Below are 72,089 nucleotides of genomic sequence, written 5' to 3'. Positions count from 1 at the left end.
GCCAGCTGTTGCTGTTCTTCAGTAATCATAAAAACACTATCATGTGTGCACATTTCCATGCACTGCCTCATTTTCTGTTCCCATAGCCCTGTGGGTAGGTAATACTATTATTACAACGGTCACGTGATGAAATAGAGGCTCCAGAGGATGAATTGCATGCTTGAGATTGTCCAGCTAATATTGGATCTATGTTGTTTCTTTCAACAAAGGTGGCAAGTAGACTTCAATGCCTGATAAATTGATAGTCATTGCTTAGAAAGCAGGCTGAGTTGAGAAGAAGTTTGAGATTGCATCTGGATTTAGAGGGAAAGTAGGCTTCAGTTAATGTGTAAGGTAAACATATTTTATCATCCAAATGGGAACACATTTCAGAGGGATAGGGACTGTATTCATAATTATGCTTGAACAACTACAAACTGTGACTATCCTGGGTGAACCAAGATTTGTGGTCACCTAATTAAGTAATTATGTATGATCTGTGTATTGGTGTGAGGTAGTGGGTTGAGGTTGCTAATCTGTCAGCTCTGATTTATCTCTGATTTCTGTGAGGACTTTACATTCCTACTCCCAAAGGACCAGCTCAGCTTTTCATGTCTTGTAAAAACTTGAGAGGGGAAGTTATAGATCAGAGGTCATCTGATCTATAAATAGATCTATAATATGACCACAATGCAGACCACAATGTGCCATGCCATTTGTGCCCCCAAGCCCCCAACCCCCTTATCTCCTGGGAGGAGATAAATAATAATAATAAATACAAGGAAAGGAAATAGTCACAAATTGAACATCTCTCTCTCTCTCCCTCTCCCTCTCCCTCTCTCTCTCTTACTGTGGTTTCAGTATTACAATCATCCTTACCCATCTCCTATCTTGAACATAGCCACAGAATCTCTTAAAACCCACTCTGTGCTTATTTGTCAAATATTCCTTTACTTCTGCATTTCACTGCCAAATGTTCACCACCTTTTGTTCTATTTCAATAGCCTCCTTACTTACCTCTCTGCTCTCATTCTTGACCCTCCACTTCATTTTTCCCTCTGCCAAAAGACTGTGATTTCTAAAAATTCAAATCTAACTATACCACTTCTTAAAAATCTTCCTACAAAATTTCACATTAAGTGCTTAAATAAAGTTTGAGAAATTAATAAATGCACAAAAAGATGAGTGAATGACACCAGGCCCTATTACAACTCTTATAAAGTGAACGTGTGCTCCCCAAATTCATATTTTGAAGCCCTACCCCCATTTTGAAGATACCAGAGGGTGGAGCCTTTGGGAGGTAATTAACATTAGATGAGATCAAGAGGCTTGCACCCTAATGATGGGACTAGTGCCTCTCAAAGAGGAGACTTCACAAAACCTGTTGTAACTCTCTTCACCCCGCCCTCCCACACACACAGAGGAAAGGCCATGTGAAGGCACAGTGAGAAGGTCACCTATAGCCAACAAGAGATGCCTCACCAGGAACTGACCATACCAGCCTTTGATTTTGGACTTCCAGCCTTCAGAACTGAAAAATAAATTTTTGTTGTTTAAGATACCTTGCCTCTGATATTTTGTTATGGAAGCTCTAGCAAACTAAGACAGCATCTAAAACAATTAACCTCACATTTACAGCCTTCTACAATCATTTTCCATTACTTGTCTGTACAAACTATACTGTGACATTTCCAGATTATTCTCTGTTTTCTGATTACATACATGGCACTTATTTTCATGCCTCTGTATCTTTGTATGTACTGTTCTACTGCCTCTCTTCTGTCAATTTCTTTAACACCTGGTTAATGCTTACTTAACCCATAAAGCCCTAACTTCTATCAAACCTTACCCATCCCCCTTCCCCATGCAGAACAAATTTTTCCATTCATTTTGTAGCATGATCTCATGTACTATATGCATACTGGCTTACAGCCTTATCCCTCCCACAGGATGTGAGCTCAAAGGGTATGAGTCGTATAGTATTCATGTGTAACAGGATGGCTGGCATACCAAGTGCTTTAATAATGTTTGAGAAATAATAAATGCACAAAAGGGTGGATGAATGAATGATACCAGGACCTTGGACAGAGCTTCTCTACTATAATGTTCAGGGAACTGCATTCTTGGCTCACAGACATTTCTCTCACTGAAAGGACCAGGGAGGAGGAAGACAGTGGAATTAAACATGGAAATTGAATAAAGGTACAGCTTTGCCTGCTGTTCTCTAGGAACCCACTTTAAGTAGAGGCCAGAGGGCAACAATGGGGAGCAGTAGCACTTTGGGATGAAGGGGTGCTCCATTGCATGGGCCACCTAAGTAGCTGGGTTGAGAAGTACAAAGTGGAGAAACAGTGAGTGGAGAATAAGCTGGGAAAGAAAGCTTCTCTCTTTACCTCCACTTACTCTGTTTCCTACCCTAAGCTTTCTCTTCCACCCCAAACCTATGAGTGACCTTCTTTGACTGCTCCTTAGCAACATTCATCTCATCCCTTCCCTTCTTCCATGACCTTGGTCTTGCCCTCTGGACATCCTCCAGCAGCTTATTCTTTTTGATCTTCTTCCTCAACCTCCTTCTTGGGAATGTCATGCTTAGTAATCTTCCCTCATCCCCCACTAACAGTTCCCCAACAGCAGTGAACAGATGAGTAGGGTGCAGGGAGGGTGATAGTGGTGGTGGTGGGGGCAGGGAAGAATGATGCCTGGGCCTGAACCTGAAATAGGGAATTCAATGGACATCAGCTCCCATGGGCTGCCCCAGCCTCACTCTGGAACCTTACCTGATTCTCAGGCCATTGCTTTGTAGGGGGTCTTGGCTACACCTTTCCTGTGGCCTCATCATAGGCCCCTTGTTGCACAACAGTTTATTCACATTTCTTTGCCCCAGAACATTTAGCAGCCCAATTAGAGCCTTGCAGATAGTTTCTTGAGTCTAAGCAACCCTTCTTCCAACCTTTCACCTGACAATTTTTCTTTCCTATCCTTGTAGGAAGATGTTTGACAAGCTCTCTTCCATTTCATCTTCAAGCAAGCTGACATGCTCAGAAAATCTGCTGCTGTCTTCAAAATAAAAGCAGGTTAATGAAGGCACATTTTGTTCAGCTTGCTTTTAAAAAGGAAAACAAAAGGGAGAGGATGAGTAACCTAGCTTGTGGTTCCCAATTGTTTCTTTCCCAAAAAGTATTTGGCGTAAAACAGCCTAATTGAATACTTCCCAATCTGGCACTGAAGAATCAAGCAGGGCTGTCCCTAGCCCAAAACCCAATTCCCACTCTCCTGCAAGATATAGCTCTATGCCACTTCATTATGGAAGGCTTCACTCTTCTTTAGACTAGTTTAGGTGATTATAGTAGACTCTGCTGTGCAGTCCAAAACCTTTGAGAGGGCTTGCTCTGCTAGCTGCTGGAAGGATTGTCTGCAGACAGCCCTCACCTGTTAACCCTCCTTAGCAATTACCCACAATGAAGAGAGTCATTTTGTCCAAAGTCATGCCCCTTTCCTGGGACATGCCAATGATTGGCCCATGCAAAGATGTCAAGTCCTGGGCCCTTCATTCCAGCTTAGCACAACTTTGAGATGCCATTTTAGCTTCAGTTTCTTGTGCTGCTGGCTGCAGCCTTTAATAAGACTGCATTTCAGCCCAGGTCCTCCCTCTTCCTTGTCTTACTGCCCTCCCTTTCCTATAGATGTTGATCCTGAGTACTCCCTGATAAACTTCCTGCATGTTTGTCTCTACCTCATGGTCTGATTGCTGGGCAACTCAGCCTGTAACAGTGAACCACCTCTGTGTCCCTGTAGTATCCTTTCTGGCCATAACATTATTGGTGTGCAGTAATGTGTTGCCCAAAGGAGAAGCATAATGCAATGAAGCCATTTGTGTTTTTTTCACCTAGGAGAGATATGTTGATTTAATTATTTACAGACTTCTCATGCCCTATTAAATGTTACAAACATTACCTACCTACCTATAATCTCGCTATCAACCATGTTTATATCTTCTTTCCTTTCTCTCTGTCTCTCTCTGTCTCTGTCTCTCTGTCTCTCTCTTTCTTTCTTTGCTGTTGGCACCCTACCCAGGTCCCCTTTACTGGCTGGTGCACCATCTCCCACCTGTTGTAACTATTGCTCATAACTATTAAAACTGCACTGTAGTCTGGAGAATTTTCCTTTGTCCACACAGGAGCTGCTTCATTCTGGAGGCTGTACACCCACCTCCTGCTCCCCAGTGGCTGACCTTAGCCAATGACTGACTGGCATGGGGGTAAAAGAGCAGCCCTCTTGCCTCAAGGTAGGACAAACCCTGTAGTTAAATTTGTATTCTCCCTTTAGAAGAAACTGAAGCTAGTTTTGAGCCAAGGGTACATTCCTGCTTAGATTTTTCTCCTCACCCTATTTTGCTTCCCTCAATCCCCCTCTCCTGAATATATTTTTCCAATAAATTCATAACTTGAATGAAAGTCCTCCTCTTAGGCTTTGCTTTTTGGAGAGCTTAACCTAAGGCATTTGTTATAAAGAGTTGTCCTAAAAATGCAGGTAAACAAAAAACAAAGGCAAGCAATAAGTAGGGATTCTAGAATCAGATGGCAATTAAGACCTCATTGCTGGTGATAGGTGGAGTATTGATAGTCTCTGGCAAGCTGTGGCAGAGGGATGGCTAAGATCTTTACTTAGGTGAACTGGAAAGGGGATGTGAATTTGTGAGCTGTATTGGCCTCCTCAGGCTGCCTTAAAAAATTCCCCAGATTGGGTGGCTTAAACCTCAGAAATTTATTTTCTCACAGTTCTGCACGCTGAAAGTCCAAGATCAAAGTTACCACAGATTTGATTTCTCTTGGGGCTATTTTTTTGTTTGCAGGTAGCTACCTTTCTGCTGTGTCTGCACATCACCTTTTCTCTGTGCATGTGCATCCTTAGTCTCTCTCTCTCTTCTCATAAGGATATAAATTATATTGAATTAGGGCCCCACCCTAATGACTTCATTTAGTCTGAAATACTTCTTTCAAGGCTCTGTCTCCAAATACAGTCATGTTTGGGTTAGGTCTTTAACATATGAGTTCTGGGGAGGCACAGATCAAATAACAATACAAGGTACAGAGCAATAACAACCATAAAAACTGTGGAATTAGGTTGTTTTTGCTAAGTAGCATTGATTTGTTAAAGAGAGAAAATTACAGGCTCAATTTTATTAACACTTTAAAACAAAATCAGCATTTGAAGAGACCTTCTATTTCTACAGCCAGCAGCAGACAGAGCTAAAAATCTAAGCACAGGACTTTATTGTAGAAATGACAAAACTTCAAAGTAGACTGAATTCTCAGAGTAGGTGGATCACCTATGCTGAAAGCAGGATCCTGATACTTGAATATCAGAATAGATGTACTTGAAAATTGATTCCCCAGAATTCCCTGTCCATTGAGCATGCACAAATGGACTACCACCTTGTTAAAAGACAGAGGATTGCACTTGAAGATGATGAAAAGACCTCAAATGAAGGCCTTAAAGACAATGCTTGCCCTTCTCAGATCTGCCCCTACCTCCCTTTCTGGCCAATCAAAATCACAGATTGAAGTCAAATCTCAGCACTACCAGACTGGGAAAGGGCTGGGCCTGCTAAAGGATCAGATGATTATATCCAGAGCTACAGGACTTGGCTATAACACAGTGATAGGATCCAGGAGTGGATCCAGAAGGGCCTGGAAGGGCCAGAATGCAAAGCTGGTTGGGGACGGTTTTCCAATACAGAGCACTTTCCCATGACACTGGATATAATGCACTGACAAAGACCCTGTGTTTTAGTTCTAACGCACTGCTGAGATGGTTCGTGGGAGCATGGCTAAAGCAATGGCTCACGTGAGACAAAAGAGTTGCCAGAATTTCCATGGTGACCTGGGTAGAAAGAGATCAAAGGCTCAGAGAAGTAGACATACTAGAGTGGGTCTGTTGTATTATCTCGACAGTTCACCAAGTAACCATGCTCCTCAGTGGGGCCTGAATGACACTCTGGTTACTATGGTGGTGAGGGACACTGACATCACCAGGGGTCCAGGTGTAGGAATGATGGAGATCCTCTATCAGAACTCAGCTCCTTGTTGGAAATGGGGATTCCCAGAGCAGCAGAGGCCAGGTGATGGCATCTAATTATCAGAGGCAAGATGAGTGTAATTACCATAGTGGTGAATAGGTTGGAATGGCAGTCAGGAGAGCTTGGACTGCAGAGATTTCCAGAAATTGTTCAAAGATCATGATGTTCTTAGAGGCAACAAGAGAAAGTCATGATCCTTTGATTAGTTTCTAAAACTGAGCCAGTTCTGATACCCCGAATGCATTCACTAAAGGATAGGCCAAATTCTCAGGAAGATGGTCTTTGCAACACTGTGATAAGTTTATATAGTAGTATACTGTATAAACCATTACTGTATACAGTAATGGTTCCTCCACTTCTTCCCCCAAAGGACCTATTGTTATTTACTTACATAACCAGTTTCTGGAAAAAAGGAAAACACAGAGCCTTGAGGGGTCTATTGGAGACAAGGTTTGAGTTGACACTGATAGCTGGGAACACAGATCATAATTATAATACCCCTATTAGGTTAGAGGGGGCCAAATGACAAGTCGAGTTCTATTCCAAGAGTATCTCAAAATATCCACCCGATAATAATTTCTCTGGTTGCTAAAGTATAACTAGAATTCACATAGTTTGCAGAAGATATAACCTTTAGTTGGTTCTTGGACATGTAAAGCAAAGACTACTGAGTAGGAAAGCCAGTAGAACTCTCTAAGAGTTCCTCACTTCACCAGGATAGTAAATCAAAAACAATGGCACATTCCAGGAAGGATGACAAAGATTAGCTCACTCTAACTGAATTAAAGAACACAGAGGTGGTGGTTCCTTTTCATAGCCCCATGTAATTTACTAATGTGGCTCCTGAAAAATTCAGGTGGATCGTGGCAGATAACAGTGGACTACTGCAAGTTTGACCAAGTAGTACTCCCAATTGCAGCTACTATATCAGTCATCCTATGTTTACTAGAGTGGATTAACATGGCCTTGGTGAACGGTACACAGTTATTGATCTGGGAAGTGCATTTTTTTCATACCCATAAGCCAGAAGTATCAAAAGCAATTAGCATTCATATGGAACAGGCAACAGGATATATTCATCATATTGTGTCAGGGAGAATGTAGATTCTGTTCATAATACAGTTCAAAGTATCTGACACCATCTGAACATTCTATAAAATATCAGAATGGCCCACTATACTTCTGCCATCATATTACCTTGACCCAGTGAGAATAACTTTCAAATACTCTGGGTGCCCTGGAAAGATTTGTGTTTTATAGAGGGTTGATGATAAAGCCTAGAGACAGGATTCTGCCACATCACTGAAGTTTTAGGGGGACTAATGGCCAATGGAGAGTCTCTCCTCAGGACGAGTTATTGCTATCACCCAGCAGGTTTCTTTGTATTTTAGAGGCAGCATACTTCACACTTGTGAGTTCTTCAGGTGACATTTATCAGGTGACATTGGAATGCCCCTAGGTTGAACAGACCCATTTATCAGGTGACATTGGAATGCCCCTAGGTTGGACAGAATAAGCTAAGTCAACCCACCAGGCAAGTCACTTAGCCAAAAGAAGTGCTAGTTAAATGTAAGAATCTAGAAGGTGTGGTGAAGGCAGAAGATAAAGAGTAGCAGCCATGGCCTTAGAAATAAGTAGCAAGGCTGTGGATCATTCTATTAACCATCCTTTGGTATGTTTCTCAGGAAATTGTGACCTATCAGATTCCTGGAGATTTTGTGTCTGGCTGGAGTAAACTAATGGGAAGAGTGGATCAGAGCTGTGCAGAGGTAGACTGCAGTAGATACTGTTGGAGCCCAACCCAGATACCCTTTACCTATTGTAAGCATTGGCCACCTGACCTGAAGATGACTACCCCCATCCCTGGGAGCTGGTGTCAGTCAATGAATGACAGGAGAACAAAGGTCCTCAGCTGGTGCTAACACTGTGATGCATAGTGCTCTAGATTAGAGCTCCCCCATGGGATCATCTGAATCTACTTCCCTTCTGAGATGGGAATCTACTTCCCATCTACATTTTCACTTAGCTCCCTTACCTCTCCTGCCCTTCCCACTTGCTTCACACCTAAGGGTGGTTTCAACCGAATTAAGTCACTGGAGCAAGAATCCTTACTCAGGAAGTGCTTCTAGGGCACTCAACCTAAGATAAATATACATTATTTGTGTGTGTACTTATTGTTTCTTTTTTTAACCCTCACCAGAGTATATATTTATTGATTTTAGAGAGAGAAGATGAGACAGAGAGAGAAAGAACGAGAGAGAGAACGATGTGAGATAGAACGATGTGAGATAGAAACTGATTGGTTTCCTCCCATGCAATCCCCGACCTGGGACTGAATCTGAAACCTAGGTGTGTGCCCTAAGTGGAGACTGAACCTGCAACCTTTTAGTGCATGGCATAATGCTCCAACCAACTGAGACACCCAGAAAGGGCTGTACTTATTTTAACACAATACTTCTTTTTCCAAAGTTGCCATACAGTGTATACCCCACAAAACCAGCTATCATATTTGGGTTCCCTGAATCATGTTCATTAACTACAGGGTCCACATATATCTAAGTCCAATTTACCATGTGATTTCTCCCATCTAAGTTAAATAATTCCCATCTACATGTTTTGAGCGAGTGAGAATTTCCCACTAGGAAAATTTTACTATTTCAAAGTGAGTTAGTGAGTGGAATCGCATCACATAATTAAAATTTAACTTTATGAATTCCATTATAGAAAGAGAAGGAGGGAAGAAAGGATGAAAGGGGAGGGAGAGAGAGGGATCAATGAGAGAGAGGGAGAGAGAAAGAGAGAGAGAGATTGTCCCTTCTTTCATAGCTTTAATTCAAAGAGAAATAAGAAGAAATTCATTTTTGTCTTTTGAACAGCCGAGAGCCCATGTTTTGGAGATTTTTAAGGAGAGTTTTGAAAATGCCTATTTTTACTTTGCATGCTTGATTTTAAAAAGACTCTCCTGTGATAAAGTATTGAGTTATTTTATTATTTACATTCTTCATTTCAGAGTAGGCTTCCCCACTTTGGTCTGAATTAGTGAAGTCTGACTAAATGTGGGCAACAAATGAATTGCAAATTATATGTAAATGTGCATAAATTAGCACCAGTTATTAGAATAATTTGCATCAGGTCTATAATTAGGCAGCAACCTAAGAGAGAAGGGCAGTGGGCAAAGGATGAGGGAAGCTGGGAAAAGCAGCGCAGGAGTCCTGGGGTCCCCACCTCTATGTTAATGAGGCTCCTGTTTCCTTTCCCCAGGCCCCTTGGCATGTGACCTTTGGGATCTAAAATTCACACCCCAGCTTTTTCTGATTCTTGCTAAGATTCCTTGCTGGTACTGCTCAGGGAACTCTACTCTTCCTGCTTGATGTAGCAGAGTAGGAGGCCATGGGATCTGGAGTGTGGAAACCTCAGATCTAATGCTTTCAGGGTGACTTTAGTCAAATTTCACTCTGATCCTCAATTTTCCTCATCTAGAAAATGGGATTTGCAACAAGAGCTTGCTTCCACACTATCTCCCAGTATTATGTGGCTCAGATGAGATTATGTATTAAACTATATAGCTCTCTATATGCATTTGGTATTATTATGATAGCTGAGTTCATTATCAAGCAGGTCAGAGGTTCAGGGTAGAACTGGGTTTGTATGGCTTTGCAACCCCTCTTTAATGCTGTCTCCCAAGCCCAAGCAGGAAGCAAGTGTGAAGAACAGTTTCTTCCCAAGTCATCCACTCCCCTGGTACAACTTGGCCTCCTGCCTCATGTGGGTACAGGTGTCTGGAAGCCAGGGATTGTGTCTCTCTATACCTAATGCATCCTGTCTTCAAGACACTTTCTGGTGGGTCACCCCAGGTAAGTTCCCTGTCTTTTGGGCTTCTCTGTGAGCTTATCAAGGGAGGGTATTTCCATTTCCCCTTAGCCTGGAGCAACAAGGGGAATGACAAAATCTCCCATCCCCTTGTCTATAGCTACCCTTGGATAACTCATCCTTGGGCAAATGAGGGTAGTCACAGGGGCACGGGGAATTAGAAATGAGTGTCCGATGAAATAAATGACTACCTCCTAGCCTTTAAAATTAATCATATTAATTTCTTTTTAGCATATTTGCCATCTTTATTTGCCAGGAAAACCCACGTCCATGTTCTCAAGCCAAACTAGGGGATAATCAGTGCCTGGAGGGAAAGCACTAAGGTGTATGAGTCATGCCTGTGCATACCTGTCATAGAAAGATCACAGGGTTTGGGTTTAGAATCATTTCCAGGTCCTTCTCTGTGATCTTGTAAACCCTGTGAGCCTCCTTGTGTCCTTCACAGAGTAACTGTGAGGATGAAATGAGATTTTATATATAAAAGGACTTTGCCCTTAATTTATTATGATTAAGAATCCTCAGCACAGACCAGCCAGATCTTCTGTTTCTGCCTGCCTCTTCATTCCCCAACACACACACAGTGCTCTGGTCATGGAGAACTGCTGGTCATGCCAACTAGCTCTACTTACACTGCTGTTTCTTCCTGGAACAGGTTTTTCTGCTCCATTTGCTTAGCCAACATCTACTGATTAATTTATCCATGCAATAGACGGATATTATTGAGCATCTACTGTGTCTCAATCATTGATAGGCACTGGGGACACAATGGTGAACTAAACAAAGATATTTCCTTTCCTCATGGAGCTTGCATTTTCTCAACAATTTAACAGCTTAAATATAACAGCCTTCCTTGACATATCCATCTTCCTTTTTACCTGGCCTGTGTCTCAAATTCTTCCATCATAATGTCTTCAGCATTGCAGTAACTTACATGCTCTGCCCTGCTTCTCTCTTCCTCCTCTCCCTCTCTGCCTATCTTTCTCTCCGTTCTTGTCTTTTTCCCTCTCCCTCCCTCCTACTGGCAGCCATCTTCTCTATCCATCCTTGAAATTTATGAGGCCAAACTTGAAGTGAGAAGGTGGATATTTTCCAACAGATAAAAAAGCCCTTCTTTTCTGAGAAGATAATTAATTTGTGTCACTTGATGGTTGTGAAATATAACTGAGGCCAAAGGCTTGAGAAGGCCCTAAGAAGGAATTAGACATGTAGTCACACCAGGAGGAATGTATCGCTCATTCTGTTTCCCTATCCAAGGAGAGTAAGTTTAACAAGCCCTACCTTGAGCTTCTCAGCCCACTAAGAGGCCCAGACCAGGCACACAGTACCTACTTGCCACACAGTGAGCTGAGAGCTAGCTTTCTGGCATCAGTGACAGAATTGTCAAAGGGTGGGTGGAGAATATGTTGGAAGTCTTGGATTGAAGGTTTGTCACTTCACTAGTTGAATTATTCAGACTTATTCCTTAATCCCTCACAGCTTCTGATTTCTTGAAGCTCATGGATCCCATGATTTTCTCCTCCCTGGGCTGCAGAGAGGCTCTGGAAGTGCAACAGTCTGGCACATGGTGGAAGGTAAAGCACTGAGTGTTGATGATGCTCACCTTGTTTCTCAACTTTGGGTAGACTGAAAAGCTGTGCACTAAGAGAGAATGCTCCCCAATGCTGCTGGCATTGCTCTTGGCTACAAGAACCATATTTTGGGCATGTGGTGATTCCAAGTGAGATCCTGAGCACAGAAATGACTCAGCATTCCTGAGATTGAGGCTGCATCTGGCACTAACCAACTGAGGTCCTGGCAACTACTGTTCCCCTTCTTTTACTTTATTTTTATATTTTTTATTATTTTTATTTTTAATTTTTGTTGTTCAAGTACACTTGTCTCCATTTGCCACCCGCTACTCCAGCCATGTCTACCTCCCACCCTTGATTCTACCACCCTTTGGTTTTGCCTATGTATTCTTTATACGTGTTCATGACAACCCTTCCCCACTCCCCCCCAGTTATCCTCTCCCACTTCCCCTCTGGTTACTGTCAGTTTGTTCTTAATTTCAATGTCTCTGGTTATATTTTGCTTGCTTGTTTGTTTTGTTAATTAGGTTCCACTTATAGGTGAGATCATATGGTATTTGTCCCTCACTGCCTGGCTTATTTCACTTAGCATAATGTTCTTCAGTTCCATCCATGTTGTCGCAAAGAGTAGGAGCTCCTTCTTTCTTTCTGCTGTGTAGTATTCCATTGTGTAAATGTACCATAGTTTTTGCATCCATTCATGTACTGATGGGCACTTAGGTTGCTTCCAGCACTTGGCTATTGTAAATTGTGCTACTATGAACATTGGAGTACATAGGTTTTGGATTGGTGTTTCAGGGTTCTTAGGATATAATCCTAACAGTGGAATCTCCAGGTCAAAAGGCAGACCCATTTTTAGATTTCTGAGAAATTCCATAGTGTTTTCCATAGTGGTGGTACCAGTTGGCAACCCCACCAACAGTGTAGTAGGGTTCCCTTTTCTTCACCTCCTCTCCAACAGTTGCTTTGTTTATGATGGCCACTCTGACCAGTGTGAAGTGGTATCTCATTGTGGTTTTAATTTGCATCTCTCTGATAGCTAGTGATATTGAGCATCTTTTCATGTGTCTCTGGATCCTTTGTATGTGTTCCTTGGAGAAGTGTCTGTTCAAGTACTTTGCCCACTTTTTAATTGGGTTGCTTGTCTTCTTAGAGTGGAGTCGTGTAAGTTTTTTGTATATTTTGGAGATTAAACCCTTGTCTGAGGTATCTTTGGCAAATATGTTTTCCCATACAGTTGGTTCTTTTTTTATTTTAATACTCTTTTCTTTAGCTATGCAGAAGCTTTTTATTTTGATGAGATCCCATTTGTTTATTCTTTCCTTTATGTATGTTGGTCTAAGGTACATATCAGTAAAAATGTTGCTGCATGAAATATCTGAGATTTTCCTGCCTGTGTTCTCCTCTAGAACTTTAATGGTGTCACTGTTTATATTTAAGTCTTTTATCAAACTTGAATTTATTTTGGTGTATGGTGTAAGCTGGTGCTCGAGTTTCTTTCTTTCTTTCTTTTTTTTTTGCATGTAGCTGTCCAGTTCTCCCAATACCATTTGTTGAAGAGGCTATTTTCACTTCATTTTATGTTGCTGCTCCTTTGTGAAATATTAATTGGCCATAGAAGCTTGGGTTTATTTTTGGGCTCTCTGTTCTGTTCCATTGGTCTGTGTGCCTGTTTTTATGACAGTACCAGGCTGTTTTGATTACAGTGGCCTTGTAATACAGTTTGGTATCAAGCATTGTATCCCTCCTACTTTGCTCTTCTTTCTCAACATTGCAGCTGCTATTTGGGGTCGTGTATGGTTCCATATAAATTTTTGAAGTGTTTATTCTATGTCTGTGAAATATGCCATTGGTACTTTAATAGGCATTGCATTGAATCTGTAAATTGCTTTGGGTAGTGTGGGCATTTTGATGATGTTAATTCTTCCAATCCATGAACACGGTATATGTTTCCATTTGTTTGTGTCTTCCTTGATTTCTTTTCTCAGTGTTGTGTAGTTTTCTTCATATAGATCTTTTACCTCTTTGGTTAGGTTTATTCCTAGGTATTTTATTTTTGTTTTTGCTATATTGAATGGGAATTTTTTTTTTGATTTATGCTTCTGCTGTTTCATCGTTGGTGTGCAAAAATGCCTTTGAATTCTGGATATTAACTTTGTATACCGCTGTTCTGCCAAATTCATTTATTCGGTTGAGCAGTTTTTTAGCCAAATTGATAGGATTTTTCATGTACAGTATCATGTCATCTGCAAACAATGGCAGCTTTGTTTCCTTCTTTCAAATTTGGATGCCTTTTATTTCATTTTCTTGTCTGATGGCTGTGGCTAAGAATTCCAATACTATATTGAATAGAAGTGGTGAAAGTAGACATCCTTGTCTTTCTCCTGATCTTAGTAGGAAACCTTTTAGTTTCTGCCCATTGAATGTGATGTTGGCTGTAGGTCTCTCATATATGGCCTTTATTATGTTGAGGGATGCTCCCTCTATTCCCACTTTGCTGAGTGTTATCATAAATGGGCATTGTACCTTATCAAATGCTTCTTCCACATCTATTGCCATGGTCATGTCATTTTTGTCTTTTGTTTCATTTATGTGATGTATGACATTTATTGATTTTTGAATATTGAACCATCCTTGCATCCCTGGGATGAATCCCACTTGGTCATGGTGTATAATCTCTTCAAAGTATTGTTGGGTTCAGTTTGTCAATATTTTTTTGAGTTTTTTAGCATCTATGTTCATCAGAGGTATTGGCCTGAAGTTTTCTTTCTTTGTTGTGTCTTTATCTGGTATTGGAATTAGGATAATGCTGGCTTCATAAAAGGGGTTTGGGTGTTTTTTATCTTGGATTTTTTAGAATAATCTGTGAAGATTAGGGGTTAGCTCTTCCTTAAATGCTTAGTAGAGTTCTTCTGTGAAACCATCTGGTCTAGGGATTTTGTGTGTCAGGAGTTTTCTGATTACTGCTACAATATCATCTGCTCTCATTGGTCTGTTCAGGCTTTCTGCTTCTTTTTCATTGAATTTTGGAAGATTATATTTTTCTAGAAATTTGTACATTTCACCTGGGTTTTCAAATTTCGTGGCATACAGTCCTTCATAGTAGTTTCTACAATTCTTTGCATTTCTGTAATGTCATTTGCAATTTCTCCTCTTTCACTTCTGATTGTGTTTACTTGGTTCCTCTCTCTTTTTTTCTTGATGAGCCTGCTTAAAAGCTTTTTGATTTTGTTTATCTTCTCAAGGAGCCAGCTCCTGAATTGACTGATTCTTAGAATTGTACTTTTAGCCTCTATATCATTTAATTCTGCTCTGATCTTGGTTATTTCCTTCCTTCTACTTGCTAGGGGCTGTGTTTGTTGTTGTCCCTCAAGTTCTTGTAGGAGTAGGGTTAGGTTGTTTGTTTGAAATGCTTCTTTTTCCTTTCAATACGTAGACCTCTGTTGCTATGAACGTCCCTCTCAGGACTGCCTTCTCTATGTCCCATAAGTGTTGGATTCTTGTGAGTTCATTTTCATTTGTTTCCAGAAACTTTTTGATTTCATCCTTAATTTCATTCTTGACCCATTCATTGTTTACTAGCATGGTATTCACTGTCCGTGAGTTTGGGTGTTTTGGTTTTTTTCCCTTAGGGTTGGTTTCTAGTTTCAGTCCCTTGTGGTCTGAGAAAATGCTTGGTATGATTTCAATTTTCTTGAATTTGTTGAGGCTTGTTTTGTGTCCTATCATGTGGTCTTTCTTTGAAAATATTCCATGTGCATTTGAAAAGAATGTGTATTTAGCTTTTATGGGATGGGGGGCTCTCTATGTATCAATTAGGTCCATTTCATCTAGGGTGTCGTTGAGTGCTGCAATATCTTTGTTTTGAAGATCTGTCCATATTTGACAGTGGGGTGTTAAAATCTCCTACTATAATTGTGTTGCTGTCAATATCTTTCTTGAAGTCCTCTAAGATTTTCTTAATATATTTGGGTGCTCCTATGTTGGGTGCATACATATTTATGATACTTATGTCTTCTTGGTGGATTCTTCCCTTGAGTATTATGAAGTGACCTTCTGGGTCTCTCTTTATGGCCCTTATTTTCAGGTCTATTTTGTTGGATATGAGTATTGCTACCCCAGCTTTTTTTTCCCCCTGTCCATTTGTTTCCAGCCCTTCACTTTCAGTCTGTGATGGTCTTTTGTCCTGAGGTGGGTCTCTGGTAGGCAGCATATGTGTGGGTCATGCTTTCTTATCCATTCAGCTATTCTATGTCTTTTGATTGGAATATTTAATCCATTTACGTTTAAGGTTATTATTGAAAGGTACTTATTCATTGGCATTTTTGTACCTGTGTTCCTCTCTGTCTCTCTCTTTTCCTTCCTTTCCTTAAAGCAGCCCTTTTAGTAATTCTTGTAGAGCCGGTTTTGTGGAGGTGTATTCTTTTAGACTTCTTTTGTCTTGGAAGCTCTTTATTTGGCCCTCTATCTTAATTGAGAGTCTTGCTGGATAAAGTAGCCTTGGTTGTAGGCCTCCAGTTCTCAATATTTGGAATATTTCTTCCCAGTCCCTTCTTGCTTGGAGTATTTCCATGGAGAAGTCAGCAGCTTACCTTATTGGGGCTTCCTTGTGCATTACTTCCTGTTTCTCCCTTGCTGCCTTTAAGATTCTCTCTTTGTCTTGGAATTTTGCCATTTTAATTATGATGTGTCTTGAAAGGGGCCTCTTTGGGTTCCTGTTGTTTGGGACTCTCTGTGATTCCTGGATTTGTATGACTTTTTCTCTCATCTAATTAGGGAAGTTTTCCATCATTACTTTTTCAAACAAGTTTTCTATTCCTTGGTCTTCTTCTTGTCCTTCTGGTATCCCTATTATTCGGATATTGTTATGTTTCATATTGTCTTGCATTTCTCTTAATCCCTTTTTGCTTTTTCTGAGCCTCCTTTCTTTTTCTTGCTGTTTCTGGGTGTTTTTTTCTACTTTGTTCTCTAGGTCACTGATCTGATCTTCTGCTTCATTTATTCTGCTTTTGATTCCTCTTACTGTGTTCTTCAGTTCAGATATTGTGTTTTTTATTTCCTCTTGGCCCTTGTAGATAATTTCTATTTTCTTTTTCACGTGGACATAATCCGCAGTGAGTTTAATCTCATTTCCCTGTAGTTTATGGTAATTTGCTGTGAGCTCATTGAGCTTCCTGATAATCATTACTTTGAACTCAATATCTGATAGCTGACTTGCCTCTATTTCATCTAGCATTATTCCTCTGGCTTCCTTCTTTCCCTTCATTTGGGGACTGTTTCTTTGTCTTCCCATTTTTTTATGAGATTCTTCTTGTTAGCCTCAGCTTCTTAAGTTGATATGTTCTGGCTCCCTGGGTTTATGATGTGAACTTCTGTGGTAGAATACCTGTGAGATTCAGTGGTGCAGTCTCCTTCAGGTATCCTGGTGTTTTAAGCTTCTACCTGTTTTTTTTTTTTATCAGTTGAAGGGGTAAGGCAAAATGGTTTAAGGCAGCAAGAGAGTATTCAATTATATTTGCAGTAGCAGCTGGTAGAGAAGAGATAGGAGATCCTTTGGCTATGTATAGTGTTAACCATGATATTGCCCCCAACTAGCCATTTTTAGAAAGAATGGAAAGAAGATAGGACTCTTGTTGGGAAGGGAAGGATTGTGAGTGGATTTAGAAAGCAGTGAGGTTGTGGGAGGTCAGATTCCGAGGCAAGGTGAGAGTAAAGACTAGTAAATAGGTATAGTGCGTGAGAGAATAGAGTTAACCACTACAATAATAGATTTCAGGAAACCGTGAAGTCATTTAAGGTTTAGGAGGGGTTTTGTGCAGTATTTACAATTGTGTGGAATAGCTATTATTTGCAGTAATATTAGAACAACAATTATGACAGAATCTATGAGATCTAGATAACAAGAATAGGGAGTATAGACCCTTGAGTAGTGTGCTAATGGGACACAAGTGAAGTGAAGTACAGTAAATTATCAATATACTATGAATGAGATAAATGGGGAAACCTGTCAAATGATAGAATATCACTAGCTAAGCAAAGGAGACCATACATAAAGGAGAGGAATACAAAAATAGTATTAAAATAAAAGATGTAACAATAATGAAAAATAGTATTACAAATATGCAATAACTTGCAGGTTCTCTGTAATAGCAAAGTGAAATTTGTCTTTGTCTCAGCTGTTGGGATGCCTCTTATTTGGGTTCAACTCTGGTCTTTTCACAGTTCCAATTTTTTGTCTCTTGTGGGTATTTAAAAAGAAAAAAAGAAAAAGAAAAGAAAGTAGAAGAAGGAAGAAAGAAGATATAAAATTGCAAAGAAAGGAAGAATAAAACTAGAAAGAAGGAAAGAGAAGCAAAAGGAATTGAGAGATATAAAAATAATAAGACTTAAATAATAAAAAATTACTTTAAGAAAAACAAACAAACAAACAAACCTGTGGCTAGTTTCAAACTGGCCTAACCGATTTTTTTGGTCTTGCTGGCTACAGCAGGCTGAAGGGTGATTGGTATTGCTTTTCTCCCTTCCTGTTCAGCACTCAGTCATCCTTCCTCTTTGAGTGTACCTTCCCCATGGCTAGCTGGGCAGTCTCCCCAGGTCCTTGGGTCTGGGATCTGGGAGTGCGGGTTTCCAGGTGTGAGTTCCGAGTCTTCCACAAAGCACACTCTCCTAGGGTTGTGGCCCTGGCTGGGGGACAGGCAGCCTCTGGCCTCTCAGGTTTGGGTGCACACTCTTCCCAGAGCTATGTGTGGGTGCTCACAGCCCCTGTGTGTTTGCCACTTAGTCCTTATTTCCCTCTCTGCAACTTGAAGTAACCAGGTCTCTCCTGGTGCTGCTCAAACCTTGTTTGGCTGGGGGAGGAGCTGCTGACCCAGCTCTCTCCTGAGATCCCTGTGGCAGCCTCCCTTGTCCCCACAGTGATCCCCGGGCCCTTATTGTCTTGAAGCACTCTCCTTACCATCTGTTTTTTAATGTCTGCTACAATTTTTGATCTCCTATTTTCATATATGCTGTAGTGCTGTTTGGCTCTTTGCTCTGTTCCTCCATAGATCGGCTAGGTTTTTCTCCCATGTGTAGAGGGAAGTGGAATCTGCTCCCTCCTACCACACCGCCATTTTCCTTCCCCCAACTCTCAATTTCTTAACCTGCAAAATGAGCATGGAAGTTGGAGCAGGTAATTGTATTAGGTCATGAATGTTCAAAATGTATTCCTCAGCACATTAGTGAAGATTCTCCAGAAAGAAGAGTTCCAGAAGAAAAAAATCTAAAAAAGTTTGAGAAATTCCATCTCATATATAAAAATGAACAGAGTACAGATTAGCATAATGCATCTGTTAGAGGATCTGTAACAGGGAGAACTGTCTTTGTTTACCTGGTGTGGTCCAAAATTTGTACAAGCTTCATTAATGCCTTATGGATATTGATGCTCTCAAGAGAATGCTTTTGGGATCATGTGACAAAGCAGTCTTCACTGTCAATCATTTTGTGTTCTTTCTGTCAAATACTTTATGTCTCTATGATACTCAGACAGCAATTCCACACAGATGGGGAATCCAACCTCAGACCAAGGATCAGCCAGTAGTCAACACTGTGATGATTTAAAATGTGCCGTTTAGCTGGTCTGCCATCTCCTTCTTCCTGATTATTCTTTTTATGGTTAGGTGACAGTCAGCCAGCTTTCTCTGAGCAGGAACACCCAACAAAAGGAGGGGTGGGTGGTGGGGAATCCAGCAGACAGGGAGCCCCAAGTGGGTAATTGGGAGTGAGCTGCAGGTGCTGGCATGTTGTGCATGTTGCAAACTAGCCCCTTGAGGCACAATGTGAGCCAAGTCTCAACTGGTAGCAGGTGCGATAAGCCCCTACCTGTAGAATACCAGCAAAGAGAGCAAAGCTGTGCAACACTATTTAGCATTTCCATGAAAGTGCACTGAGTATTTCAACTGTGCCAGGCACTGCAGTGACTGCTGGAGACAGAGATGTCTCAGACCTGATCCCTGACACTGAGGTGCTCTTAAACTGGGAGACACAGGGGACAAGAAACAGTATATAAACAGGTAACAATACCTATTCTCCTGTATTGGTGGGCAGTATCACTTGGGAAGCTAGTTAGAAATTCAGATGCCTGGCTTCCACCTCAAATCCAAAAATTCTTTGCTGAGCAAAGCCCAGTCATCTGAATACTATGATAGGTGACTCCATTGGGCAAATTATAGAATTGCTTGAATAGGGGTAATGGGAAAGGCATGCACTTCAAAGTCAGAATGTTGGTTGGGTGACCCTGGACAAGGTCCTCCACCTCTCCAAGCCTTAACTTCTTTTTTAAAACAAGCTTTCTTGAGGTATAATCAACAAATAAAATTGTAAGATATTTAAAGTGTACACCATGATGATTTGATCTATATACATCATGAAAAGATTCTCCTATCTAGTTAATTAACACATCCATCACCTCACATATTTCTCTCTTTTTTCTTTTTGGTGAGAACACTTAAGTTCTGCTCTCCTGGCAAATTTCAATTATACAACACAGTATTATCAACTACAGTCATTATTATTTATGTTAAATCCTCAGACCTTATCATCTTATAACTGAAAGTTTTTACCCTCTCACCAACTTCTACCTATTCCCCAACCCCTCCTCAGTCCTTGTCAATCACATTTCTACTCTTTGTTTCTGTGAGTTTGACTTTTTTTCTCATTTAGATTCCACAGATAAGTGAGGCCATGCAGGTTTGTCTTTCTCTGTCTGGCTTACCTCATTTAGCTTCTTTCTTGAGCATGCTAATCTGTTTGTGAGAAGAGTAACATCAGATCATCATGTGTAAGCACCTGGCATGGAGTCTACCATGCCAAGGAGCTCAGAGAGTGGTGGCCATCCTCAGTGTATTTGTTGAAGCACAGTAGAAACATAAAAGACAGAAAAGTTACCCATCAAGCCACTCCCAGAGAGCAGAAGGGGCCAGGGTGGGTTCTGGATGTGTCTGGAAGCTGCTGGGCAGGGAGTACCACATATTGGTATAAAGAGCTTTCATTGAACTGCAAAGGTTTTTACTGGGCCAGACACTTGAGTGCTTTTACAAGGGAGGATTTGAGGGCTTGTGTGTTTCTGCAGAGTTGCATGGCTCTTTTCAGCCAAGACCCAAATTCTAGTTACAGCAGCTCCTTCAGTCTGGGTCACACATTTAGTACCAAAGCATTCCTTTTCCTATACCACTTACTAATTTCCTGTGAGCATGTCATATTGTCTTTGCTAGCTCTGGAAGGCCAGGAAGTGGACATTTGACACCTCTCCTTCCCTAACCTAGTGCTGTGCAAACAATAAATACTAAATAAAAAACCTGTGGCTAATTGATAATTGATCTGTTGCAGCAGGGAGGGCAGATTCCAGCTGTTTTGTCCTCAATTTGAATTCACTTCCACCTTTAAAGAGCTTGTGCATTATTATCATATTATCCTAACCAAATATCCTAAAAAGAGATAGTTAACAAACGGACTAGTAGATTAGGGATTGTCTGTGGGATTCATCCTAATCAACCAGCTTACTTATTTGCCTGTGATCAGGGCCCCAGATCTTTATCATTCAGCTGAGAGAAGCAACATACCAGGTTCCCAGAGGAGTAAAACAGGATTTCAATTACATATCCATTTTTTAAAATCATTTTACTAAAGTAACCTGGGCTTCCTGACTCTAAATTGCTAAAAACCAGTTTAAGTTAAGGAGACAAATAGATACTAATTACAGAGCAAAGTGGAATCCAAACATCAAGGCACTTGGCTGAGAAATGCCTCCCGTCACTCCAATGCAAAGCTGGAAGAATTAGAAGTTTCCTCTCCTCCTACCGAACTCTAAATTCCTCCTCTCAGGAGGGTAGGAGTATAGGTGGAGGCATGGGGAGGGGGTGGAAAAGAGCCATCTGGGAAGAGAAGTTTGGATGTTCCTCTTTTAGTCCTGGCAAACTATTAACTTGAAGACCATGGCATCTGTTTCTTTTGCATAATATTCTGTACTGTTGTCTACATTCTTATCTATTTAGAGGCACACTCTAAATCCTAATCAGTACTGCAGCTTCCCAGTGAAACGATTAGTAATAATACATAGGCATCAGGTGACCCAGTTAGTGCCAGCTTCATGACCAATTTGTTGTGTGACCTTGGACAACTTACCTCATCTCTCTGCTTCAGTTTCTTCTGTTGTACAGTGAGATCCAGTGGTGTGCTGGCAAATATTTAACTAGTGCTCCAGGGAGGAAATGCCCTTGTTTATAGCTTTTGCCAATTTCCATGGTGTAAATACTCCCATCATGGCTGATTTCAAGCTGCCAACCTGATGTCACTGAATGCAAAATTGGAAAGAGAGGTCCACAGAGAGATTTCATGAGCTGGTTCCAGCATGTTGCTGGCTAAGACCACCTCCATCATCAAATTCAATAATAACATGATGTTCATACAGAATGAGTTCAATCCCTCGCTGTCTAGGTAAATTCATACCCCTAGTTCTTCAAGCTAAAATTAGATGATGGACAATAAGAAAAACACCTAGCTTCTGCTCATCTCAGAAGGGCAGAAGGAGTAAAGGAAATGGTGTGTTCAACATGTGATAAAAATGTAGTACAGAATTGTGTTTATTATTTGTATAAGTATTTAGTGAATATGTAATAACATTCATTAATAAAATGTAATAACCATAATCAAATTTTTATTTAATGGAAACACTGTTGCCTGCTTTTGTGCCTTTGTGAAGGAGAAAATAAACAATTTACTCCATGTCAAGCAAAGTTTGAAAAAGGATAGATTGACAAAGTATCTTTTCCCCATGTGTCACACCTAAGTCCATGTGCTTAACAAATGCTTGGTGGCTGTGTGTTGATGAGGTCTCCTGGCTGTGGGGACTTTCCTGTTTTACAACTGGCAGATAAGCGTGGTCTCTGGGGCGCTGAGTACTGACTGAACCATTCAAGATTCCCCAACATGCCTCCTACTGCCTGTGCCTCCACTCATTTGCTGTTTCAAATGCTTTTCTTCAGACCCTTCCCTTAGATAGCTTCTTTTTCTTTGAACCACTTTGGCCTCTGTTATGGTACAGCTCTTACCTTACCTTGACTACAATCACTGAGGCACTTGTCCTATCACCCAACAAGACTGTGAGCATCTTAAAGGAAGAGATTAAATCTTTTAAATCATTTTTGTATTTCTTGCAGTGCGCCTTTGAATTCTAATTGAATTTGTATAACTAGAAGGTGAGGTAGTTCCTTAATCTAAAGAATTTCTTAAAAAAAGAATTCAGAAGTTACATTCTACTGAATAATATGCAAAATAACATTGGCCAGGACTGTTGATGTACAGAGTAGTAGGCAACCAAGTTCTTAGCACACTTCGTGGATACCCACCCAAGGATATATCCCTACCCTCTCTCACACACACAGTATCTTGCCTGACATTCCAACATTGTTTACTTCTTCAAATAAACTGTGTATCCATACCCACACTCATTCATTTTATAATGAAATTAATTGAACAAGAACAATTTTTATTATCTTCTAAGCACATAGAATATTGCTAGGTGCCAGAGAAGTTGTAGAAATATTAGAATTTGTGCCCTTGGAGGGCTTGAGGTTTGGTGGGAGGTCAAGAGCAATATATTTGAAATATAACTAAGTGGGTTGGGGTAGTTAGGGAATACTTGACTGAGCCTTGAAAGATGAAATAGAATTGGGTAAGAAGAGGAAAGAGGAAGACAGAAAAGCTTAGGAGAAGAGATAGAGGAAGAACAATAGAAAAAGAGAGAAAAGAAATACTTCTAAAACACAAAGGGGATGTTGTGGACTAGGGCAGGGTAGAGCTTGATGACGAGGAGTCTTAACTGGTTGATATGAGGTTTTCTTGTTGGAGATAATATTACGTTTATCTGAAAACTGAAAGATGTAGGGTCTTGAATCTCTGTTGAGTTTAAACTTTATCTAATAAGCACTGGGAAGCCATCAAAACTTTGAGCAAGGAAGTAGCGTCATGATAGATACTGGAGAGTGTAAACTAGAGTATAAGGCAATTGGAATTAAGAGCCTCCAGCTGGACTAACCAGGAAAACCTGAGATTCTGGGTGAAACCTGAGATTCACATGGTGGGATTGAGGATGGAATCAAAGGGACAGGAGTAAGAGACCCTAAGAAGAAAGAATCTAGGTAACTTGGGGACTAGTCAAACTGTTCAACAGTGAGTCACAGATTAAAGTGAAAGGTGATAAGTTGGTAGCTATCAAAAGGATGTGGATAATGGGAATTAGAACTGAACCTAGAAGTCACTAAGAAACCCAGGAACACCCATGGGGCTAGCTCCTTTTTCTATCTCTTTTTTCCTCTTAAGCCACAAGGTTGCTCTCTCCCTCTGGATCCTAGACTCAATTCCTTTTCTCTCTACACAGCTTCTCTACTCTCTTTTTTCTACCCATTGGTTTTCTCTGATCACTTACTCTTTTCCCTACCTCTGTAATTTCAGCTTTTTCAGGTCAACCATGACCCTTCAGGGCTACCACTGCTAAGTGACCCAGGTGCTCAATATTGGCCTCTTCATACGTCCGAGAGAGGGGTTCCGATTGACCTATCTTCTCATACCTGTTCATTAGACTATTGTAGGCAATTGGCCAACCTATGGCTTGCCTGATCTAGGCTCAGGTACCCACTCCTGTCTAATCAGCTATATTTAGTGGTGGTAGTGGAGGTGGGTGGGGCCAGAATCTGGGTCACATCATAAAAACCAGCCCAGGTACTGGGCTGTATGGTAGGTCTTAAATAAATCTATAGATGGGGAGGCACTATGACTGTTAACTAGTTACATATTCTTTGAATTTAGAGGATAAAGATAATGATAGGTAATACTCGAGAAACTGGCTAACTGGAAGAATAGAAATGGTAGTGACAAAAATAAGGAAATGTAGTACAGAAGCTGGTTAGGGACAGAAAAATATGTTCATTGAGGGGCAAGTTGAATTTCACTTATTAATTCCTTTAGCAAACATTTATTGACTGCCTACTATGTGCCAAAGGTGGGGCTTGGTGGGTGCTGAGGAATTCATGGACTTAAAACATTGAAGATGACAATAGAATACTCAATAAATGTAATGATGATTACTTTTCATCTGTTAAGCTCCTAACACATACATTTTTTATATACTGCCTCATTTAGCCTTATGAACATCTTAAAAAGGAGATATTATTTATTTTATCTTACAGTTGAGGAAATTAAGATTCTGAGAGATCAAGTAACCATCCTAACCCTAAGAACATATAGATCAACAGATGATGAATAAACAAAATGTGATGTATACATATAACAGAATATTATTTAGACTTAAAAAGGAATAACATTTTGATATATAGGGGGTGGCAAAAGTAGATTTACAGTTTTAAGTGTGCGGGTTTATTCTTGTATTATTATTTATTAATTATTATATTGTTTATTATTATTATTAACCTACTTTTGCCCACCTCCATATGCTACAACATGTTTGAGCCTTGAAAACATGATGCTAAGCAGGATACAAAAGGACAAATATTATATGATTGCACTATGTTTAATCGGGAGAAGGCAAATTCATAGATACGAAATAGGTCAGAGAGTACCAAGGGCTGTGGAGAGAGGAATGAGGAGAGTTATTATTTAATGGCTATAGCATTTTTCTTTGCAATGATGAAAAGTTCTGGACAGTGGTAATGATTGTACAACATTGTGAATGTACTTAATGCCACTGAATTGTACACTTCAAAAGTCATTAAAATGGTCAATTTAATGTTAAGTATATTTTAACAACAACAACAACAACAACAAACAACCCTGCAAACAAACAACTCTGATTGCTTTGTGGAGAATGAGTTGTGGGTTTTCACTGGGCATGAGGGATGGGGAAGCCTTGGACCAGAGTGGCACCAGCAGAGACAGAGAGAGTGGTGGAACTGTAGACCTGTTTTGAAGGCAGAGAGCTGACAAGATGCATAATTCACATAGGAGATGAGGAAAGGGGAATTTCATGTGACACCCAGCACCTTTCCTCAAGGCTACATGGTGGTGTCGGGTTTTGATATTTTAGGGGAAAATCACTGGTGTCAGTGAGAAGTATTATGTTTGCTTTTTGTCACCCAAGGGGCAGATGGATTTGTAAAGAAACAGGTCTGGGCTCAATATTAAAATATCAAAAAAATCTTTCTAATACTTAGAACTATTCTGAGTATGTCACGGGCTGCTTGGGGGGTGATGCTTTCTCTTCTACAGGCCCATGGGAGCCATGCACCCTCTTGGTGAGACTGCCATATAGAAGACACACATTGGACTAGACCAACTTTCAGCTTCCTTCCTCTTAGGTCTTTGGAGGCCTTTACAAATGGGATTTATTTTTCAGATTGAAACAGAACCAGATTACAGAAATGGGTAGTAAGGTAATGAGGCTGTAGCTGGAGATCTCATAAATGAGATAATTGTCAAGAATCTCGTAACTAGAGAAGTTATGGGGTCAAAGAGGATTTTTTTCTGCTCTCTTTTTTTCCTCCCTTCCTTTTTGCCTCCTTCCTTCCTCCCCCAACTGACTTCCACCCATCTCAAAAATGAAGGAAAATTCCATCACACTGGCTGTCCTCTAAGAAGCCCTGGGTACTAGATGACCTGAGGCTGGCAGGTCATTTTAGGTTAGAACTGGGACCTATGAACAATTCCTTACTTCCAAGGCTGGTTCCAGCTCTGTGTTTTTGCATTCACCATAGTGATTCTCTGACATATCATGACAGACAATGTCCCTGACTCAAATCACTTCCCACTGTGCACCCATAACACACAGATTGGAGGTAACTTTACTCCAGAGAACCAATTAGCACAGACCCAGACTGGGTAATTGCAGTTTGATAAGATCCTTGCAGCTGATATCCCGGGCAGATAAAGCACTAGGAAGCCATTTCCCAGCAGGACTTGGGGTGAACAGTATTACAACCTGCCTTTTCTCCTCTCCTTCTCTGCCATGGGCCCACACCCTTGACTCTCCCAAATTTGAACTGGACCAAGAGACAAAGGAGAAAAGAGGGGATGAGAGGAAAAGATGAGACCCTGGAGTGAACAGCTATTCCTCTCAGGGCCAGGCACACTGCCTACACTCGCTTTTCCATCTTTCCTAGGAGGTTGCTGTTATCCAAAGCTGGGGAGATGAGACCAACTAACTAGAAAAGCCAAAGGGTTTTAACCCAAGACCAGATACATCCATCTCCATAGATAGGCAATGTCTTGGGCTCTGTGCAAAGTGTCCATGCTCCCTCAGACCGCTAGAGCCTCTGACATCCTTCTTGTCCGAGGCTCTTTCTGTGTGTGAACCTGTTTCTTCTACTCCTCCTAGTCTAAGCCACTTTTGTTCACCTGGAACTCCCCAAACACCCCTCACTAGCTTCCCCATAGTTACTTGGGGCTCCCTCTAATCCACTCTGTAGAATGTGGCCTGATAAATTGTTTTAAATGCAAATATGGTTATTTCCTTCCCTTGCTTAAAGCTCCTCAGTGGCTTCCTACTACCATTAAGGTAAGATGCAGACACAGCCTGAGTTTGGCTGATGTTTTTTCCTTTAGATCTTTTAAGAGACAAAACACTGCAGATACTGCTGAGATGTGCTGTATCTCATTCTCCACCCCTATTTTTTGAGGTCTTCAGCTATAAACTTTTTTTAGGACTTTAAATTTTATTTAAAAAATTAGCAAACACTACAGCTGACTTCTATTTTGTTGGTGTGAAGTTCAATGGATTATAAATCATAGATGTAGAATGATATCACCATAATTAGAATACAAAACAGTACCTTCACTCCTGAAAAATCTTTCTTGTGTTGCTTTTGGTGGATACATTGTCTTCCTCCCTATCCCCTAGCATATACTGATCTGTTCTCCATCACTGTAGTTTTTTTTTTTTTTAAGTTGTAATATCCATGGAATCACATAGTATGTAACTTTTTGAGAATGGCTTTTTTCACTCAGCGTATCTTTAAGATATATTCAAGTTGTGTGTATTAGTATGTTTTCTTTTTATTTTCTATGGCTGAGTAGTATTCCATTTTATGGATGAAAACCAGTTTGTTTATACACTCACCTGATGACATTACCCCCTTTTTCTCCTAATACTTGGATATGTTTTTCCTATTACAGACATATTCTTTTCTTTCTACTCTTTGCCTGAGTAATTTCTTATTCTTCTTCAAATATTAGTTTAGAAATCTCTTTCCTAGGCAGGCCTCTCAGACTCTAGACTGGATTGACCAAGTGCTGGAAGCAACTTAGGTGCCCATCAGTAAATGAATGGATCAAAAAACTATGATACACAGTACCATTTTTTGGTACTATGTACCATTCCATTTACACAATGGAATTCTATGCTGCAGAAAGGAAGAATGAGCTCCTGCCTTTTGCAACATCATGGATGGAACTGGAAAGCATTGTCCTAAGTGAAATAAGCCAGGTGGTGAAAGACAAATACTATATGATCTCACTTTTAACAGGAACCTAATCAACAAAACCAACAAGCAAGCAAAATATAACCAAAGACACTGAAATTGAGACCAGGCTGACAGTGACCAGAGGGGATAGGGGAGGGAATTTCAGGGGAAAAGGGGAAGGGTTTGCAGGAAAAAGTATGAAGGACACATGGACAATAACAAGGGGTTTGTGGAAATGGAAGGGAGGTGAGGTGGGCTGGGTTGGGGATAAAAGGCAGAAAACTGTACTTGAACAACAATTAAAATAAATTTCAAAAAATTAAAACAAACAAACAAAAAACATATACTAGACTGGATTGAGTTAACACCCAGGCTTCCTCTGTGAACATGTTCCCCACATTGTAGGGTACTTTTGGGTTAAATCATCTGCCTTCTCCATTTGTTTTTATATCCTAAGGCTTAGTGTTATACTAGACATTCAGTAAATCACAATGGATGCTTGAAGAATGAATAAAAAAATGTCTTTTGGGTCCATCTCCCAGTAGACACATGTTTATTTTGATTTGTTCTGTACTGCTCTGACCCCTTTGCCAACCTTTCACAATATTCCCAGCCACAGTTTCATTTTTCAGAGTTACAATAAGAAATTAAGGTAGCTTATAATAATGATGCATTACAATATGACAAAAATGTAGATAAATTATTGGGAAAATGAAATTGAGAAGAAATAGAATTAGGAGAACTAGAAAAAGCTAGAATACAAAAATTTATACCATAAAAGTCTGAGCTTCCTAGCAACCAAAGGCAAAAGAGAAGCCATCAGTGATAAATTTTGCACTGTCCATTAGTCAAAATTATACCAGTTTCCCTGGAGAAGCTGAAGCTAACATAAATTTTCCACACAAGACTTCAAAAAAGAACACAGAGATCTAAAAGGCAAATTTAAGATAGCATTCTTTCATTAACTGTAATAGCTATACTCATAGCTTTCCTTTCAAGCAGTTCTTCAGTACAAACTTGAAACATTATGCCTAAACAAAAGTCAGTATGCCTGCTTCCACAAGGAGCTAAAATCATTTGGTTCAGATATGAAGCTGGACCTGATCCAGCTTGATCCAGGGACAAAATCTCAGATACCTAGAGGAGTAAATGGGTTGCATGTCCACCAGATAATCCTCCATGAATATTACTTCTTGCATGAGGGTATTCAGAAAAGTCAGTAGCAGATAATTTGAACTTATGTTTCTCTGTGAGAAGCAGAAGATTGGCATTTTGTGTTCGCAACACAAGGAAGCACATATTCTTCACAGATCACCGGGGTGGGCAGCAGGATTGGCATTTCACTATAAAGTCAAGCATCTGACCAAGGCTCTGGCCTGATTAGGCTGCCATTCCCTACCATGCAAGGTGGGGCATGAGTATAATATAGTCATAAAAGGAAAACTGAGCTCCTCACCCCCACTTCCCTGCTCCAGGTATATGCAAGACCAAAAAGAACCCTTTGGAACTTTGGTTCAGTTTCATGAAGATTTGAAAAAGGATATTAAGATGATTACAGACTTTGGGGTTAAATCTTCTGAAGAGAATGAGAATGTCAGCAAATTTGGGTATAGAATTCTTTCCCATTTACACAGTCTTTTCATTTGATGTCCATAAATGCAGGGCAGGATGAAGGCTGGTCAAGGCTCACCATTGTTCCGATTTTATAGATGACAAAAAGATATCCAGATGGTTACATAAATTGCCAGAAGGTAGCATAATATATTTGAACCAATACTCTACTTTTCCTGGGCTCAAATCTTGTATTCTTTATTGCACCCCATTTAATACATAACATACTAGAAACTACATGTTAATGTAGAATAGTAATTTTCTAGAATAATAACAGAGAGAGGCAATCAAGAAGAAGGAGTTTCCAACCATAATAAAAGGGATTTGGGTTAGACATTAGGAAGAAATTTCTGCGAGGAAGAGTTATAGTTCATAAGAACAGACCACTAAGGGAGATTCAGGGATTTTCTTATTAATAACATTTAAAACGCTGAGCACTGCTCTTGGTCTGTGGACAGTTTGTGCGTTGTCTTATTTAAAGGGACCATTTGTTCCTTGATGTTTCTTTTGCTTTCCATCCTATCCTTCCATAGCAGAGCCTGGGGCTCTTCAGTGAGTTGGGGGTGGGTTTCAGCCTCGGGTATGCACCATTCATGGATATATTCATTCAATAATATTTGTTCTGCCAGATCGTAGTTGTATCAGAGTCTCAGCAGATGTTTTTACCCCCAGACAGTTAAATGAAGAGGCTATATCATTATTTTTTTATTTAATTCTTATTCAAGTACAGTTTTCTGTTTTATATTCCCTGCCCCGCCCCCCCAGTGCTCCCCACCTCCCTCCCATTTCCGCCCCCACCTTAATTATTGTCCATGTGTCCTTTATTTTTTAATATATTTTATTGATTATACCATTACAGTTGTTCTATTCCCCCCTTCATTCCCCTTCACCTGCACACTCTCTCCCCCACCATTCCCCCCCTTAGTTTATAACCACGTGTCTCAAGTTCTTTAGATTCTATATTTCCCCTACTATTCTCGCCCTACCCCCTATCTATTTTCTACCTAACGTCTATGCTATTTTCTGTGCCTTCTCCCCTCTTCTCCTCCTCCCACCCCCCTGTTTCTAACCCTCCATGTGGTCTTCATTTCTATGGTTCCACGCCTGATCTAGCTGTCCTCTTGGTTTGCTTTTGTTTTAGGTGTGGTTGTTAATAACTGTGTGTTTGCTGTCCTTTCACTGTTCATATTTTTCATCTTCTTTTTCCTATATAAGTCCCTTTAACATTTCATATAATAAGGGCTTGGTGATGATGAACTCCTTGAACTTGACCTTATCTGAGAAGCACTTTATCTGCCCTTCCATTCTAAATGAAAGTTTTGCTGGATAAAGCAATCTTGGCTGTAGGTCTTTGGATTTCATGACTTGGAATACTTCTTTCCAGCCCCTTCTTGCCTGTAAGGTCTCTTTTGAGAAATCCGCTGACAGTCTGATGGGTACTCCTTTGTAGGTGACTGTCCCCTTCTCTGCAAAAGAAGAGGACGCTGCTTCTAGGATTCTCTCCTTCATTTTAGTCTTGGCTAATGTAATTATGATGTGCCTCGGTGTGTTCTTTCTTGGGTCCAGCTTCTTTGGGACTCTCTGAGCTTCCTGGATTTCCTGGAAGTCTATTTCCTTTTCCAGACTGGGGAAGTTCTCCTTTATTATTTGTTCAAATAAGTTTTCTACTCGTGGCTGTTTCTTTCCCCCTTCCGGTACCCTTATAATCCGGATGTTGGAACGTTTATAGATGTCTTGAACGTTCCTAAGCCTCTCCTCATTGTTTTGAATTCTCATTTCTTCATTCCTTTCTGGTTGGATGTTTAGTTCTTCCTTCTGGTCCATTCCACTGATCTGAGTCCCAGTTTCCTTTCCATCGCTATTGGTTTCCTGGACATCTCCCTTCATTTCAATTAGTTTAGCCTTCATATGTTCCTCTAATTTATGACTATAATCAACCAGTTCTGTGAGCACCCTGATAAACAGTGTCTTGAATTGTGCTTCTGAGAGGCTGGCAATTTCTTGGTCGCTGAGAGTTATTGGCTCTGGGACTTTGAGTTCTTCTTGCGCCATCTTTTGGGCTGTTCGTGCCTGTTCCATAGCAGGATCGGAGCCCTAAAGTGTTCACTAGAGCAGGGCAACTAAGTTGCTGGATTGTGACGTTGTATATGGGGGCGGGGTCAAAGAGGAACAATTGTGTCCCACCTGCTGCCTGCCGCCTCAGTCCCCACCGGTGCCGCAGCAGTCACCACAGTCACTGGGCCCACGTGTTTCGTTCCACTGCATGCGAGTGTGCCACCGCCGCCAGCCCTCCACCACTGGGTCGCCCCCTGGGGCCTGCGTGGTCCGTCTCACTGTGCGCGAATGCGCGACCGCAGTCAGTCTGCCCCACACCCTGACTGGTTCCGGGCTGCCTGCGTGCCTAGGTCGAGGGATCTGTCCTGCCCAATCCAGCTCCGCTGCTGGCTCCGCCCCTCTTACCTTTAGTAGTTGTTGGACTTCCGTATAATTCAATTTTCTGGTCTTTGGGTGTGTCTTTGTTCAAACCTTTATTGTATTCAAACTTGGCTGTGGGAGAAGGCACAGTGTTTCCATCTATGCCTCCATCTTGGCGGAAGTCCCCCATGTGTCCTTTATACTTATTCATGTGAGTCCCTCCCCTTTTCCCCTATGATTCTCTCCCCTCTCCTCTCTGGACTCTGTCAGCCTGTTCTGTAATTGAGTGTCATTGGTCATCTTTTGCTTGCTTGTTTGTTTTGTTGTTTAGATTCCTGTTAAAGGTGATATCATATGGTATTTGTCTTTCACCGCTTGGCTTATTTCGCTCAACATAATGTTCTCCAGTTCCATCTATGATGTTGCAAAAGGTAGGAGCTCCTTCTTCCTTTCTGCAGCATAGAATTCCATTGTGTAAATGTACCATAGCTTTTTGATCCAGTCATTTACTGATGGGCATCTAGGTTGCTTCTAACTCTTGGCTATCATGAATTGTGCTGCTATGAACATCGGGGTGCATAGGTTCTTTTGGATTGGTGTTTCAGGGTTCTTAGGATATACTCCTAATAGTGGAATTGCTGGGTCAAAAGGCATGTTCATTTTTAGTTTTCTTAGAAAGTTCCATACTGTTTTCCATAGTGGCTGTACCAGTCTTCAATCCCACCAACAGTGAACTAGGGTCCCCCTTTCCCCACAACCTCTCCAGCACTTGTTGTTTGTTTCTTTGTTTATAGAGATGTGGGCCAGCCAAGAGAACCAACAAGGCATGGTGATAGGTCAAAGCCAAGACTAACAAGGCAGCCAGAAGAAGCAGAGTCACTGGAGCTTTTGAGCAGTGCAGTCACTGGGAGAAGCTGGAGCCAGGGAGGGATTCCTGGGGTCAAAGCACTGGAGGATAGGGAAGAAACACCCCACCTCCCTTTCCTCTTCCTTTCTGATCTTTCTCTGATATACCCAGCAAATAGCTGGTCACTAAGAGAACATGGGAGGTTCAATACTCAGAGGCCAGCCTCCTGGGGCCAGAGCAGTGCAAAGAAGGGCAGAGAATGGACCAGAGTAGGGCAGGAAAAGAATGGAGGGTAGCTGGCCCAATAGGAACAAAATCAACAAAATTTCTATCTCCCACCAGCTTTCAGCCTATCCAGAAAATCAGACAGTAGATCTACCAAAAGAAGGAAATGGCACAATAACATAGCAATAAATGCTCCGCAGAAAAATAGAGCAAATACAAGTGGGAGGGGAGCTACTTTAAATAGAGTAGTCAGGGACCTCTGAGGAGATGGTATTCACAGAGATTGAACAAGGTGAAAGGCTGGCCACTGGTCCACATTTAGGGGCAGCCTGAGCCTCCTGATGCCAGTGCTAGCCCAGTGCATCCACCTCAGCTCTGCTGGGTGGCTCAAAACCATAGCAACAGATTCATTTTGAATGAGGCAGAAGCATGTCAGCATGTTGCGGGGGTTCAGTGCTTACTCAGCGAGAGACGTGTGGGGAAGCAAGGCCGCTCTTACCAATTGCTAGGCAGTGACCCAGAAAATGGTTCAGACTCCGTGGCTTCTCCCCAAGAGTTTGAAGAGAATGGCAGCTGGTGGACAGGTGGCAGAACACCCACACCCAGCTCTGGCTGTTCTCCACAGTGGGCTTGGGCTCTGGAGGGGGCTGTGATAGGGACTGTGAGGGACTCATAACCTCCTCCCCATACTTATGCACAATCTTTCTCCATCTCTCTGTTTCTCTGACCTGGACTTCATTAAGAATGATGAACTGACCACACCCAGAACTGGCCTTCAACTCATGCCCTGGCACACATGTGTGTGAGTCAGCACACAGCATTCATGAGGCTAGGCCCAGTACCAGATGCTGAGGCTGATGCTTTGGCCCCTAGTTCCCACCCTGCTCACCCATTTATTCAAGGAGGGCCCCAGCACTGATTCCAAAGTGCTTCTCTCCTCTCAAGATGATGAGAGGCTGCAAGTCCTCACATGTGAAAACCTTGTTTTGTAGCAGTTTGACTCTCTTGGGTTCTCCATGTCACCCACTGCTTCCTTCTATGCCACTCTTCAGAGTCCTTTGTTTGCATTTTGGTCATATCTCCCATGTCCCTTCCTCCCTTGCTCTGGGGCCCTATTATCCATCCTGGGCTCTCCATCTTTCTCAGACTTTGTCTCTTTTTCTAGAACCTTTCCCTAGTTCCTTGGTGGCCCCAGCATCTCCATTTCTCTTATTATTTCCATCCTCTCCCAGCCTTATCCTAATTTCCATAGTTACTTGTTCCTAAAGAAGAACTCCTGCATGGGCAGGCTCTGAAGGTGGTGTACGAAGGGTGTGGCCTTGCTTCCTCATCTCAGCTTCAGGGGGTCAATTTTGAGACTGCATCAAAACTCAGCTGTCTCTTAAAAGGAGGGAGGAGAATGGAGACAAGAAAACTCTGAGACTCTGGGAAAGAGCAGCTATTAGTCACCCAGGGTAGAAAAAGAAAAGGAATTGGACAGACAGCAGGTGGTCCAAGAAAGCTCACACAGCCCAAATCAGCCCTGAATTTAATAAGGGACAGGAATTATAGTCAGGCAGGCAAGCACATGCTGCTGGCCCAGCTTCCCTCCCTGTTCCAGCCCAGGGGTAGGAAGAAAGGTGAGCAGGAAAGCTCCTGGGGTGGAAGCCTAACTGTGTCTTTGGAAGCTGAGGGGAAAAATAACAGGAGGCAAAGAGATATACACATGATAAAAGGGAACAGATAACTGCTGGTTCTCCTCAGGGCTCCAGATATCCTTATGCACCAAAATAAAATGAAATACTGCGGGGTCCTTTGCAGCCAATGCTTGTCCTTCCTCTCTTCTTTCCCTTTCACACCATCTGCCACAAAAAAACAAGCATCAGGTAAGTCAATTCAACAATAATCATACCTATAGGTAATAGGCTGTGGGAATGTGCTAGGAATCAGAGGTGAGTAACTCATGGTCCACGCCCCCAGAATGTCCACAGTCTGAGAGAGAATGACAGGAACACAATAATTCACCCAAGCACGGCGAAAGTTGAGTGTGCCAGGCTCAACTCTGACTAGAGGGCTTTGCAGACATGGCCTCTGAGCTGACAGGGAGAGTGAGAGGAAGGGTAATAATACTAGAGGAAGAAAAAGCATTGCTCAAAGCTCTGGAGTTATTAATGGTCAGGGGGTGTTTGGAGGACAATGAGGGGGTGTAGGAACAGGAAAGAGAAAGCCAGGAGTGGCTAGTAGCTAGTCCCCTTTAGGGCTCTGGTGGACAAATGACAGCAAGATGAGAAGCTCAGGCTCTCCAGATTGAAGGAATTGCATCCATTTCCCCACATTGATGACTAAATCATACTGGCCAGGGAGAGTTTCTAGGGAAGAGGGAGAGACCAGGAAACTTTTGTTTAAGAGGCTTACAGGAGTCTGGATTTTTGGTTAGTTTGACTTTTAGAGGAGGTGGTACGATTCTAATAGCTCACCCCTCTTTGCTTCTGTTTCTGGTCTCGGAAGATCATCAGCTCCCTCCTTCACTCTTGGGATAATGTTTATCTCCACTCAACTATAACAGGCTCCAGCCCAAGTCCACTTGTTCCCTCCCACTCTGCCCCACTGGCAGAAATGGGAATAGGGCCCTGTGGAATTTCAAAGAGAATTAGAACAGAAACACTTTAGGAGAGGTTTTCTTGTTGTAAATGAATACAAACAATTTAGAAAGCACATTAGAAAGTGTATCAAGAGTCTGCTTGAAATCCCTTACTGGCTCCCACTTGCTTAAGGGTAAAATACAAACTCTTTGGCCCAGTAAACATGCTGCCCCACCTTCTTGCTCAGTATCTCCTATCACTAGCCGCTTGGTACCCTCTCCAAACCCACATCTAAGTCTCAACATTGTCAATACTGGAATACATTGTGTTTCTTGTGTTGTCATGACTTAGATCTTGCTGGGGTTTTTTTGTCCAGAATGTCCTTCCCCATGCCAAATGTAGGTTGACACTTCCTACAAATTTCTAGTAATTTTCAAATAAGTTCTATTCTGGAGCACCTTGCTAGATCATACCCCTCTTCCAGCTCTTTTGAAGTAAGTTTCTGGGCCCTGTAGTTTTGTCTTTATCACAATCATGACATTTATCAAGTTGTGTCACTATGTTTTTGTCCCTGCTAATCTGTGAACTCCATGACGGCAGAAACTAGTTCTTTCATCTTTGTATCTTCAGGGCATGGAACAGTCTCTGGCACATAGTAGGTGTTCAATAAATATTTGCTGAAAGTGTAAATGAACCACAAAAATTATTCTATATCTTTACTTAGTAATCTTAATTGTAGGAATTTATTTGCAGGAAATATTACAAAAGAAAGAACAAGAAATGTGCACACAGTTATTCATTGCAGAATTATCTTCATTAGTAGAAAACTGTAAGCAATCTAAATGCCAATAATGGGAGAATTGTTAAGTGACCTCCAGACTATTAAACTATTAAAAATTTACTACTGGGACTATATAACAATGTAGAAAGTGTTTCCTACACAATTTTATGGTTTTAAAAATGGTATACAAAGTTGTACATTCACTCTGATTATAATTATGTAAAACTCTGAGAATGAACTAAAGAAATATACAGAAAGAAAATTGGTATTGGGGCTGGGTTTATTCAGTTAGAGTGATTTATTTTTCTGCTTTATAATTCCCTTTAAAGCTGTTATGATAATATTTATGTGGAGAAAGGAAACAGCTACTCAGCTCATAAGCTATGTAATCCAGAGGTATGTCTCTAACAGTTATTTGGAGAAATATATTGTCCTTCTGCACATCAGCTTTAAAAAGCTGTAGATAGAACACCAAATTTAGACTTATCTGCTATGACCCTGTAAACCCAAATACAGCCATAGTTTGTTTTGGTACACCCATAGTATACCCAAATATTCTTAAAGGTCCTTGTGCTTTCAGCTTATGGTGCTATTTATTTTGGGTCATATCTACCTTTAGCCTCTTCCTTCCTAAACCAGTCAGGCCTTGTCTTTAGTGAATAGGATGCTTCTCATTATCACCTCCATGCCTTTGATCATTTTGTAGATTTTACTGGATCTTTTCCTTATCTAATGCAATATTTACATATTAGCTATTTATTAAAATGCTCACCATATGTTGGGCAGGGTGACCAATCATTTCAATTTGCCTGGTACTCTCTTGATCTTAGAACTGAAAATCCATTGTCTGGGGAACTCATTTAGCCCAGGCAAAGCAGGATGGTTGGTCACCCTAGTGTCAGGCTGCATTTGTTGTATGCTGCAGTTAAAAGTATGAACCAGACAGACGAGGTCCTGCCCTCAGCATGCTTACATCTTGAAAAGTGTGAAATGACTCAAAACTAACATGCTCTTATAAAGGTTGACAACTTGAGCAGGTTGTTACAAAGGTTGGCACCGACTACTGCGAATGTGCAGAACAAAAAGCAATGATTGTTGCATTTGTGTGTGTTTAATGGGGCAAGTAGTGATCTATAGAGAAGATGGTATTTGAGCTAGGCAGTAAAAGAGCTGTAGGAGTTCTAACAGATAGCCACCGTCTCGAGCCTCATGTTGGATCCTGCACAGCATTCTACATGAGCTTACACAGTTACTTTCTCAAAGGGAAGGAGAATGTTTGTGTTTGGTTTTAGCACCCTTATATGTGTGAACCAATAGCTGGTCTTTTCTGTCACCCAGCACTGGGTTCTAGTCTTCACAGAACAGGAAGGAGTATAGATATAAGCTCCTGTCTTTGGTCACATTTGCTGGCTAGGTGTGCATGACCTGAGGATTAAGCCTGCATGTTTTTATTTTGCCCATGTGGTGGTGTATAATCTATGCCTTCTCATACCAAAGCACCTGCCACAGGTAGTCTTCTTCTGACCTTGTCTGCTTCTCTGGTATCTGCCTTCAAAGGCAGATGACATAAGGGACAAAGAGTGTCATGGACTGAATTGTATCCCCCACAAGCACATGTTGAACCCCTTAACCCCCAATGTGACTATTTGGAGGTTGGGCCTGTGTAAAGCTAATGAAGATTAAATGAGGTCATAGCATGAGACCCTAATTCTACAGAGATGATGTTTTTACGAAGAGACAGAGATACAAGGGATCTGTCTTTTGCAAGCACACAAAGGAAAGGGCATGTGAGGACACAGCGAGGAAGTGGTTGTCTGCAAGCCAGGAAGAACCCTGACCAGAAACTGAATTTGCGAGCATCTTGATCTTGGACTTGTAGCCTTTAGAACTTTGAGAAATGAATTTCTGTTGTTTAAGTAACCCAGCCTATGGTACTTGGTTCCAGAAGCCTGAGATGACTAATACAAGGACGCTGTAATATTTTCCAGGTGACAGTCATCTTTTCTCAACTGCTTGCAGTCTTGGGAACAGAGACCTCATGTCGGCCTATGGATCTAGCATGGGACTTTAGTAAGGGGCCACTATGGAGAAGGTAAGCAACAAAAGCCTATTCATTTTTTGAGGGATGAGTAGGAAAGAAGACCTTCCACAGCAGGAGGATGAAGCTGTAAGATGCTCCAATGTGTGGACAAAGGGATCAATGATGTTCACTCTCCTTTTGTTTTTAGACTTCTTCCTTTGCCCAAGAATGGAGGCACAGGTTGTACTTAGGAAATGTTCTAAGCGTTTTTTATAATTGAAGGCAGGTGTCTGGAGACCTCTTATGTTCTGGGATCCTGAGATCTTTCTTTGGTCATTAGCTAGACACCTACTGCACCAGTCCCATCTCATTCCTGTCCTGAGAGCCAGGGAGGGCATTTCCGGGATGAGAAACATATTTGGAGTCATTCATTACATAATTGCTTTTTTCAGTTTAGCATGGTTTTTGATTTGTTTTCTGTTTCTTTTCTTTTGGGGAGGGAGAGAGAAGAGGGGCAGCCTCAGCCTTTTCAGAGAGCTCTGTGTTTATTCGTCCTTCTGTTGTATAGGGATTCTAAATGGCAAGATTTTGATTTTTCTGTCCCTTTGGGTGATTTGGGTAATTTTTAAAAAATACACTGGCTCTTGTATGACACTGCTGCCTGACTTTGCCTGCTGAGGAGCCCATGGGCCTCAAAGCTGAGTTTGTGACTGTCTGTGTTCACTCCCCAGCTTTGCATGGGGCAGGTGAAAGGCACTGACTCAAGGTAGTTTGCTGAAATTTATGGTGAGAGCAAGAGAGAGAGAAAAACACCAGGCATGAAGGGTGACTCTAGAGTATGTCTTCACTAGCCTGTGCTGGAGTACTTGTGCTTGAATGACAAGTGTGCCCTCACAGCTGCAAGAAACCATTAGAAGGACACAAGAGAAGATGGGCAAGCATTTGCTTTTGGTTGAGGGCGTACATTTGAGGGAGTAGATGCTGCAAACAATTACATGGATGCTAAAGCATGTGGAGTTAGGAAACATGTCAATTGTATGTACTTGGACATACCAATATTTTGCTACATCTGTGACCTTGAATGTGAAAACATTCAGAAAACCCAGATAACCATATACTTGCCTGCCTGTGAGCAAGAAGGTAAACATGCAGGAAAGATAGCTGAAACTGAGTGCATGCATGCATGAAAATGCTTATGGAGCCTTGATAAAACCTCAGGAGACCAGGCTCAAGTCCCTATACTGTCTCTGATGATGGCAGTGTGTATTTTTAAGCAGATGCAGGAATGAGAAAGATACATTCGTGTACCTTTGTGTATATTTGTGTGAGCATATGAGCACTCCAGGGGTATCTTTGTATCAGTGTGAGTGTGCATTCCTGAGTGTGCTTGGGGCTCTGTGAGCACTGTTTACAGGGAGCATAGGAAGAGAGGAGTCTGGATGTACATGCACATGTGAGAATGTTGGGGTGCACATGCATGGCACTTTCCTGCTTTGGGGTTTGCTGTGTTCACAATCCTGAAGAATTTAAAACAACAACAAAAACAATGACAACAAAGATGAATAGAAAATGGAGTAACACTGCTTGCATTTGTGGAGCCTCAGGAGCAGGCCCCATGCCGCCACACTTCCAGCAGTGTCCGTTACCATGGCTATCACTCGAGAGACACTGTGGTGCCTCTGTTTGTTTGCAAATCCCCATCCCTGTGACGCTCCTTCTGGAACTCAAATCTGCTCCTTTGGTGCTTCTTTTCCTTTCAGATCAGAAGATGAGAGTCCAATTCCCTCTCATTCTCCAAGGGGAACCTAGAAGGAAGTCCACCTGCCAAGTATTCCAAACCCCTTATTCTCCCCTAAATCCACTCAGGACCCAGGGCTCCTGGAAATGAAGAGAGCTCAGTGACCATGAATGGCCTCCTGCTCATCTTTGGGTGTGATCTCCTGGCCCAGCCTAGGATTAACTGGACATCAGGCAGAGGGGAGCTGATATTTACACAAACTGACTGCACCAGCCCTGGCCTGGGGAGGAGGAGACAGGGAACTGCAGGCAACGCAGCTTGGGCTGGCTGCCCTGGGCAGGCAGGCCTTTGTGTCATCTCAGATGTCCACTCATGGTCCCTTGCCCAGTTCATGACTGAGTGAAGAGGAGGCTAGAACACTTGGCCATGAGAGAACAAGAAGCCTGGTTGTGGGGTGCCGGTCCTGCTCGCAGGTGTTCTATTTTGTTGGCTCAGTTCTTTAAGGGGAGGCAATGAGGTCTGAGTCAGCTTCTTTGCATACCGGCTAGTCAACTTCAGATATTCTAGGTCATGTGTTAAAGGGCAGCCCCAGCCTTTAGGTGTGAGGGGAGATAGGTAACACACACAGGAGAGGGGAGTTTACCCTAAGCACTGCCCACTGGTGGTGAACAGCAGTGGCCCCTCACCCTGGTTTGTCCCACCAGACAGCTCCCTGAGGGCAGTGGCTGTGTCCTAGACTACACCCATCTCTGCCTCACCTAGGACAGTGTTCTGCATGGACCCTGGTTGCAACAGGTGCTCAGGAAATTTTCACTGAATTAAGATCACTGGACTGGGAACCCTCAAACCTGAGTGTTTACACACCAGGCATGTACTGTGTATGGGAGCAACTCTACCTTTTCTAACCATTGCTTTCCTCATCTGAAAAATTAGGGGCCCAGACTGAATTATCTCTACACTTTCAGCACTGACATTTCATGATTCTATTAACTTCTTGAATTGGATGGACATTATGGAGAATGTTGAGCAATGGACTAATTTTTCTTTGAACATTAACCAGATCCCCAGGCTATGTCATAGTCAGGTCAGCAAAAAGCAAAATAGGAAATGATTTCACCCTTTCTCCTTTCATAGATGAACATATTCACCAAGTGAACATATTCACCATGCACAGTGGGGAACTTGGAGGTATATCCTCCTTGTGTTTCTGGTGGTCAGATGCTTTGGACACTAGCTGTTCCCTTAAGATAAGGGGACTGTGTTCTCTGTCAGCTTTGCCATCCAGAACTGTCTGCTGCTCTGGGGAGTAAAAGAAGGAGTGATGGAGAAGATCTGAGTGGGAGAAGCAAACCATGGCTCCTCCAGTAGAAACAAATAATAAGGATGTGTCTTGTGGTGCCAAGAAAAACAGAGACTGCAATTCATTCTCTAACTTCTGACTTTCTGGGTCACCCTCCTGATAGTTTATTTCATTTTGACTGACAGGTGTTATGGGTTGAATTGTGTCACCCCAACACTCACATGTTCTCATATCTAGTATGCCTCAAAATGTGACCTTATTTAGAAACAGATATAATTAGTTATAATTAGTTAATTTGCAGATATAATCAGTTAACACGAGGTCATTTTGGAGTAGGGCAATCCCTAGTTCAGTATGACTGGTGCCCTTATAAAAAAAGGGAAATTTGGAAGCAGACATGCACAGAGGGAGAGCACCACATGGACAGGAAGGCACAGACTGGACTGATGCTTTTACAAGCCTAGGAATGCCAAAGATTGCCAGGATCCACCAGAGCTAGGTCAGAGGAATAGAGCCAACTCTCTCCCAGCCTCACAGGGAACTAGCCTGGCCAGCGTCTTCATCTCAGACTTCTAGCTTCTGGAACCATGAAATGGTAAAATTCTGCTGTTTCAGCTACCCAGTGTGTGGTACTTTGTTACCACAACCCAGCAGAATAATACAATAAGGCATACAACCTTCAAGAGAAAGCATTGTATTTCAGCAGTTTCCTCCTTTATTCTACACTCCCACCCCAGCTCCACCAGGTACATCAGGATATTACAGAGAATATAATAGCAGGTAACTGTCCTCAGGAAAAGTGACTTTTCCAATCCAGTTCAGCTTCATAACTACTGCTACGAATCAGGGATTCCTCCCTCCTAACCCACCTAAACCCATCTGCTGCAGTGACAGACTATTTTACCTTGCTTTGCCCTCAAAATTGACACCATCGACTAGAACCTCCACTTCCAGGAAATAGTGTTTTGTTGTTGAAAAGTTTCAACAAAGGAATATCTTTCCCACAGCAGCTGACTGCTCCTACCCTCTAAACAAGGGAAACCTTCCTCTGTCCGCCCCTGCCCCTGCCCAGACTCTCCATCCTCCACACATCCTGGGTGGTGACCGACTTTCTTCTCCCACCTCTCAGAGCAGAGAAACCCACCCAGCCCACCCAGACCCTTCTGCACAGGCTGTCTTCACAAAAACAGTGCTTGTTTGTGCTCTCACATGCCTGCCTCCAAACACAGCCTGGAAATAGTCCTGAGGACTTAGGCGCAGAGGCTGAGACATCACAGTGACCGATGAGAGGCCCTGATTGCTTGTGCATAGCTGCTGAAAGGGGTCTTGACATTTTAAGTGCTCGTCAGAGTGAGGAATGACAGCGGCAGACAATGAGACACTTCCTCTTTGCCTTTTGCTGGCTATTAATAAGTGTTTCCGATTCTGCAGATGTGGGAGAGATTCTGGGCCATTGGATTGGGTGCGTTGTGTTTTTTTTCTCACTTTGTCCTTCTCTCAGTCCCTCTTTCCTCCTCTTTCCCCTGCCTTCTTCACCTCTAGCTGCCAGTCTCCTTCTCTCCTAGAGCTGCTGGCTGTTCATCTTAGAGTTGGATTGTTAGTGCTCTGGAAATGTCATTAAGCAGCTGGACTCCAACCTGCTCTTGGCTCTTTGCAGGAATTCAATCTCTTAGTCTCCCTGGCTTGGTCCAACTGCCAAATCCCACTGGCTCCCCCCAGGGTTGGAGAGGAATAGAAAGGCTATGGCAGGCTGGCAGAGAAGATAGAGAGGAGGTATGAGGCTGGAGCTGAGAAGTGGGTATGAGGGCACTGGCGCATGAAGGGATCACTGAGAGCAGTCAGTGCAAGTTGGGTCCAAGGGGCTGGGCCTTGGGGACAGATGAGTGCAAAGAAAACTGGGAGGCAAACTTTCTCCCCCCTCCCTCCTTCCCCTCTCCATCCTTCCATCAGCACTTCAGGAAAGCCACAGCAACTATGTCCTCTTCCACAGCCCATATAGGCGGGGTGCTGTCTCCAGGCCTTGGAAAGCATGTGGACTGACAGAATCCAAGAGCAGGCCACTTGGTTTCCTGGTTCCTGCCTGGTTCCCTGAGTCTCGCTGTTCATTTTTCTGAAATCTACCCTCTCCCCAAATCAGAGGGACCAACCACTTACTGTGCTAAGAATTGAGGAGTTGCCCTCAGTCCTGAAACTGGAACAGTTCCTGGTAAACAAGAACTATTAGCCACCTGACTCCAAGCACTCCTTGACTCCTGATATAGTTTCCAATGTCCTTTCTCAAGAGTTGTTGCCCTGGCTTTAAATGTGCTCTGTTGGAAGCAGCAATGGCTGTGAAGAGGAGCAAAGCATGGGTTGAGGTGAGGCAGGAAGAAACCTTCAGATTAGGGCAGCATGGCCTTCTTGTCCCAGCACAAGAGAAAGAGATGACCAGCCAGGGCTGAGTGACCCTTAGAGATGCATTCCAGGCTGCAGAGCCTCTGTATCTGAGGAAAACAATGCATGGGGGAGCCAAGGAAAATGGGGGGCAATGCCCCGGCTGCCAGGACCAGGTTGGCACTCTGCCCTCCAAGCCCTCGACACTCCCCTGCCAGTCCCCAGCATCTACTGCCCTCCATCCTGGCATCACAAAAGTCCAGTTCCAAAGCTTTATCCCAAGCCTGCAGCCTTTGGGTCTCTTTATTCTGATTCAATTACATACACAATATGAGATTTGGAAACAGAAAATTGCATGCTGCAGTAATTGAATTCTTTCCTCGACTTGACACTTGCTGAGTTGTTGTGTGGAGCAGTTCCCAGATACCAAGCCTTACCCCAGGGCCCACCTTCACTTAGCAAAATAGTAACTAACATCCAAACACTGTTTTACAGTTAATAATGTTTGTATCTCTACCATCTCCTTTGAATTTAACTATATGAGGTAAGCTATAATATATCATTATTGTTATTTATCATTCCCTTCTTATGAATGAGGAAACTGAGGCATAGAGCAATTATAAAACATACTCAAGTTAATACAACAGATAATTATGACAGAATCAAAATCCAAACTCAGGGTTTATAGGAACATAAGGGACACATGGACAAAAACTAAGGGGGGGGTGGAAATGAGAGGGACGTGGGGAGCACTGGAGGGGTAGGCTGGGATGGGAGTAAAAGAAAACTGTACTTGAACAACAATTGAAATAAACAATTTTTAAAAAAAAATTTAAAAAATTCAAACTCAGGTTTTCTGAGTCAAACTTCATGTTTCCTCCCACTCCATCCTGACTCTCATTTCCTGCCTGCCCTGGCAATCACATGGTGTGGCCCTTACAGGACATTTTTCTCCTTCCCACAAGTCTAGGCCTGTGTGTTATCTCCAGGGCCATGGCCATAATCTATTCTGTCTCCTGCCATAAACCAAAGCCACTGTTTCAAAACTTGCTAATACTTACGAAGATTATTGTTGCATACCCTAAAGAGTATTATTTTCTATCCACTGGTCTACCAAACCTTTTTCCTCTAGGACCAACAAGGCAACTGCTTTCATTTCATTTTGCCTGTACTTACTTTAAAATAATGCCAAACAGACTAATTCATTTGAGATATGAAGTCAGTGATTTGTGTCACCCTAGTCAGCATGTCCTCAGCAAGTGTTTATTGAGCATTTGCTATGCACCAGGCATTTGTTATCTCATTTAGTCTTTACAATAAATTAATGAAATTGCTATTATTATTTCCATTTTAGAAATGAGAATTTGGGGCTTAGAGCTGAAAAAAATTCTTACCCAAGCCTCTACTTCAGTGGTGACAAGAATCCAGGCTCAGCAACTGCAGAGCCTGTGTGCTCTGTGTGCTTATTAACCATGGTGCCACAAGGCTGCTTAGGGCATAGCCCCTTCTTTCCTTCCTAGTTCAGGTCAACCTCATCTTTGAACTGGACCATTGCACTCCCTCCTTAATGGTCTCCTTGATTTTGGTCTCACATCCATAAAATCCATCCTTAATACTCAGCCAGTGAGTGACTTAATAAATATTTCTGACAAAGCTATTCCCAGGCTCCAAGAAAAAAAACTCAATAACTCTCAACTACTTACAAAGGGAAAAAAAAGTTCATGCTCTGTGACCCCTGCTTACCTCCTGAGCTGTCTTCTGCCTTTCCCCCACTCCCCTGCATTGTACTGTGTAGTTATACTAAACTGCTTATAATTCCTTTGCTTCAAACATGAGGAGTTTCATATCCCTGTGTTTTTGTGTATGCTTCTCTTTCTCCCTGGAAGGCCCCTTCTACTTTTCTTTGCTGGGCTTAATCTTATTTCTTCATCAAGGCTCAGCCTGGGCATCATCCTCTCCAGAAAGCCTTTGTTGAATCTCAGTGAGCTCTGTCTCTTAGGCTGTGATTCCATAGGCCCCTGTGCACTACTTGTTCTTGTGTCTGTGACCTCTAGTCTCGTGTCCACAGACACTGAATTGTTCTCTCTGTGTCCCAGTAGCTAACACAGTTCCTGGCTCCCATGGTAATCACTCATTAAATATCTGTTAAAAGTCTTTAAATCACTCTGTTTAGCTTATGATACTGCATGCATGATCATATCCTCCTAAATACCTAACCTCAGAAGATTTCCCATGATTTCTGACACTCTGAGGTTAAAAGGAAGTACTTACCCAAGTGACTTAGGGTTGTATGTACCAACAAAACTCTGTTTCTTAGAGATGCAGAATAACCCTAGGATAAGATTCTCATTTTACATATCAACTAACTTTGCAATGATTTTGGGGGGGTCTTAGAACATGGGAAAACAAGTTTGAGGTAGTGCAAAGTTCACCTGTCAGTCCGAGGCTGTGCTGACCCACAACAGACAAGGCAGAGAGAGCAGTCTTCTTTTTCCTGAGAGTATTTCAGACATTATTATCACAAAAGAAAACCTGGAAAAATGAAGACATTTACCATGCTACTGATAAAGAAGACTCAATATTACAAAGATATCAATTCTCCCCAAATGGATCTATAAATATTTAATGCACTTCTAATCAAGATTCCAACATGATTTTTCATAGAACTTGACAAGCTAATTTTGAAATCCATATTAAAAAATAAATAACAAAAGTCAAGATAATTAAAAGAAACAGAAAGGTATTTGCTGTCTCAGATAACAAAACATACAATAAATTTATAGTATTTAAACAGTAAAATTATGTGGTGATGGCTCATAAATGGACTAACAGATATTCTAGAAAATAGATATTCTAGATATTCTAGATATTTTATCTAGGCTGATAGACTAGAATACCAAATATATATGTATATATATATATAAACAAACACACACACACATATATGCCTGGCATGAAGGGAACTTCTGGAAGAGCACACTAGTAATCAGGAAAATGAAAGTCGAAACAACAACAAGATACCCTTTTTCCCTTCCAAGAATGACAAATATTTTTAAAGTGCAAATGTTGTAAAAACAGTTTCATATACTGATGATGGAGAATAAGTGTGGAAAGCTGCTTTGGAATCCAGTTTTTTTAGCTGTCCTTATGTTTTAAGTGTGCATGTACTATGACCCAGCAATTTCACATCTCTGTACCTAGAGAAACACTTGCACAGAGAAGACTGTACAAAGATGTCTATTACAGCATTGTTTTTAACTGAGCAGTAGAGAGCATCCCAGATTCCTGTCATTTGAGTAATAAATTATATTAAAGTCAAGTAAGTTACATTATAGTCATATGAGAGAATAATGCATTAGTTAAAAAGAATAGAGTAAATTCTAATATACGCCATTATGGGTAGTCCTCCAAGTATTACTGAGTGAAACATGGAAGTTGTAAAATAATATGTATAATATTCTATTTATGTAAAACATGTGCAAAACAACCTTATATTTTTAAATACAAGTTAAGGCATCTACATTAATTTAAATATATGGACATAGTCTAGAAGGATATATGTCATAATTAACTATGAGGAGATGGCCCATGTTTTTATTAAGAAGAATGTATTTATTTATTATTTATAAAATTAAAAAATCATTATCTCCACCACCATTAATAGCAACAAGAAACTACTGTCAGCCTTCCTGGAATGCTCTCTCTTCCATGAAGACTTCTGGTTCTATCTGTCAGGATTTCTCCCTCCCATGCACCACCTGGACCAGACATCTCTGTTCTAGCCTGTGCCACACTCAGTCTTATACCAGAGTTCATGTTTCATGTGTCTGCTTCTTTTGCTAGACTGTCATCTCCTTGAATTCAAGAACTGTGTCTCTGTAGTGAACATTCTTTGGTTTCTTATCTAATCTTTACTTCTTTCTGGCAACTTTCCCAACTTAAATCCAATTCACAGGTGACAGCAGTGCCCTCCAGGGACAATGCTTGTCACTAGTTAACCCAAGTTGGACCAATTAGTGTCCCTTCCTGGAAAATGAGGAACTGAGTTACAGAGAAAGTTAGACCAGCAATATGTCAACTGCCATGTTTTCAACTACGAGGAGAGGAGAAGAAGACAAAGCTGGTTTCTGGGAAAAGGAGAATGAAAACACATGCAAAAGGGAGCAAAGATATGAATCCTGCAACTCTGGCTTGCTTCAGCAACACCTTTGTACCTTTATGTAAAGGTCATTTCTGCACTATTTTAATAAATGCCCATATTTTTATTAATACCTTCAGTTGGTTTCTGTTGCTTACAACCATAAGAATTCTAATTAATAGTGAAGAGTCACTCACTTTTGTAGCTCCACTGTACCTACCTCATAGCAAAACTTGCTTACTAGTAGAATCTCAACACACATTTGCTAAATTGGATAAAATGATGCTACTGCTGTAGCATCTTGGCAGGTGCTCTCCAACCTCCGTTTGACACTTGCAGTGGTTCTGGCTCACCACCTCCCTAGACACCCCAGCCCACTGATGGACAGCTGCGACAGTGCCACAGTGGCCCCCAGGGCCTCTCTTCATCATGGCACCTTTGCAAACCTGGGAAGTCTTCTCTTTTCTGAGCTAAACATCACCAGCTTCACTTATTGTTCCACAGAAGGTAGTCTTTCCACACCTTTCTTCCCTGGTTACAACTCTCAAGATGAACTTTCTTTTTTTTTTTTTTTTTTTTTAAAGATTTTATTTATTTACCTTTAAAGGGGAAGGAGAGAGAGAGAAACATCAATGTATGGTTGCCTTTTGTGTGTCCCCTGCTGGGAGTTGGCCTGCAGGGAACTGGCCTGCAACCCAGGCATGTGCCCTGACTGGGAATCGAACCGCGATCCTCTGGTTCGCAGGCCCGTGCTCAATCCATTGAGCTATGCCAGCCAGGGCTATCAAGATGAACTTTCATTTGTCAGTGTCTCTCTTAGAATCAAGTGCTCCAGACTGATGTGACTCAGTGGATTGAGTGAGGGCTTCAAACCAAAGGGTTGCCAGTTCGATTCCCAGTCAGGGCACGTGCCTGTGTTGCAGGCCAGATTCCCAGTATGGGGTGCTCCAGAGGCAATCACACAGTGATGTTTTTCTTCCTCTTTTTCTTCTTCTCTTACCCTCTGTATAACAATGAATAAATAAAATCTTTAAAAAAAGAATAAAGTGAGGCAAGCTGACTGACTCTTCGGAATCCAAGCTCCAGTGGCCTATGAGCAACAGGCAGAGCTGCCAGAAGTCACAGACAGATTCTGCAGGACTGAGAATTGATAAAGGGCTGTATCATTATCTTTCTGAGTACTTAAAAAGAATAGTCATTTGTAGGAAAATGGTTGGCATTTGTTCCCATAAATAAATTCTTTGCTATTAAAGGTGTGTGAATAGGAAATTTGTTAATATCTGAACGTAGTGTGCTGATGTGAAATTCCAAGTATACTGTGTTACCTACAATGGCAAAAATCACACATCTCCCCAATTCATCCCACAGACCCTCTGTAACTATGAATAACCCACACTCGAGGGGCAGCTAAAATCCTTCTCACTTGAAATTGAACTGCAGATTCTGCAAAGTCAAGTGGCAAGCAAGACTGTCAGAGCATGCAAGGCTAGGAGGATACCTTAGAAGGGATCATCTAGTCTAATCCCTTCATTTTACACATAAGCCACCTTAAACCTATTTTGAAACAAGTGGGGCATTAATAAATAAATAAAAGAAAGTAAATTTTACTTATGTGGAAGCTAAGACTCCCAACAGTTAAGTGGCCAACCCAAGAGCACGGGGCAGGTTAGGAATAGAGCGAAGACTCACCCTTCCAGTCTATAGTTCTGTACCCACCTGTCTGTACCCACCCGTCTGTGAGAGGAAGTCAGCAGCCATAGGCTTCTCTCTGAGGACAGCAGGCACAGACCTATGGCCATTTGTTAATAGCCAGACATCTAGAAGCAGCTGAACTAATCAAAGGTTGCAATTAGGAAGAATACATAGTCCAGACTGCCCACCCAGAACTGGTTCCCCAGCCTTCACCTTCCCCAGTGGCACACCAGAAGTCAAATCAATATTAGAGTTAAATTCTTCCCTTTTCTTAAAGGTTGAATTTGTGAAACTGTAAGGGACAGCAATCTATTAGAACACAGTATGGGCTTTATGTGCATGTACAAATCTCTTAACTTCTGTGTAGACTCCTGAATCTAACCTTCCCTTGCAGTAGGACTTTAGGAAACTGGAAAAGTTGTCTCTTAATGCACTGACCAGACAGAACATGCCTTGCCATTCCAGATGACTTCTCCAAGGTCTAGCACCTCTGGTCTGTGGAAGAAAATTTGTCTACTTTTCTCAGAGAACAATCCAACCCTTTGCCTACACAGTCAGTGTTGATTGCTCCAGGCATACTGTGAAAAGGGCAGGCTGTTCACAATGTAGAGTTGAGCCTGAGGAAGTTCCCTGGTTAGCTCTCTCTGGGTTCCCCACTGTAGTTCAAGTGCGGTTGGAGACAAGCAAAGTCCCTGAGGATGGATTTAGATCCCTTCAGGATTCAAAGAATCTTAAGCTTCATTGTCTTCTTGAGAAGTGATAAGATTAGAAGGACCCTGTAGGGGCCCAGGTAAGCAGCATGTATAAATTACATAACAGCTCAAAATGGAAGTAACTGAGAAGAGAGAACAGAGTGAGAGGATTGACCAAAACCTAGAAAGATTGTTAAAGAGTCAAGCCCAAAGAATTCTACCTACACAAGTCCTGTCCCTGTGTCCCCACACTACTTCTCACCTCTCCATTGGTGTCCTGGCATCTTTTCCAAGTAGAATACCTCTTCAGTCGGTGGCTTTGCTCAGGTGCCCAGTTTCTGATGTGTTTCAGAAATAATGTTTATCTGTCTTTGAAAGTCTTATTCTGGGGACATTTCTTATTTTCCTTCTTTCTTCTTTCAAAAAGAGAGAAAGAAAGAACAGCAGCTTTGACTAGTCTGAGGGTGACGCAAAAGCCTGATTTTTATGCAATGTTGCAAGTGCCTTTCAGCAACACAATGGCAGGTTCTTTGACAATGTCACGCAGCTATTCAAGACAACCGGCATGCCAGTCAGAGGCCTGGGCGTTTGCACAGTGCCTGTTCTCTGTAGTGATAAGGCATGTTAGATTTTCCCATTCTATTTGAGAAATAATTCTGGTCTTTTCTAAGTCCCCTGCTTTTTTGATTAATTTTTTCTTGCCTCTGCTGAACAATAGAACCTGTCCCTGTTTGATTCCTTCCTTGATGCCTGTGCGCTAACAACTTGAGAAAGAGAAAAGGAGAGTAGGGACAGGGCTGGGGTGGGAGCAAGGGGAGGAAGGAATGTAATGGCTTAACAGGCCCTTCCAGGTGCTGGCCAAGAAAGGGACAGCATCAGGGAGGGGCTGGGAAATTAGCACATATAATTTTGTTGGGTCAATTTGAATAGTTCTCTTTGTTGGAAACCAGGGTATGTAGCGGGATGGGTTAATTATCAGGCATCCTGCTTCCCGGGCTGGTCTACCACTGCTAATCCTTTCTCCCTTTAGTGGTTGTGCAACTCGAAGAATGGAAACATCTGCTTCCTGCCCCTGCTGGAAACATGGTGGATAAAAGACAAAACAGGAGAGTGGGGACTGGGATAAGACTTGGGGAGGTATGATGTCGTCCAGCTTTGCAAATGAAAAGAAAAAGGTTCTCCAGCTGGAATTTGGTGGTTCCTATTCTCAGGTCTTTAAATAGACACCTCCTCTCAACTGGTTTTATTGGCTAGCTTTTGCTGCATAATAAACGACCCTAAAACTTAGTGGCTTAAAACAACCACCCTTTCTCCAGATCACAAAATATCTGGGCAAGTCTGATCTGGGCTGGGTTAGGCTAATCTCAGCTGGGCTCACTGATGTGCACACAGGTTGGCTAAGGGCTAGCCCTGGTGGTCCCAAAGTAACAAGGGTGACTGGGCCATGTGTATCTCATAATGTAGCAGGCTAGTTCAGGTGGCTGGGGGCCCAAAGCAGCAAGAGTGCAACACCAAAAACACATGAGCTCCTCAAGCCCTTGTTCTGTTGGCCAAAGAAAGTCGTATGCCCTACTCAGGTCTGGGAGTAGAGAAGTGGAGTAGATTCCCGAACACCACCTGAGCCTTGGAGGCCAGTGGGAAAGAACGTGTGGCCATTCCTCTTTCAACTGCTACAACCCGGATAGCTCTCCCTTCTGTTCTGTCTCCCTACATGAAGACACATACACTAATATTCGATTTACAACATCTGGTTCCAAAACTTGGGAGAGCTTCCTTCTTGAACCTGATACCCAATTATGTTTATGCCATTTATTCTCTCTGCACATAACTAATGTGCATCTATTGTTCTTTTGCCATTTCCCTTTTTTACATGGCAGATTTTCACCTGTAGTCTAACTTCCCCATTTTGTGAAGGAGAACATTGTGTCCTCACCACATAAAAAGATTTGCACAGCATCACACCCACCAGATCAGTGGGATGCTTGAGATCCCAGCTCCTGGGGTCTAAGTCCCAGACTCTAGCCCTCACACCAGACTCCTTGTGAGATTATTTTAAGCTTTTCTTTTACCACACAAAACTAAATGGAGAATGTCTCAAGGTTGTGTGTGTTTTGTGCCCTGCCTATGGCCAGAAAAGGATTTGAAGTGGTTTTGCCCCAAAACACAGAAGAAATAGGGACAGAAGCTGGGGAGGTAGGCAGAAGTGGTAGGTAGATGCTCTCAGGCTTCTAAAATGAGCAGATTACACCATTTGGGCAGATTTACTCTGGGATTTCTGGCAACTGAAGCAAAAGAGGGATAGTCACTGAATTAGATAGTTTTTTTATTTTCCAAGGAAAAAAGCACACAAACCCATCTGTTGAGACCATTTATTTTTGTTGGCGTGAGACTTGAGTAGACATTTACTGGACATATTTCTCTCTACTGAACACTGAGCAGCATTTTGGACACCACCCTCCTTCATAGTTCCAAAAGCACATTTATTTGCTGTGTCCCTTACCCCTGACCTCACAGCGCCTGACATGGTGTGTGGCCCACAGTAGGTGCTCAATCAATGCTGCAAGCTGATTGGCGAGCAGCGTCAGCTGTTTTAACTCTACATCAGGAGTCCAGTCCTCTAGCCCTGGATGAGTAGACAGGGCTCTTTGGAAGACTAAATTAATTGATTTAGTATTGATTGGACTGCAATCCTCTGTTCAATAGCTCTAGAATTCACAGGTTTGTTAGTTGTAGAAGCCCTTCCAATTCCACTGAGGTTTCATTTAAGTTGCACAAATTTGTAAATCACTGTGTAGACCAGACCAGAGTTCTAACACCCAACTCTACCAACTACTCATGAGTGGCACTGAGCAGATTTTTTCACTTCAATGAATACCTACATGTCCCCTCCCCCACCCACGTATTCACACAAGCAATTGACATAACATATGCAAACTTTAAGGTCAGTAGAAATGAAAGGAATCTTAGTAACACTCTTAGACTCAGAACTCAGCTAAACTTTTGTTCTTTGGTCTCAGGCCTTGAATATCTGATTCTACCCAAACCTGGGGCCTTGTGGTAGCATGTGTTAGGGGTCAGGTGGGGGAGGGAAAAGGGCTGGAGAGTCTCCACATGACCAAACTACCACTGCAGAAGCTGACATTTGCCAGGCAGCACTGCATGGGGTACAGTGGATGGAAAGTCCTTTCTTGGCCACAGCCTGAGGTCCTGTAATATGACTGCAGTCTGGGCTGTGCTCCTCACACGCTGCTGTGCTGTGCATATGAATTGACTGAGGTCTTGTCAATATGCAGATTATGATTCAGCAGGTCTGGGGTAGAAATCTGAGGATCTGCATCCTTAACAGGCTCCCAGGCAATGCCAATGATGCTGGTCCAGGGACCACACTCTGTGTTTAACAAGAGATAAAAGGACCTGTTACTACACTGATGGATAAGGTTATTTATATAACCCCATGGGTACCAGTGTACCCATCTGAAAAGGTGTAGTCTGAGCAAGGAATGCAACTCTTGTGGGTCATAGATGTCCCTGAACTTCAAGAGTAGGTGGGTTCAGGGGAGTGTCAAGGTTGCAGAGAGGGTGTTACTTATCCCTATATGTTTACCTGAACTAAAAGCTCTTTTTGGAATTTAGGGTGTGATGATGTAGAAATAAGGGGTTGAACTTTACATTTGACCCCTGGCTGGCCTCACTTAAGTTCTGAAGGAGGTGGGCTATTAAGCAGTCTGTTTACTAAGCACCTTCACATACACTTAGTACAACCTATATGTAGCAAAAACATTTTTGCTAAACCCTTTTTACAGATGAAATAACAGAGACTCAGAGAAGCCAAGCAGACACCCTAAGGTGATTCAGTCAGGAAAGAACAAGTCAAGCTCAAACGCAGGCCCTGGGCTCCAAAGTCAACTGTTTTCTAGGACTCTGTGTGAGCTCAGAAATCAATGAACCAGTCATTAGCTGAGCAAGGAGATCCAGGCCTTGGACCCAGGAGCTATTGACAACTAGGGGGAAATTCTATCTCCCCAACGAGAAGAGGAAGGACTTCATATCAGCTCTGTCCTTCTTTCCCTCTCCAAGACCAGCTAACCAGTGCAATCCAAGCACAGTCTTTCACCTGCACCAGGAAAAAAGTGGAGAGTGTGCGTATAATCAATTACTTAGGCAACTGACAGTATGGGAGGGGGTTGCTTAAAAAGTAGTTAAGATATGTCATTGCTTTCTGTTACTTTTAATGACTGCCATTAGATACGGGAACTTTGGCATGAACAATCTCAGATTTATGTGCCGATCAAATGGATCCCTAAATTTCCTAAGTGCTTCAAGTGTACACATTTTAACTTGAAAAATTACTGGGTTTGTCTAAAGAAAAAATTTTCTACATAAAAACACAAAGCTCATTTGAAAAGAGAAATTCTCCAATGGAGTTAACCCAGGCTGTCATAAAAAAGTTAAACCAGGCATAAAGGAAATGTCAGATGTGTGGGAGAATCAGCTGTCTCTCCTCCTTTTTAAAAATTTTTATAACCTAGATCAGATTATAGAATATATGAATGTCTGAGGCTGGGCATCAGGAGGGCCAGGAGGAGAGTAAGCCTTATTCTCCTGGGTGATGCTGAGCATATCCTAGAGAATACAGGGTTTTTTTCCCCTCACTTCTAAATAAAGCACTGTAGAGAGGCACATTTATAACTGGCAAAGAATTACTCAAATAAGAGATGCTGCCAGCTATTTATTTTAAAAGCTTTCCCCCATCCCCGCCCCCCAAAGAAGAAAGAGAAAAAAATGCTACACTTTTTTTTCATGTCCCTTTAAAACGTTTGTGAGTGAATTCTTTCCTGGCTTTATTTTCCTGCTTAAAAGAAGAGCCAGTCTCTTGGCCCAAGAATTATTTCTGTCCCTTTTTCTCTGTTTTCTCTGCCCCTGGCTGAAATATCCATCCACCTTCCAAGAAAAAGGGAAGCTGAGTCTTTGGACTCATGAAATGGGTTAGGGATGAAGATGTTGTAGTGTGTGTTTCTGGGGTGCAAAATGTGGTCTTAAATAAATAGCACCCAGCCAGAAAGAGGAAAGAAAGAAGGGAGGGAGGGAGGGAGAGAAGAGAGAGAGGGAGGGAGGGAGAGAAGAGAGAGAGGGAGGGAGAGAAAAGAGAGAGGGAGGGAGGGGAGGGAAGAAATCAAAACAAAAAGGGAGAAGAAGGAAGGAAGAAAACAAGGAGAGAATGGGTGGAGAGAAAAGGAAAGGGGTGGGGAGGGAAGGGAAGAGGTGTTCTTAGTCTATGGGAGCAACGTGGGTTTGGGGATGGGCCTAAGCTTCCAACTCCTGTTGCCTTTTAAAAAACCTCTTCAGTCTCATTCCTAATCATGCCTGAGCTGTAGACTCAAAACCAGGAGCACAGGTGCCATTTGGTGTTTGTTTAGCACTTCCTTTGGCAGAAAGGTCTGGATGGAATGGGGTAAGGCTGGGTCTGCACAGGGGCCCCATAAAGAAAAGTCAACAGGGTTGGACTTGTGTTCATAAAAATGCTGGAATTATCTTTACAAAATACAGTTTGGAGGAGTACACTTTGTGAAATGGCAATGCTAGTTTTACTGACATCTTTTTCTTCTTAGCAGGTGTCACCCGGAGTGAATTAAACACCCGACTCTCTGGTGCTGATGGGTGTGGTGAGCACAGTATACCTGCCCACTGCCTCCCATCACCTAGTTCCCATCTGCTAGAATCATGCCCACTTCTCAAGTACCAGCTCACATTCTTTGTCCATCTTGGACCCTGTCAGGTCAGGACTGATCTCTTTCGCTAAATGCTTTAATTGTACTTCAGAAATGGTACTTGACCCCCTTCTGGGCTGTGTCAGTTATTATATAAGTGCACACTCAACGCCAAGATTAGACATGGCTCATTTTTATATTTCCCTTAGTGTTTGGTACAGGATGAATTTTCAATAAAAAAACTTGGGAAATTACTAATAGTAGCCAACACATCATATGCTATGGGGTGGCAGGAATTACTCCAAGCACTTTGCATGTGTTATTCCAAGTTAATACAACAGTCTTATATGGTGAGATTCTATAGTTTTCCTCATCTTAGAGATGAGAAAACTGAAGTACATTAGTTGAACTTGTCCAAGGTCACACAGCTCATAGAAAGAGGAGTTGGGATTTGAACCCAGGTATCTGGGGCTGGAGCTAGCTCATTCAACCATTATACAAAGTCTTCAAAACCCTCACCTGCCACCTAGAACAATTAAGTCAACATTTTTATCATGTTCAATAGTCAAACAATAAGACCATTCAGTAACCTTAATTTTTTTATTTCTGACACGCCTAAACTGTGCCTTTTGCATGCTACCCTCTCCCCCATATCCTGCCTGGAACTGTACAACACAACAGCCCCACAAGATTCAAATGTGAGTTTGTTAGATCCAAAGCTCTTGTTCTTTTTACTATATATATCACATTGGATGTGGAGTTGGAACAGTACAGAAAAGATCAGAGTTCCAGTTTATCAACTTTGCAGCATTATTATAAGAATTAGATGAGATTACGTAACATATCTATAATAGGTCCTGGCACAAAATTATTCATCATGATGCTAACTGTCACAAGGTTATTGTGAAGTGCAGGATGATGAGCATCCCTCTGAGATCTAGCATTCAGACTGTTTTCTCCATGAAGCCCTCTGTGACTACTCTACCCCAAAGATCCCTTGTCTCTTCTGAAGGTGCGGAGCTCTTGGGTTCTACACTGTATGGCCCAGTAGTAGATGAGGCGCCTTCCTGTATTCTCCTCCTGCTGTTTTGTAAGGAGCTTATAAGCAGGGAATGTGAGGAGTTGGAATCCCGTGGTGGTTAAGCCCTCAGTATCCTGAGGTGGCCAGTGCTGCACATCTCAGGGGGCATTCACACCAATTAATTCCAATATGCATGGAACAATCTGAGCCCTGATTCCTGGTGACCCTGAGTCAAACACCCCCAAGTTCACAGCCAGGTTGTACCACCTTTTACTTTGTGAGCTTAGACAAATTATTTACCTTTCTAATCTCTAATTTGTGCACCTGAAGGATGAGATTGTGATTGCACCTCCCTCACAAGATTATTGTGAGGGTAGAAAGAGATGGCACACTTAAGTGGCTAAGCACAGAACCTGCACAAGCAGAAGCTCCATCATGTCAATGATTATTTTTAAAGCCCGGATAGACAGGAGGCCAAGAGGAAGTGCCCAAAAGGTGTGCACTGATCAATGAATTGCTCCCCTATAAGCCCTGGATTGTGGCTTTTCCTCCAAAGGATTTTGCTAGAACAAGCCAACGTTACTTAGCAGAAGGTAAAATGTTGCCACTCTTAGCACAGGCTAAAGGAGGCAAGGAGAAGGAAAGAACAGGATACAGAAGGGAAAGGACTTGGCAAAGACTGCATGCATTGCGCTTGCCCCGTCTGGGAGAAATGCTTCCTGAGGCAGGGCTGCCCTCAGCATGTCTCAGCTCTTCTGGCAGTGTGTCTGACACAAAGCAGCTGCTCTTGGTATGCGGCTGCTCACTCTCCTGCCGCAACACTGCAGGCCTTCAATGTGCATTGGCATCCTCAGTGAAGAGAGAAATGTGCACCATTTGCAGAGACAAAAATAGCTCTCATCTGGGAGTCAGGTGACTAGACTCCTGGTCCGGTTCTAGCACTGTCTCCTTGGACACAGTTTCTGTTGGCCTCAGCTTACTTGTCTCTGTATAAGGACAGCCAGGAAATCTTCTATCCGCTTTAAGATGTTCCTAGAAACCTCAAATGGATTAATACATGGGTAAATTTTGAAGATACAATAAGCTACTCAAAAGTAAAGGTAAAGAATTATAAGTATAATAAATATAATTACTATTAATTAGTATGTATCTAGCAAGACCAGCACTGCCCATTTGCTTCTTCTAAGAGTATATGTAAGCTAATATCAAAAGTCTTAAAGTGACTACCTATGTAAAAAAATGAGAAAGGCAGTGGGGAAAGTATGTGCAAAGGTCCTGTGGTGGGGAGGAGCTTTGAACATTCCAGGAATTGGCAGACCAGTGTGGTTGAAACATAAATATGTGCAGTTGCAGAGAGAAGTGATATACAGATGTGCAATAAATAATATTGGGTGACTGAGTGAATGAGTTTGTAAGTTTTTTAAAAAAGATTTTATTTTTAGAGACTGGGGAAAGGAGGAAGAGAGGAAGAGAAACATTAATGGGTAGTTGCCTCTCAAACGCCCCCTACTTGGGGCCTGGCCTGCCACCCAGGCCTAGTACCCTGACTGGGAATTGAATCAGTGACCTTCTGGTTCACAGGCTAGCACCTAATCCACTGAGCCACACCAGGCAGGGCTGAGTTTGTAAGTTAATGGGAGTGTTGTAGCAGTCTTGAGAACTTCCCCTTTTCTAGAGGGTCACATCTCTTTAGCATCACTACATGCTCAAATAACCTTATCCTGGACATTGTGGGAGGTGGCACCCTCTTCCCACAGAGACCCCCTTCTATGCTCCACCTGCTCACATGATGATCAGAGGACAGCTGGAAGCTCTGGCCTTCACACTAGGCTGGAGCTGTCTGCCCTGCCCACTGCAATGGCTTCTCCTGTCCTCTTGTTTTGGCTTGTTCAGGAGACCACTGCCCATGTTTATAAAACCCAAACCTGTCATTCACACCAGCGCCTCTGGCCTCACACAGCTGAGGGCCAGGAGTCATGATTTTTACCTCTCTTTTCTGTCACTGGACTTTACAAGCCAAGGCTGGCCTCCCCCTTGGCACTTCCCAGAACCTCACAGATAGTAATGAGGCTGGGGCTGGTGTTAAGCTCAGATGTCAAACAGAGTGGCCAGGGCCTCCCAAAATGTAGAGAGAGCCGCAAGCTTTTCCCTCTACAAGGTCAGCTTGTGTGTAACACTTCATTAAACTGCTCAAACACTGAGCCGTGTCTTTAACCAATACCTTTAATGTCATTTTCTACAGACTTAATAGAGGAGCATTAGCATACCTGTCAAGTCTTTCCATTTAAAGTGAAGTTTAAAGTGCCTCCTTTAGCCCACAGTGGATTTAGCTTCAAACTTTGGTTTAAGGGGAAAAAAAGGAGGGGGAATCCTCTCTGGATCTATGTGACGAAGTAGGGGATGTTCTCTCGGTGGCAGCCTTCTTCTAAGGCTGTCTTCATGCCTACAGGAAGTACACCTAGGTTAAGAACAATGGGAGGCTAAGAAGTGACCTTCTCTTGGTTAGATTTATACACTGGGTGGAGCCCCAGCAGGGCAAGTAGTCCATTTCTCCATCCCACAAAAAGCACATTGCCTAGAGCAGGACACTGAACCAGGACATTTGGGAAAGACCAAGGCAAAGAGAAGTGCAGGGAGGATAGATTCCTGGTCACACAGCCAATTTAGGTCATTTGAGGTTAAATTCTGAGGCTCCCTTTTTCTGAGTGGCCTGGAATGTGCATGAGGGCACCTCAATGTATGTAGATAACTGCATAGCTCAGTTTTTGGCCCTGCAGGTAAGGAGAAGGAGCCCACAGGCAAGGAGGGCTAGTGAGAGGGCCAGCAAGGCCTTGTTACCTTTGGAATAGAGCTGCTGATCTGCAGGTGAGCCTCAGAGCCCCTGGGAAAGAGACTGAAACAGCAAACTCATAATAGGGCCTGTCCACCGTCCTGGGACACACACAACAGGGTTTGTGAAGAATATGCTGACTAGAAGGCCCCCCTTCATGTGTGAGGAGTAGGGGAGTGTCCACAGTGGACATGTCTGAGATCCTGGATGGAACAGAGAGCAGGCATCTGACTAGAGCAAGCCCCATCTGAGAAATGGGTTCGACTGTGAGTGGGAGGTCAGCTCTTTCAGAAACGGAGGCAGAGCAGGCTTGAATATGTACTTAGCATGAGTCTTTGTAGGAGCTAGGAAACAGGTAATGAATGTGCCTCTGTCATTAAACTGCTAATCGTTAATTATCCCCCTAGACATTGCATAATGTGTTACCCAGGCAAAAATAAAATTGCTCGAACTTTTCCACCAAGTTCTAGTTTTAAACAAATTACTTGTGTCAAAACTACTAACCAAAGTGAGTAATTTTAGATATTTGTTGGAATTCATAACATGCGTTAATTAGTGCCAGCTAATAAAGTCCTCTTGTAATTAAGCACACGTATATCCCTTGTTGTTTTTTATTTTAAATTTTTGCTTATGATAATTTTTAAAAATGATTTAATATCTAGCTTCCAGAATACATGTATGTGAATGAAGGTGTATGCTTTGTGTGTACTTTTTCAATGTCACTCTGCAATAAGACACCCACATCATTAAAGAACCCACTTAATTATTAATGCTGCAATTAAGAAGAGAAGGGGTTTCTTCTCTAAAAGTGGGAAATTGATCCCTGGCTTCTACTGCAGTGGGAACTGGTACAGACAGGCACCCTCACCCACTTGGTCCCAGGGGGTGGATCAGACAGCGTGACTTGTGCCTGGATGCCCTTAGGGAGCAAGTAGGTCTGTAAGGAGCCTGCTGGTTTCCCTGACACGTTCCTCCTGAGAGGCTCCAGAGTGAGGATGGCAGCAGTGACAGTTCACTCTCAGCTGAGAAACCTGTCACTTGGAGATCAGCATTTTAACTACCCCTTGCCCCTAAAAAAAAAAGAGGACACCTTAATTTACCCTTCTGATTGGCTTGATAGCTGTCAGACTGACAACCTGTCTCTAACTGAAAGGGACCTGGTGTTAGTTCTTGGGCTGGCTTTGTGTGCATTATATGGCCTTCTTGCTTCTGGAAACGACAACACAGAGATACCTGCATGGCACCCTGATCTCCACCCTTTCCCAGATCCAGCATTCTCACTCACTGGCCATGGGATAACCTCCAGGGCCTGACCAGCCAGGTCTCCAGCTAGAAGCTGGGAACCATGACTTCTCTGTTCCCACCATCTGCACATGCCGTGTTCAGCAAGGTTGCCATCCCCCCATGTGTTTAAGAGAGGAACACTACTGAGTCAGGAAGCTGGGTGCTGCAAGGGTTACCCAGTGCTGGCATAAAGTCTAAGACTTAATTGAACCCCCACATGAGACTGTGGTTTTTGAACTTAGGTCATTTCTCAGAAAATGAGTTTGGTCACTTGTGTTATGATGACAACATCATATGAGAAGATGCTCATTTTAGGCAAACATATAATATGTCCTGGTACCCTTATAACCTCCATAAATTCTAATACACTTTTCATACCTCCCTGTGTAGCTTCATATGTGGCTGACAGTCTGTTTTTACTGTGTCCTCACCAAGATTTTTTCAACATTGCTGTTCATGGTTTATGTGTATAAATCAGGCTTAAAAATTTTTACAAGTAAATTATAGTATATATTTGCATTTGCAAAACACAAAAGGCCTCCTCTAAGCCCTACATATATCTGTGTAAGCTGTACATATATCTTCTGGCCCCGTACATCTCAGTTTATAACTGCAAACACAGTATGGTAGCCACTAAGCACACGTGGCTGTTGAGCACTGTTTGCAGCTAGTCCGGACTGAGGTGTGCTGCAGTTGTAAGATGAAACCAGAGACTTCGAATGAAACAAAGAACATAAAGTATCACAATAACTTTGATATTGATTGTATGTTAAAAGGATAATATTTTGACTATGTTAATTTAAGTAAAATATACTAAAATTAATTGCACCTCTTTCTTTTGTTTTAAATTCTTACCAGAGGATATGCTCATTGATTTCAGAGAGGAAGAAGAGAGATAGAGATAAAGATAGAGATGGGGAGAGAGAGAAAGAGAGAGGGAGAGACCTCAATATGGGAGAGAAACATCAATGTTTGCTTTCTGTACATGCCCTGCCTGGGCACCAAAAATGATGACCTTTTGGTTCACAGTTGGTCCAACCACCCGAGCCACCTGGCCAGGACTTCAGCTATTTCTTATTACTTTTTAAATGTAGCTCCTAGAATATCTAAAGCCACATACAGTGCTTTTACTGTGTCACTATATTTTTACTGGGCAGCACTGATCTAGGGGATTATGACAGTTTCAAATACACATGGCAGCTAAGATGAGACAGTGAGGAGAACTCCAGTCTGGACCTGGGTTTAGTCTGGCTCTGCCACTCATTGGTGTGTGACTCTGGGCATATGCACTTATGCCCACAGTTTTTAGTTTAAAAAATGAAGTTTGACCAAAAAAGGTGACCTACAAGATTTATTCCACTTATAGCTTCCTGTGGTTGGAAAGAACGGGATTGCCGTCTATCCAAATACCCTAAAGAAGAGGGTGAATTCTCTAGGCTGACTTTAGTGATTGAGCCATCATGGTAGGAGAGAATGAGAAGGGATATAGTGCTTTTCTGATTGGATTCAGTCACCTGGTACCTTCTTTTGCTAATCATTCTGGAAGTTGCACTCAAGTCCCAAAGGTAGGGCCAAGTGAACTCTGATCTCTCCACCTTGGTTCTCCCATTCACTTTGCCAGGGTGAACAACACCTGGGGAGGGGCACACCTGGCTCGTCCTTTAACCTGTGGTGATATGTCACTGATCAGCACAATTGGCTCTAATAGCTCCCCAGATAGATTCCAGGGAGCAATGAGCTGAACATAAAAATCTCTTTATTATTGCCATTTCACTTTTATATACCCATCAAGCTTTCATATTTAATCTCCTACATCACAATAGTGGATCATTTTTAACATTTGACATTGATAGAGTACCCACTGCTATTATTCTGACATACTATAAAACATTACACCCATTTGCAATAGAAAAGGCCAGGAATCAATACCCAGCTCCATTTTCCACTGTGGCCGTAAATCACGAAGCACCTAACAAATTGGTTTAAGTAGAAGGAACTTCAGAAACAATGAATGGCCTGACCAATTCCCACCCCCTGTTAGAGCTGACAGGCACCTGGATGCCTGTGGGCTGGACAGGCATGGGGGAGTTGGGAGAGCTGGTGGGGAGTCAGGGCACTTTACAAGGCAACCAGGAATCTCCAGGGACAAGAATTGTCCATCTCACTGGGCCCCAGAGACCCTCATAGAGAATAAAGAGCATCTTTATTCTTCCCCAGTCTTTTCCTTGCTGTGGACCCACATGAGGAAACTGATGACTTCCTACTTCCTACCTCAACTTTCTACAGACTCAAGACCCATTGTCAAGAATATTGGTTTGTCAGTTAGCCCATTCATTGGAACAGCCAGGTGTTAAACTGAATTGATTGACTATTTAATCCAATTAATTTTAGGATAAATTAATTGATCAGTTTTGCTCGAAAATGACCAAAGCCAGGAGTTAAAGGAAGTCATGAAGTTAGGCATTGCTTAAAATAAGGTTGGACTAAATATTCAGTCATTATCCTTGTATATGAAGTGAATGACATTTTCAAAATCTAGTAGTTTAGAATATTCAGAAAATGCCAGTATTTTTTATTCTTTTGGGCATCATCTAGACCCAGCCTAAGGCTGAGCTGATTTTGTGAGACTCCATCAATAGCTTCTTTCAGCCCAAGTCACTTAGTTGAAAATACATGAGGCCATGGTCTGAGTGCAGTCATGGGGTTGCTAGAATGCTATGACAAACAAATCGTATTTGTTCATTATTTTTAGTTTAGGACTGGATTGCTTATAGAAGTCTGATATGTGAGTATAAATATTTATCTGACTTTTCTGTAATAGGTGTGTTCTTCAAAGGTCACTTATAAACTGGGTCTTTTTAAGAACACATTTATTTTTTTTTGTTAACTTACATTACAATTTTCGAGATGATTTGCTTATAATGAGTGATTTTCTAAATGATCTGTCTTTCTCAGCCTCTTAATGATCCTACATAAAATGAAGAGCTTTTGTAAAAAGGGATTCTTTGGTAAAAGAACGTATTCTGGTGCTCTGTGAATGAGTCTAGCCATTCTGTTTTGCACAGTTGGAATTCATATCTGCAGGGATTTTTTGGTTCTGTTTTGGGTTTTTTTTGAGGCTTGGTATAGCCTGTAGAACCTCAGATTCTGAGTCAAGAGTCTGATCCTGCCATTTTCTAGTTGGGTGACTGCAGAGTAGATGAGATACATGACCCCTTTAAGTACTAGCTTTTGCATTTGTAAAGTGGAAATAATAATTCCCTATTTCTTTCATAAGATCACTAATGAGGAAATGAAATAATGCAAGAAGAAAACATTTACTATTATTGTTATTACTGATAATGCAATAACAATAATAATATATGACAGAAGAAACAAAAATAAACCATTCTCACATCAAGTTCTATTTTATGCCAATAGGAACAAAGTTCCATTTATTCAGAACTAACCTAATGGATAACACAAAAATGTCAAATATAGTTTTTTCAGTTTTGTACCCTGAGAACTGAGAATCACAAAGACAATCAGATATAACTGAATTGTAAAAGACTTCTAAATCCTAAGAAGAGTTTGATTTTTGCCATGCACTGCTTTTCCTTGAATGTATTTAAATATATTTTAGTGAATTTATTTACTCAGTCAATAAATATTTATTGAGTATCTATTCTGTGTTCTATCACCAATATATAATAAAAACAGACCAGATATATATAGATATATATATATATATATATATATATATATATATTCATATGGATTGTCTATGGATAAGGTTCTGGTGCATCAGAATCATTTTGAAGGTCCAACCCTAAACCTTCAATATCAGAGTTTCTCATGGAAGAAGTTGGGTGTCTGTATTTTGACAAATTTTCCAGAGACTGACATGTTCAGCTGCTGTGTGACCACTGTGGGAATGCAGAAATAGGCCAAGTCCTTTGTTTGTAGCCTGTAGCTCCACTGCCAACTTGCTCCAAAATACCCTGGTTTGTTTGGCATCCTGGACTGTAGGCCTCTCATCCGTGGACCCAGAGGACTACCCATGATTCTCATTGTCCCTTTTATCATCAAGCACGGGATGATTCTCTCTGGACTAAGTCCCTGTTTAGAGTTTGAATAAGGCAAGGAGAAAGCAAAGGTAGAAAGGGATGGTGGTGTAAGTCAGCTCCATGGTGACCTGGCCATATTGTCCTCAGCACTAAAAGCGTAGTCCAAATACTGCTCACTCTTACAGTAGCCACAGGAGAGCTGTTCCAGAACAGTTTTCCCTCAGTCATCTCGTACAAGCCTCTCTTCACCCTGTGTGGGACCTAGGGTAGATGTCACAACTTCCTTTAATGAATAATCAAGCCAAAGTCCGGAGCAGGCAGAGGCTTCCCTAAATCAAACAGGCACATGATCCCTAAGGGCAAAGACAGTGTTAGTTCCATAATTTTTGTAGCTCTTAGTACATTTCTAGGAACACAGTAGACCCTTTAAAAACAGAAAACTGTACTGGAATAAGAATTTTTAAAAAAAGAAAAAAATTTTGCATTTGTTAAGTAAATGAACAAACACATGAAAAAAAAAAAGAAAAATGATCAGTTAGAGCTGGACCAGCATTAGACCCTCTTCTAAGTCCAAAGGCTGATGACTACACAGTTCTCTAGCTCCACCAGCGACAACTGATGAGTCTCAGCCCCTCTGTTTGAGGTATTGTCATTCTCAGAAATTGTGTTGTTTTAACGTCACCAGATCCTTTTGCAGTCCTCTCATCATAGGTCCTGAGTGACCTCTTTGAAGCCTGTTTCTAGCTTTTGCCCACACCCCAGTGAGGTTTGGCACACAAACTATCATTTTGCCTGTGGTCTTGCCATCCCTGGATGAAGGGCTATTCTTGGCTTGTACCTGCTCTTGCTGATTTTGCAATATTATGATTGCAGCTACAAAAAATGTATCATATTCCCACAGAACTGCTCAGCACCTTTCGATGGGAGCTGATTTGAGTGAAAGTAGTCTTGAAGTGAGACAGTGGCAGAGGCCCCCAAATGACAAGTTCTTAGAGGAAAAGGGCCAAGAGCCTGTCAGAAGTCACCTTGCTCTTCCCTTGCTATGGGCATTCTCTATCCAGCCAGGTGAGAACCCTCAGACAGCCTCCCCAGCCAGGAGCTTCACTTAGCACTCAAGGCCATTTCTTGAGACTAACGTAAGTGCCATTTCTTCTTGCTTTGCCACAGTGGATTTGAAGGACCCACCCTTCATTTAAGCCCAAGATGTTAGAATACACAAGCTAACCTGTACAGTCTCTTTCCTGAGAGTGCTGAAAGGAAAGATGAGAAATTCTCACCTTGAAGATTTCAGTGAGGAGTAGGCTGGCCCAGAGGGCTGGGGCTGGAGCAGGCCAGCTTCTGCATACTGTTGAGAATATCTGGTTTTCAGTGCCAGGAATCCATTTCTAGCAGTGAATTTCAGAGGGCAGGAGGAGAAGGCACAGGAGCCCAAAACTTGTCTTGGTGAATGAGGAGGACAAGTAAGTCACAGCTACGGAATAGTACAGACCTTATGAAGAAGCCAAGGGACCAGACAGTACCAAATATTATGTTTTTCAGACCCATTAGAGCACCCAATCTGTCCTCTGTTTCTCCTTCCACTCAGCCCAGGTGGCCAGGACCCAGGCTGCCTTCTGGGCCATCAAAAGTGACCCTTTGATATCTGATCTCCTATCTACTAGGCTAGGCATGTAGAAGAGACAGCTGGCACAGCCCCTCTCAGGGGACTGCAATTAGGGGATATTTAATCCTGTCACCTGGTTCATTTGCAGTGATGGATTTGGACTGGAGCAATGAGTGGCGCCAAGAGGATATTGGATTACCAGGGCCCATCCCCTCACCCGTCAAAGACAGCTGGTCCACCTCTGCTCTACACCCATCTTCCTTGGCCCCAAAGAATTAAGAGCAAGCACTAGATATCAACCCCCTTCCTCCCACCCCTGGGGAATTTTATCTGAAATCTCCTGCAGATGTGAAAACACTGCCGAGATTTTCAGCCCTTATGATCACTCTCCCCAATTATTTTGTAGGTTCTGAGTTATAGGTTCTGGATCTTGAAGAAATAGCCAGTGAATCACCACCATTCCATTTTTACTTTTCAGACTTTCAATATTGGAAAACTTTGAACTGGCTGTCTAATGTGGGAGGTCTTGTTCTGAATCAAGGTGCCTGCTTAATTTACCTAATTTGTCCTTCTTCACACTAACCACGTATACAGGAAGGAGATAAAACTGAGCCCCAAAGAGTTGGATTGAATGATTTTTATCAAATCACTCCCCGTCTCTGAATCTCAGTTTACCCATTTATGTACCCAGCAAACTAGGTTAGATTAGAATAGATTAGATTGGCTATTCTTTACGGCACCTTCTCAATGAAGCATTCTGTGTTTATAGAGGGAAAAGCTAAGCTACATCATAGGGGGGAGGATTTAAACTTATGGAAAATGCCCAGAAAGAGAAACAACAGAATATATTTACAAAGTAGGAGGCATTGACATGTTTGGAATACTTCTGAGGTGGCCCTGATGATTTTTGGTAACTCCTGTGAAATAAAGTTTTGAATGGTTTTCTATTCATTTATTGGCCTGCGTGTTTTAGGCACCTTCAACTTTCTCAGATTCCCAGTGTGACATATTTTTTTCTTTTTAGTAAAATCTTCACCTGAGGATGTGTTTATTGATTTTAGAGAGAGAGAGAGGGAGGAAGGGAGACAGAATGAAAAAAAATTGATGTGAGAGAGGAACATCATCAGTGGATCAAGTGCCTCTCCTAAAAGGGATCAAACCTGCCACCTAGGTGTAGGCCCTGACCTGGAATTGAATCTGCAACCTTTTAATATACAGATGGCACCACTTCGCTGGGCCCAGTGTGACATATCTTAAAGTAGTCTTGAGGATGGAGGACATTCTGTCCATGTGGCCAAGTTCTACATTTCAGAAGAGAAGACAAAATTTAGAGTCACACGGGGAGTTTCACCACTCCAAAGACCTTGCACAGCAACTGTGTCTTCCACAATAGAGGCTAGATACAAAGCCTTGCCTCTGAAGATCACCTCCTTTCCCTGCTTCCAAGTCATTTAGTGGCTTCCCATTGCACTCAGAATAAAATCCCAGTGTATTACTATGGGTTATTAAGCCTGCATGATCTGGCGTTTTCTGTCTTGTCTTTATTCTTTCTGATGCTCTTATTCAGCACATGTGTGTGTAAGCACGTGAATGCATCTTGGAATCTCCAGTTCTGTTCCTGCCTCAGCACTTTCTACTTGCCGTTCTCTTTGTCTGGAATACCCGGTCCTTACTTCTTCCTGTGGCTGGTTCCCTTTATTCTTCAGCTCTTTGCTCAAATCCTGCACCTTTGGTGAGATCTTCCCTGACCCCTCTCTAGGACTTTGCTGTTTATTTTCTTAATATTGTTTATATATTAACTTGTACTAAATTAACTTGATTTTCTTTTTCTCTTAATTAGATGTAATCTCCATGAAACTAGTAAACTTTTTTCTCTTATTCACAGTTCTACTGCTGGAGCCTAGAGCAAATACTAGTACATCACAGTGGTACAACAAATGTTAGTTGAATCAGTGAAGATAGAATAGCTATTGTGGAGTAAGCTCCGAGGCCACATTTCTGTATGTTGTTTGGGGAGGTAAGCCTGTTAGCTAGGAAATAAGTCCTATGTTCATCCCATTCCACACAGTCACCCCAGCAGCAGGGGCATGTGCTTCTTACTTCTAACCTTGAGAGAGATAAACAATTGTCACCCTGGCTCTGCCCTTTGCCACATACTCAAATTATCCGTTCCTAAGATGATCAAAATGATTGAACAAGGAATTATAATTGAATGAGTTCTGTGTTACATCCTAGATATGGGGCACTTGCTGAGTAGGCTCAGTCCTGGGAGAGAGCTTTTGAGAGTGCAAAGCTGCTACCTTCAGTGGGTTGACATAAAAGTAAAAAAATAAGCTCTTGAGGAGAGAGGGTTTCTCTCTAGAGAAGGGAAGCATGTCAAGTCCATCACTCCCCGCCCCGGAACCACAAAGGTGCATGTGTGTGCATATGTGCACATACTCATGTCTCCAATGGAGGGACAGAGCATCTCCCACAAGCACTGTGGCTTTCAGAGCTCTCAGATACACTTGCACACAGCCAGTGATCAACTGATGCCCCCCATCCATAAAGTGGCAGACTCTGTGAATTATATTGCCAATATGAATTGCCAATAAGTCTTCATACAATTCCCTGTTTCTCCAGAAAGCCTCTCCTGACTAATTTTTCCTGACCATTATTGTTCTTTTGAAATCCATCAATGTCTGTGCCATAGTTTAAAATACAACTGCTTTTAGGTAATTTGACAAATCATCTTAAAGCATTTTCACATGCATGTGTTCTGATTCTCCATTTCATAATAAGTTCCTCCAGGGCAAAATCTATATTTTATTTTCCATTTGTAACTCTCTCTGCAGATTCTTAGGACAAGATACGTGTCAGTGTACTTTATTGTCTGAACATATTTTTATAGGCTAAGAATCCTTAGATGCTGATTTTCTTCCACTCATTAACTTATTTAAAATATTTACTGAGATCTGTTATGTGGCAGGCACTTTGCTGATGCTGGGGATTCAATGTTGAAGCTCACAGTCTGGAACAGAAATGGAAACATACACATATAACTATAATACAATGTGATAAGTGCTATAATACAGGTACGGTATGCCCAGAATACTACAGAAACTCAGAGGGGAGGTTATAAAATAATTTTAGTTAATGTTCCAGTGTCTAAATGTGAATGTTTATTTATTTATTTTTTTAAAGATTTTATTTATTTATCTTTAGAGGGGAAGGGAAGGAGAGAAGGAGAGAAATATCAATGTATGGTTGCCTCTCGTGAGTCCCCTGCTGGGAACTAGCCTGCAACCCAGGCATGTGCCCTGACTGGGAATCGAACCACAATCGTGTGGTTCACAGGCCCACGCTCAATCCACTGAGCTACACCAGCCAGGGCTAAATGTGAATGTTTAAATAGCACCTTTCCTTTGCAAGTGCTTCCTGACTTTCATGGCATTTTTCACATCTATTATCTAATTTAATGCTTCTAGTGATCATGTTAGTGAGCTTTCACTATACAAACTTACCCTTACACAGAGTCAGGGTTTAAGAAATATTTACTGAGAGACAAAATAGGTGAATGGAGAGTGGATGTTAATTCTCTACTTTACAATTAGGCAAAATGAATGTCACGGAGTATGCCAAATGTCATAAACATATATCCAGGTAGTCTGTCTGTCTGTATGTATGTGCATATATGTGTGTATGTATACACACATAAACCTGCCACCTAAGTGTAAGACATGTTCCTCCATCATGGACTCTCAGTCTTATTGGTAAAAAATAACATAAACCATAGATAGTCAAATGATGGAAAAGGAGATAGACAGCTGTCTCAGGACAAGAGCACAAGGTACATAGATTGTTCCCAAATAAATGGCATAGACCAGGAGAACCACAGGAGGCAGGAGAGATCACTGTATGTTACAGTGCTCCATGAAGGACTCAGAAATAAAATGGGACTCCAGCTGAATCATAAAGGATGGGTTGGAAAAAAAAAACTCCAGAAAGTATAGAACAAGAAAAAGGAAAGGAAAAGAGAGAGAACAGGCAAGATACATATATTCAAAGATTAAAACTCTGACTCCTGTGTGCTTTGCTCAGACCCAGCAGGGAGATAGTTCTCAACCAGAGTTACACTCATCCCTGCCTCATCATTTAGTATCAGTTCATGTGCACCTGGAAATACTCTCCATACTGCTCTGTACCTCCCACCCTCACCTGCCAGTTGAGTTCTCACCATTCAATTTTCCCCAATCTTTAACCCATCCAGACCTACTACATTGTAAAAAAAATCCTATATGCCCAATTTTATCACCAATGCTTTGTCTTCTGGCTCCAATAGAAACCAGATCCCTCAGAGGTCATGACTTNTCTCCATACTGCTCTGTACCTCCCACCCTCACCTGCCAGTTTTTAACCCCAATCTTTAACCCATCCAGACCTACTACATTGTAAAAAAAATCCTATATGCCCAATTTTATCACCAATGCTTTGTCTTCTGGCTCCAATAGAAACCAGATCCCTCAGAGGTCATGACTTCTTCTGTAGAACTGTCAGTGGGAAGATCTTATTCTTCATTCTGTATCATGCAGACAAAGTAGGACCCATTTCTGTTTTTAGATTTATTGTTCTTCCTCTCATGTGTAATGACTCATTATAATTTGAGGCTCAGAGCATCTGCTAAGACCCCTTTCTGCCTTTCTTTACTGTTGTTCTGTTATCAACCTACAAGTCACTCCATAATAACATTTCTGATTAGGGACATAATACCTATCTTTTGGGGTTGTCTTCCCAATTCATGCTCACCTTGTTTATTTTTTTTTAATTTTTTAAAAAAATTTAAAAATTATCTTTAGAGTGGAAGGGAAGGAGAGAGGGAGGGAAATATCAATGCATGGTTGCCTCTTGTGCATCCCTTGCTGGGAACTGGCCTGCAACCCAGGCATGTGCCCTGGCTGGGAATCAAACCACAATCCTCTGGTTCGCAGGCCTGCGCTCAATCCACTGAGCTACACCAGTCAGGACTCACCTTGTTTATTGACTACTGCCTGGCATAGGAATGTGCTCCAGAAACTGTGTTTATATAATGTGGCTCTCACCCCTTGTCCTTAGGTGAGAGGACCAGTGTAAACTCATGACTTAGCAGGGCTGTTCTGATCCTCTCCCTGAGGAGCTGAGAAAGGACTAGTTTCAGTCCAAGCTGGTCCCTTGAATAAAGAAAAAGTAAAATGATGACCTGGGCTATAAGTAAACAAATACAGGTAAAGCAAGGAAAGCCAAC

Source organism: Sturnira hondurensis, unplaced genomic scaffold (genome assembly GCF_014824575.4).
Source record: "Sturnira hondurensis isolate 20B ecotype Veracruz unplaced genomic scaffold, ASM1482457v3 Scaffold0015793, whole genome shotgun sequence".
Taxonomy (NCBI): domain Eukaryota; kingdom Metazoa; phylum Chordata; class Mammalia; order Chiroptera; family Phyllostomidae; genus Sturnira; species Sturnira hondurensis.
Note: the sequence above shows the minus strand (reverse complement) of the source record.